General features: G+C 51.3%; 1 protein-coding gene, 2 long non-coding RNA genes and 1 pseudogene across 4 annotated transcripts; 3 read left to right on the top strand and 1 right to left on the bottom strand.

Annotated features, from left to right (window-relative positions):
- The first annotated feature begins 20,120 nt into the window (after positions 1-20,120).
- On the top strand, positions 20,121-21,006 carry LOC137210293 (histone H3.3A-like; annotated as a pseudogene).
- Positions 21,007-30,395: 9,389 nt separating this feature from the next.
- On the bottom strand, positions 30,396-48,148 carry LOC137218517 (uncharacterized). The gene is made up of 3 exons (XR_010940726.1): positions 48,013-48,148; positions 31,918-31,959; positions 30,396-30,916 (listed from the first exon to the last, which is right to left on the bottom strand). It is a non-coding gene; the product is annotated as an uncharacterized lncRNA (long non-coding RNA).
- LOC137218516 (uncharacterized) lies at positions 34,993-40,430 on the top strand. Its single transcript, XR_010940725.1, has 3 exons — positions 34,993-35,480; positions 37,522-37,688; positions 39,780-40,430. It is a non-coding gene; the product is annotated as an uncharacterized lncRNA (long non-coding RNA).
- Positions 48,149-48,273: 125 nt separating the features above from the next.
- Positions 48,274-57,821, top strand: ZC3H12A (zinc finger CCCH-type containing 12A). 2 transcript variants are annotated; one of them, XM_067725531.1, is made up of 6 exons: positions 48,274-48,391; positions 49,247-49,722; positions 54,066-54,205; positions 55,172-55,406; positions 55,903-56,009; positions 56,203-57,821. In XM_067725531.1, exons 2-6 carry the CDS (start codon positions 49,328-49,330, stop codon positions 57,075-57,077), a joined length of 1,752 nt encoding a protein of 583 aa, XP_067581632.1. In that variant the 5' UTR covers positions 48,274-48,391; positions 49,247-49,327; the 3' UTR covers positions 57,078-57,821. The 2 variants fall into 2 exon arrangements, with proteins under 2 accessions (XP_067581632.1, XP_067581633.1); XM_067725532.1 differs by lacking the exon at positions 48,274-48,391 and adding an exon at positions 48,453-48,686.
- Positions 57,822-58,431: the final 610 nt, after the last annotated feature.

Here is a 58,431-nt window from a genome sequence, read left to right on the forward strand (position 1 = left end):
TGACAATGCCAAGTCACACAGCTCTGAAGATACTGATACACACCCAGGTCTGCCCACCTCCAGGCTGCCACTAACTCCAGGCCCTCTCCTGCCCTCACACACCCATCTCTCCACCAGGCTGTGCCCAGCCTGTGAACACAGAATCATGCTCTACCTCACTCACCACAGTCATCAAAGTCACAACTGATCTATTAATTCATTGCGAGAGCTCTCGTTACACACATTATTACAGTGCGCGTGGTTATCGTCGTTAGCAGAGCTTACAACTACAAACACCATTAATAACTCAGAGCTCTTTCCATCACCACTAATGGGCCCTTTCCAGGACCCCTCACACACGCACATGGAGCCAGGGAGGGACTCCGACGGTTTGCTAGGGAGCCTCCAAATCCTCTTCCGTTTGCCCCCAGCTACCTGCCGCTGCCCCCTTTAACCAGCCCAGGGAGCTGGCCCTGGCCCCCCTGTAGGCTCTGCTGACTGGAATTGTTTTGATTCGCTTTCTTCTTTGAGCTTAAGAGGAAGAGAGGGCAAGCAGAACCCTGTAACATGCAGAGAACTGAACGTTGACCATGGCTAATCCACAATTCCAGTTCGGGTATTAGGCAAGAAGGAAGCCTCTTAAACAAAAGAGACAGCAGAGGTTCACAGACTTCACCAGAATCCTCTCCAAAAATAGTCTGCAAGAAACTTTAAAAATTAGAAAATATTTTTGTGTCTAGATCTACGAAGTCAGTGCTAGATGTAAACATTTTCTCATTTAATCTTCACAATAATCCTGTGAGAGCAGAATCATTATGCACATTTTACAGATGAAGAAGCTGTGGCTCAGAGATGCTCAACCACCAACCTGAGGTCACACAGTAAGTGGAAGAGCTGGAATCTGAACCCAAGTGGATCTAGCATCACAGGCCAGGGTCTTGCCTGAGTTGCCCAGATCAGGCAGGTACCAGAGGAACTGATCGGGGACATAGCATGTCCAGTCAACTGTCCTGCAGTAAGACACTCGTTCGGCTGTGCCGCTCTCCCTGCAAGTGCCCGTGGCAGGGGGTGAAGGGAACTGAGAGGCGGTGGGAGCAGGAAGGGGGGATTGGGGGAGAACACAGGAAGGAGTTATAGGAGAGGAAAAAGGAATAAAGGGAACAAAGAATGAAGAGGCCTCTGCCCACGGACCCTGCCACACACATCCTCACCCCTACTCCATCCTTCGTACCTAATATGCATTCATCACACATGATCCTTAATCCATATTCCGATATGTGGCAAGATTTAGACAGTCCAGTTCACAGGAGCTGAGGTCCACTGTGCCCCAGGGGCTGCACGTACGTTACCTCATTTCAATCTTCACTCTCTCTGTGGAGGCTCAGGGCACAGAGTAAGAAGTGGGCAGCCACACGAGACTGTTGCCCTTTCCCTGAATCTCTGCACCTCTGCCTAAAATGTTGCCCCTCCCAACTTCATTATCTGGCAAATTCCCATTCTTCCTTCAAGACTCAACTCAAACATCACCACCTCTATGAAGCCACCCATGACTTCACAGGCAACATTAGTGGAAGAATACAGAAGTGCATGAAAAATTCATTTTCTCCCCCTCCCTGCCTTCCAAGTCATTTCCCCAAGGTCACAACAGATGGTGCACATCCTTCCAGATAATTTTCTAGGCCCATACAAACACAAAAAACATATGTGGGTCTTTTGTCTTTTTATTTCTTTCTAATTTATTTAATTTTAAAAAAGGGGGCTTCCCTGGTGGCGCAGTGTTTGAGAGTCCACCTGCCGATGTAGGGGACACGGGTTCGTGCCCCGGTCCGGGAAGATCCCACATGCCGCGGAGCGGCTGGGCCCGTGAGCCATGGCCGCTGAGCCTGCGTGTCCGGAGCCTGTGCTCCGCGACGGGAGAGGCCACAACAGTGAGAGGCCCGCATACCGCAAAAAAAAGGGGATTCACATTACTCCAAACTTGCTTTTTTCACTTAACAGATCATGGACAACTCTCCAGGTCAGTGCATGCAGACGTTAACACCCCTCCTCACTGCCTCTGAAACCATCCACAGCCTAACTCACTTCCCTCTTGATGGATGTTTTTTTCCATTGCTACAAATGCTGCTGTAATGAATGTCATATCCTTGTGTTCTGATGTTTTGATTTCCATAGGATGGATTCCCAAAAGAGGGATTTGTGAATTAGAGGGTGTTTGTATTTTAAATTTTAATTGCTACTGCTGATTTTGTTCCCTAACATTCATAAGCAATCCTCACTCCCATTGATGTGCGCAAGAGTCCTCTTCCCACACCACGGCCAGAACTGGATGTTATCTTTTTTATTCTTCTTTTTTTTTAATCTTTTTTATTCTTGCCAACGGATGGATGATAACGCTTACTTCATTGAATTGTTGTGAGGTTTAAATGAAAAATATAATATCTGGGGCTTCCCTGGTGGCGCAGTGGTTGAGAGTCCGCCTGCCGATGCAGGGGACACGGCTTCGTGCCCTGGTCCGGGAGGATCCCACATGCCGCGGAGCGGCTGGGCCCGTGGGCCATGGCCGCGGGGCCTGCGCGTCCGGAGCCTGTGCTCCGCAACAGGAGAGGCTGCGGCAGTGAGAGGCCCGCATACATACCGCAAAAAATTAATTAATTAATTAATTAAATAAATATATATATATAATATCTGGCACATAATAAGTCCATAATAAATGTGAGCCATTTATATAGCTCTAATTCATCCTACTATCATATATCTCAGGAAAGCCTAGAATACCTGACCACCTCTAGGTTCAGGAGAATTTTTTTTTTTTTTAAGTAGACCTGGATTCCAATCCAGCCTTCCCTGACCAGCTATGTGGCTCTCAGCTAGTCATTTAATCTCTCAGAGCCTCAGTACTTCATCTGTAAAATGGGGACAATGAGTCCTGTGTGTTCTCCATCACAAGGAAGTAATAGAGCTCAAATGAATTCACGAAGGTAAAGTCACATTTGAGACCTCATGTAGGCATGGAGGGTTATGCTCTCAGCTCCACTGATGACCAGACATGATCTCTGGGTGATTCCCAAAAGACATTTCTTCCTTTTTTAAAAAAAAGATTTATTTTTTTTTATTTATTTATTTTGGCTGAGCTGGGTCTTAGTTAGGCACGCAGGATCTTTTAGTTGTGGACTTCTTAGTTGCGGCATGCGGGCTTCTCAGTTGCAGCATGCGGGCTTCTTAGCTGTAGCATGCATGCGGGCTTCTTAGTTGAGGCATGCATGCGGGATCTAGTTCCCCAACCAGGGATCAAACCCCAGCCCGGTGCATTGGCAGTGTGGAGTCTTACCCACTGGACCACCAGGGAAGTCCCCCAAAAGACATTTCTTAGGAGACCAGAGACCTTCACAGTCAGAGAAGAGGGAAGAGGTCTCCTGACCCTTGGTCCTCAACTCTTCAACCGGGAATTCATGCTTCACACATCCTTGAGGACAAGGCAGATACATACATATAAGCATGGGGTCACCTTAAGGGCTGCTAGCCACAAATGTCACTAATCCAGGGGATCTTGTTAGATGCCTGAAATTTCACCATTAGAGACTCATGCCTCCCTGCACCTTTCCCTGGGGGAGCAGGTGGACTCCCAGGACTTCAAACATTGTTTACCAAACATTTCCTGAGCATGTGCTCTGTGCGCAGCACACACGGCACCTCGTGATCGACTCTACACTTGACACCTATCAAAGGCCATCTCTCCATCTCTGACTCCTCTCCATGCTTCAGACCCACATTCCCATCTGTCTACTAGAAATCTCATCCTTAAGAGCCCGCAAGCACCTGAAACTCAGCGTATCCCAAAGCGAACTTATCAGCCTCCTCCCGAAACCTGCCCCTCCCTCCTCTGCTTCCACAACTCCAGCCCTGGCCCCTTCATCCTCTGGAGGCCTTAACGCCAGAAGCCTCAGCATTCACCGCTGCAGGGAGTCCGGCTCCCTCACCACCTGCAACTCACCAGTTACAGCTTATAAGTTCAGCTTCCTTCCTCATCACCCCGGCCCCACCACAGGGTGTGGTGAGAGAGGCACGTTTAAGGAGGCACTGTCAGATCCTTGCTGATGACAAACCCTGAAAGTGAGAGCTCCCTTACATCTGGCTCCCTAGGAGCCCCACCCTCTAAATTATATCAGCTCAGTTCATTTTTCACTGAGCTAAAGCAGTAGCCAATTACCTGGCCGCCCTGCCTCCCTCCTTTCCACCTCCCATGATCCTCTTCCCTGTGACCAGATTAATCTTCCCAAGTCCCAGCTTCAATCAAATCCCATCCTCCAGAACCTTTCAAGACTCACCATCACCTACTGAATGAAGTATCAAGACTTACATTCAACACAGGACAGGTCTGCCACCATGCAACCAACTTCTGTTTGAATCTCTGCTGCCAAAGGCTTCCAGCTCAGAGCTGACAACTGATTGGGCCACAAATGAGCACCTGACACAAGAGCAGCTCATCCACAGGCCACCTAATAGCCTATCACATGGCTTGACACAAAAAGCTCTACAAAGAGACTATGGTTATCAGCTGAGCCAATCAAATTTCTTCTCTCAGGAGTTTGGAACAGATGGGGAAAAAAAGAGAGAGAGAGAACTGCCTAACTGATAGCAAAGCAGAAAAAGCAGACACAAGGAGCTGAACCTGAATCATGGTTTGTTTGGGTTTTTTTAATAAATTTATTTATTTTATTTATTTTTGTCTGCATTGGGTCTTCATTGTTGTGCACGGGTTTTCTCTAGTTGCAGCGAGCAGAGGCTGTTCTTTGTTGCGGTACACAGGCTTCTCATTGCAGTGGCTTCTCTTGTTGCAGAGCATGGGCTCTAGGCATGCCGGCTTCAGTAGTTGTGGCACGTGGGCTCAGTAGTTGTGGCTCATGGGCTCAGTAGTTATGGCACGCAGGCTTAGTTGCTCCGTGGAGTGTGGGATCTTCCCAGACCAGGGCTCAAACCCATGTCCCCTCCATTGGCAGGCAGATTCTTAACCACTGTGCCACCAGGGAAGGCCCTGAATCATGTTAATAGAGTTAATGAACTCCCTCCAGCTGTGGAGGTCCTGGAGCCATATTAAATCCAGTTCACCTAAGTTTCCCAGCCCTGTGGCAACTCCTGTTGGATTTCTAAAAGAGGGCCCTTATTATGCCACTAGGGTCTTGTGTGAGGGGAGGGAGTATAGGGGGAGGCCTGCCTTTCCTGACCTCACTGTCTGGCCCAGCCTGGCCTGGCACTGGGTCCCCATCCAGCTGGTGGGAAGGCTGGATCCCACCAGCTCGGGGCAGGAGCCAGCTGTCTAGCAAGAAATGTAAAACCCAGCCCCTGCTACACAGCCCTGAGCTTGGCTGTGACACTCCCAGTCCCATGGGAAAAGGGACATCTGACGCTTCTGTGCAGTTCCAAAAATCTGGAGACATCTCACACCCACAAATAATAATCATGATTTTCTGTAATTATTATTTGTGTATTTTGCATAATTGTCATAATTATTATCATCAGCTCATCAGCCTCCCATCCCAGCATGCTCTCCTCCTGTCCTCAGCCCTGAAATCTGATCACATGGGGCACACTTGCCTGCCTCTGACTTCCTCGTGAGAGCTGGTTCATAGGGATTCCTCCAGGAGATAGGATGGGACACACCTGAGGGTTCTTCTGCCTTGCTTATCCTTCCAGAATATTTCTGGGCCTTGGTGCTGACTCTGTGCAAGGCCCGTGCTCAGTGCTGGGGCAGAAGACAAAGGGAAATGAGAGAAGCTTGCTCACCCACTCATTCTAGTAAGAGGAATAAGGCCTCCTTGCTCCCCTGCAGCCAGTGGTGAACTGGAGCCGGCTGGTCCCAGCTCAGGAGTTCAGACTATCGGTATCCCGTCCCAGCTCCGCATTCCGATGTCTGTCATCCCCTGGGTGGCTTGAAACCAATCCTGCTGGAAGTATTTACATCACAGAAATTTGCAAAAGGGCCTTTTTTCCAGAGAGCTAGTTATTAAACATGCATCAGCCTACCCTCAAACCCACCCTCCACATCACAGACAGGATGTTCTCTAAGGCTGAAATATAACAGTGTCACTCTCCTCCAACGGCTCCAGGTTACCCATAGGTAAGGTCCAAACCCTTCAATGTGAGGCCTCCAGAGCCCTGCGTGACCCAGTCCAGTCCGCCGCTCTGGCTTCCATCCTCTCCATCTCCCCATGGCCTCCCAGATGTCTCTGTGCCCTGGAGAGGTCCTCTCCAGACCCCACGCTCTCTGGCCTCCAGTCTCCAGCACACGCCATTCCCGCGTGAACCACCCTTCCTCCCTCAGTCTCAGCTTCCAGGTGGCATCTTTCTGGGAAGCCTTCACTGATTCTTGCTTCATGCCCCCCACTCTCATGGCAGCCCATATTTTCATCATGTGTCTACCAGCAAGTGACCCCACTAAACTACTGACAGGAGTCAAGTCTGATTTGTTCATTCTTTTACCTTCAGCATCTGACACAGAGTCCAGCCATGTTGAACTCACTAGACTCAAACTGAATTGAATCCAATGGAATCAACACCACAGCCCAAGACAGGCTGAGGTCAGTGCCCTCACAGAGCACAGGTAGAATGCTCTGGTTGGTCAGAGAGAGCAGGACGCTTCTGATGGATACGTCAGACAGGTGTCCTGGACATGTCCCCAAGGAGAAGTCCCAGGCCACACATGAGCAGCAGGGCAGCATCCTTGCCTTCTTTCCAGTGGTGCTCCCTGCATCAGTGCTCCGGTCCCTGTTACTCTGCCCCTCGGTAGGGAAGCCTCAGTAATGCCTCCTTTGTTCCCTATCTGCTCCTGCTTGGCCTACAGCTTCACACCGCTTTCAGTACAGGAAGCCCCACATACACACACACACACACACACACACACGCATCTCCAACTTGGCCCCAAAACTGGCTGAGGCTGAATTTCCCAGATCCCCAGAGGGAAAAATGGGAGCTCAAGGTGAGTTAGTAAAATCAGTGTGAAAGGTGGGAAATACGCTATTTCTTGCATACTTAAGTCTGCAGCCCGATTCCTATATCATCGCTCACATTTACTGAGAACTGTCAGGGTGCAGAGGTCCATTAAATAATTAAAAAAAAAAAAAACTGAGTGTTTTAACGCGCTAGATGAAGGTCCATGCACCAGTGAAGATAGTCACCAAGCAGTACGCTGAAGGGCAAAATTCCGGGTTTTCTTTGCCAGAAAAAGGGGAGACAGCTGCTGGTGGTTCTGTTACTGAAGGATGAAAACGTACTCTCCTCTGAGGACCTACTCACAGGTCCAAAAAAAATCTCCAGTTTGGTCCAGTAAGGAGCTGGCATGTATCATGTGGTGACAACAGCCTTCAGGTTTCTTTTTTTTTTTTTTTATTGAAGTATAGTTAATTTACCATGTTGTGTTAATTTCTGCTGTACAGCAAAGTGATTCAGTTATACATATACACATTCCTTTTCATATTCTTTTCCAATATGGTTTATCCCAGGATACTGAATATAGTTCCCTGTGCTATACAGTAAGACCGACCTTGTTTATCCATTCTATATGTAATAATTTGCATCTGCTAATCCCAAACTCCCAGTCCATCCCTCCCCCACCCCACCCCTTGGCAACCACAAGTCTGTTCTCTATGTCTGTGAGTCCGTTTCTGTTTCGTAGATAAGTTCATTTGGGCCATATTTTAGATTTCACATGTGACTAATATTGTATGGTATTTGTCTTTCTCTTCCTGACTTACTTCATTTAGTATGATAATCTCTAGGTCCATCCATGTTGTTGCATTATTTCATTCTCTTTTATGAACAGCCTTCAGTTTTGATGCCTCCTAGGCAAGTGCTACTGAAAGTAGACATTTTCCTTGTGTGATGTTAACACTCACTACCCACTCGATATGTTCTAACTACCTGGCCACTTTCTTCAGGAGGGACAGTGGTAAGAGCTCAGGCTTGGGTGCCAGACCACCTGTATGCAATCCCCAGTTTAAGACCTTGAACGTGTCAATACCTCAGTTTCCTCTTCCATGAAGTGAGAATCGCAGTACCTGACACACAGGGTTGTTATGATGATTAAATGCATTATTGTGGGTAGAGCCCTTGGAATAGTACTTGGTAGATAGAATCTTTCAAGAGTTGACTATTATTATTATTATCTCATTTAATCTTGTCATCAAGAGGGAGATACTACTCTTTTTTTATATTCTTCCCCATTATGGTTTATCACAAAATATTGAATATAGTTCCCTGCGCTATACAGTAGGACCTTGCTGTTTATCCATCCTATATATAATAGTTTGCATCTGCTAATCCCAAACTCCCAGTCCTTCCCTCCCCCACACCCCCTCCCCTTTGGCAACCACACAACTGTTCTCTATGTCTGTGAGTCTGTTTCTGTTTTGTAGATAAGTTCATTTGTGCCACGTTTTAGATTTCACGTATAAGTAATATCATAATAATGGGAGATACTAGATTTCACGTATAAGTAATATCATAATAATGGGAGATACTATTCTTTTTTTTTTTTTTTTTTTTTTTTTTTTTTTTTTTTTGCGGTATGTGGGCCTCTCACTGTTGTGGCCTCTCCGGTTGCAGAGCACAAGCTCCGGACGCGCAGGCTCAGCAGCCATGGTTCACGGGCCCAGCTGCTCCGCGGCATGTGGGATCTTCCCGGACCGGGGCACGAACCCGTGTCTCCTGCATCGGCAGGCGGACTCTCAACCACTGTGCCACCAGAGAAGCCCAGAGAGATACTATTCTTATCTCTACTTTACAGATGAGGCACAATGACTCACTTGCCATCCTACCAACGCTGCTGCACCCCAGGGTCTAAGTATCCTCAGTGTAGCACCGAGGCTCTGGGGAAATATAACACTGTTGTATTTCAGCCTTCAGAGGACATCCACTCTCATCGTGGCTGTCACTCAACAATGACTCCTATGGAGACACCACTGTCCTGGCCCCCAGGGCTCCTTCAGCTCCCCTACCAGCACCCTTAGCCAGGCTGGGAACCACACAGTGCCTGGGGACCCCACCTTCTCCAAGGTCCTTCCAGGAAACACACATGAGTCTCCTCCACCCGGGCAACCCCAGACTTTCCTCACTCCCAGTAAATATTCTCTCTTTTAGTCGGGAGGAATTCCTCGCTCCCATTTTAATTTTCTCTCCCCTCTCCCACCCAGACACCCTGCTTAATCCCCTAGAGAGGCTCCCGCTTTAGGGAAACAAAACCCCAACAGAGAAGTGTCTTCCAGATGTCTCTTCCTTGCAAGTCTCAAAACACAAACCTTCCTAGAGGCAAGGAAGCTCAGGCCAGCTGCTGCCTAAATGGAGGAAAGAGAGAGAAAACATTCTCTCTGATTGTCACCCCCACTAGGGTACGGGTGGGCACTGGAGCCCTGCTCGGGGTGGGTCCCCCAGAAGTTGGAGTCTGGCCCAGGAGTATCCCTCAGGCAGCCCCAAAGGAAGCCACTGTTCAGTGGGGATGCACAGCCCAGCTGACGATTACAATGCAGAGCAGGGAGCCTTAATGGAGCTTGTGAGCGAGCAGCCAGCAATTCTGTATAGAAAGGGCAGAGGAGGCTTCCAAGGGGCTTGGCTAGGCTGGGTACAGAGGAGGAGGCGCCGGCCCGGAGGGGTAAGAGGCCCAGCAGAGGGAAGAGCTCGAGGCTTGACCTCACACTGGTGTCCAAGAAAATGGTGCCAGAGTGAGCCTGGGGGGAGCGGTGGGCAGAGAGGCAGATGAGGGTCAGTTGTCAGCGGCCTGCGGCTTGGGGCTTGGCCTTCATATTATAGGCATTGAGGGGTCACTGAAGGGTTTGAAGTAAGGAGAGATATGCCCAGATTTGAGTTTTGGAGAAACATTTTGGCTGCAGCGTGGGGAATGAATGGGGGGGTGGGGGGATGTGGGCAGAGAGGCAGGGAGGTCAGATGAGAAGCTATTGCAGTGGTTCAGATGGTGGAGGCCCAAACAGGGGCCCGGGGTGGGGGTGGGGAAGAAGACCCCACACAGGCAGGTTCGGGCCAGGGCAGAGTTTCAACGCCAACTGCCACCAGCTGCCCCTCTTACCTAAAGGACTTTTCCCTTCAGGCCCACCGACAGGACCCAGTATGGTTGGGACAGCAACAGGATGGAACCTGAGGCTGCGAAGGGGCCTTGGGGAGGCCTGCCCAAGGTTGGGCCAGCTCCAAAGCTAGGCTGGAGGGCTGAGACTTTGAACCTGTCTCCAAGAACCCCATTCACAGAATTGCATGCTCACACTATACACTACACAGCCACACACACCCAGGCACACCCCTTTCACCCAATCCAGCAGAAGGCACACACAACAAACACTCATAACTACACCCTGAGCAAACCATAATTCAAAAAGAGTCATGTACCAAAGTGTTCATTGCAGCTCTATTTACAATAGGCAGGACATGGAAGCAACCTAAGTGTCCATCAACAGATGAATGGATAAAGAAGATGTGGCACATATATACAATGGAATATTACTTAGCCATGAAAAGAAACAAAACTGAGTTATTTGTAGTGAGGTGGATGGACCTAGAGGCTGTCATACAGAGTGAAGTAAGTCAGAAAGAGAAAAACAAATACCGTATGCTAACACATATATATGGAATCTAAGGAAAAAAAAAAAAGGTCATGAAGAACCTAGGGGCAAGATGGGAATAAAGACACAGACCTACTAGAGAATGGACTTGAGGATATGGGGAGGGGGAAGGGTGAGCTGGGACAAAGTGAGAGAGTGGCATGGACATATATACACTACCAAACGTAAAATAGATAGCTAGTGGGAAGCAGCTGCATAGCACAGGGAGATCAGCTCTGTGCTTTGTGACCACCTAGAGGGGTGGGATAGGGAGGGTGGGAGGGAGGGAGACACAGAGGGAGGAGATATGGGAACATATGTATATGTATAACTGATTCACTTTGTTATAAAGCAGAAACTAACACACCTTTGTAAAGCAATTATACTCCAATAAAGATGTTAAAAAGCAAAAACACTCATAACGCCTGCGTCACCATCACCATCCCTCCTCCCACACGTGACCACCACCCACACAAACCCATTCTTCACTACATGCAGACATCATATGTTCAGTTCATTACACACCCCACCCAGACCCACACGTCACACGCCAGCCACACAAAACACAGTGGACACTTCATGCATACAAACGTCAGATAGACCACTAACACACACACATCCAGTCCACACCACCCACCCAGAGCTGAGTGAGGCCAAGGCGGCGCTGAAGTCCCATCCAGCCTCGACCCCCAAAGCTGTGCGTCCACAGGACTGAGGTGGCCTGAATGAGGTACCCTTTTCTAATTCACTACGAAGAAGTATTTATTCAGGTGAAACATGGCCTTGCAGAGCTGGCTGAAATTCTCAAACCAAATAATGCCTGATAGAGTCCCGTCTATGGGAACACACTTCGTAACCACATCTATGTAAGTAATCTCCACCCTCAGAGTGAGAGATAACGCACCTCTGATTATAAATGACAGAAAAACTCTGATATCAAAAGCAACTCTAAGTATATTAAGATGTCTGCGATGCTCGGTGCAGGCGATAAATCTTGTTTTTACTATAAGCAGATCACCGTTTTTACTAACAGAATATCACTTTCACCCCCTCCACTAAATAAATGTTGAACAAATACATAAAGAATATTGATATAAAGTGTGTCAATTTAATCAGCAGCCTGGGAGCCCTCGGGATCCCATCTGGCCCTGAGTAGCTCCTTCCCACCTACGGCCTTTCCAAGATGCTGGCAGGGAGGGGCAGTGGGCCTGGCACATGCCGCGTGGGCTCTGAGCAGCTTCTCCCAGTGAGGCTGGCTGCCCACCTGGAGGCCGACTAAAGACACTGCCTGGAGGGGCTGTGGGTTTTCTAAACCCACATTTGACTCTGTCCACACAGAACTCACCTGTGTGTGGTCTTTGGGGAGGCTGCACGATCAGATGGGAAGGAGAGAGAGAAAGAGGAAAAATACCTTCAAAAGTAGAGCTTCAAATCCATCATCAATTCCCAAGGACCCAAGACCATGAGGCAGCCCTGAGACAGCCTCACATGAGACACCAGGACGCAGAGACAAATGTGTATGTGCAAAGACACACATGTACACAGAGAGACACCTGCAGACACAGAGAAAGCTCACAGAGACGAGCAGCAAGCCACACTCGTCTGTACTGCCACATACATGTAGCACAAAGGCAAGAGCATGCATGTCCGTGCAGGCAGAACAGGCCCAGAGGTACCTATACCTGCCCAGAGGAGAGACATCTCCACACGTGCAGGTACCCACCACCTTCACACAGAATGTGCCCGCGCACACACAGGGGTGCTTATACATGTTCGTGGACACACATGCTACAGCCCGCTCTGAATGCCTCACCCTGGGGCAGGTGGGAACAGGTACCTCTTGTAGTGCGCCCTGCTCACCACCTTCTCTCAGCCTCGAGATGGCAGGAGACAACTCCTGTGACATCGTGGTCACACATCGTGTAACTCCTTTGCATAGTGCAATGTATAGGACGCAGATCTGCCCCAGGAGGGCAGAGATGGCCCTGACATTTGTCCATTCACTCTCAAATCCCTGCAGCCAGGTAGTTCAGTGTGCACTAGGGCCACCAGGGGGGATTTTTCATTGCTGGCCCCGGGCCCCGGCCCCGGAGACTCTGACTCAATTGATCTGGGGAGGGCACCAGGCAATGGGTATGTTTTTAACACTGCCCAGGTGATTCTAGTGTGCTTCCAGGGTTGAAATTACTGGAGCATCTGATCCGGCCTCTGGGGTCCTACCGGCATCCTCGTCATCCGGCAGGACTGCCCTGAGGGTGTGAAGGTTTCCCTACCCCTGCCCTTCAGCTCACCTGGGAAGGCCTTGATACCCTGCGTCTGACCCCCCAGCCTCCCAGAGACCCTTTCCGAAGTGCCAGTGGTGCAGAGCTGAGCCGTGGTGGCCAGAGCCGTGGTGGCCAGAGTCGTGGTGGCCGGACGCACTCATCCATGCACTGCGGCTGCCCCCTGCTGGAAAGAGCCGGCCGAGCCCAGTTGTCTCTGTGACCTGCTTCTCCCTACCAGGGCTGATCCAGGCTGAGATATGGGGGCAGCCAGGAGCGCACAGTCCTGAAAAGAAGTCCCCAGATCCTCAGCTCTGCGCCCTCCTGCTAAGGCCCAGCCCCCTCTCTGGTCCCAGCCGTCTTGGGCCTGGGTGATCACAGAGGTCCTATCCTAGGTTCATCCACTAGTGGTAGCCAGAAATGCCCATGACCTGGGCCAGCCAGGGTGGCTGGGGCTACAGAAATGAATAAGAAAGGGGACCAAGTGAGTAGGCGTCCCATCCATCCTCCAACCATTGACCCAGCCACCTCCTTCAAGCTGACTGTGTCTTTGTATACTCCACATACACCCCTCACCAGTCCTCCCACTGCCTTTAGGATAAAGCCCAGGCTCCTGAACACAGCTGACCCGGCCCCTCACAGGCTGCTCCTGATGCCCAGTCTCCATAGAAATCCTTCCACCCTGGGCCACCTGGAAAACTCTTCCTCACACTTCCATGTAATGTTTCTGCCACCCCCTCCAGGAAGCCTTCCCTGACCTCCTTGCTCCACCACTCCCCACTCCCATTAGATGCTTCCTCCTCTTTTTTCTGAACATTATATTACCTGCCTTTTATAATAATCTGTTTACATGTCTGCCTCTCCCTACCAGACTGGGGGTCCCCAAGGGCAGGGACCAGGGGCTTGGGGTCAATAAAAATTTGTAGAATGAATGAAGCTTTCTCCAACCTGTCCAGTCCATAGCGAGCTCTCCGCAGTCTAGCTCCACCACACAGACGGGCTGAGCCCCTCACTCAGAGGCACAATCCCTAGGACAAGGAAGAAAAGAAAAATAACACAAACACAAACAAAATACTGAGTGCCAGATGTATATTCAGTTCCAAGTGCTCACAGGTATTAATTCATTAACCCTCACAACGTTATCCCCATTTTATAGATGGGAAAACTAAGACACAGAGAGGTTAAGTAACTTGCCCAAACAAACAGCTGGGCCGTCCAGAGCCGGGATTTCCAGAAGCCACACTGTTCACCACACTCCCTCTCAAGGGAAGAGAATGTAGGTGGAGAAGTAGTGTCCACTCTGGCCCAGGCCTGCCCCCTGGGCCTCCTGTGAGATGCTGGGGGAAGGGGTCTTCCCAGGAGAGGCCAGGCCCAGATTCCCTCTCCAGCCGGCCGTTCTAGGGCTGCGGTTTCTTTCACTTTCTTCTTAATTTTTCTGACAAGCACAGATGTCACTGCAGCTGACAACCAGCCTGTTGGTGTGAGCGGGAAGGCGGACCCAGCCTCTCATTTGTCTCGTAAGAAAATGAAACTGGACAAGAAGGAAACTGAGCTTTGGGACACCTGAGGCTCAGGCGTGGTGGCAGGAACGGGAGGGCCCCCAACAGGTGGGGAAGGGGGTACAGGGACGAGATGGGAGTTCTGAGATCCCCGAAGACCCTCAGGGCCAGCCCCTGCTTCGAATTCTTCCTTCCTTCCTCCCGTCCTTCCATCCAGACTTGGTGAACAACTACCATGCTGGGTCTCTGCTGGCTCCTGGGAACACAAGCACCAAGTGATCACTATCGTTCTCAAGGGGAACCGGCAGGGACAGACCACCAAGTCCTGGCATGGGAAGTGCTTTGATGAGGCGGGGCTCTGAGGCCCAGCTGCCAGGGCTCCTATCAGCCTCCCACTTCCCAACAGTGTGAATTGCACAGGGCCCTTAAATTCCACATCTGTAAAATGGGGTGCGAACGGCACAAGCTTCGTGGGGTGCCACAAGGATTAAACAAGTTCACACAGGCAATTCATCTTGAACAGTGCCTATCCCCCAGCAAGCCCTTTCCCCTGACACATCTAGCACCCCTCGCCAGACCCCAGGAGCCTCTATGCTCCTCTGTTGTTCCTCACACCCCCTCACAAACCAGAAGTGCCCCCCAGAACCCAAACCACAATCCCTCCTTTTACAAGGCCCTTTTTACCATCCACAGCAGATATTCGCACGCACCACGCATAATGTGCTCCCCTGTGAGCTCACAGCTTCTCTGCCTGAGCCCACCAGAGGAGGGTCCTGGTGATTCTGAGACCCTGGTCTTGGAAGAGGGTGAGAGTCCTGCTTAGGCTGAAACGGCTCCCTGCCCTAAACCAGGTATGTCCACCTCACCAGTGGCTCAGGCCTGGGGTGGTGAGTGGCACCCCTGGCTGCAGAAAGCTGGCTTCTCATGTGGACGGTTCTTCCTGACAGCTGGCCTCAGGCCCTCTAGCTGCAGTGCCAAGGGTCATGTTCCGGCAGAAGGGCTGCTGGGGAGATCTGTAGAAGACATTCTCCTTGACTCCGCCCCAGCCCTGCAGCCCAGAGTCCCAGGGAGCAAAGTAACAAGTCCGAGGATTTGGGGCACATCTCTGGCCTTAGCAGGTCCCTCAAAGGTACAGCACATCGGTGAATCTGGTGTGCTGAGTGTGTCTCGTGTTGGTCTTTGTCAGAGTGTTTCTGTGTGTGCATGACTCTGTGTGTGTGTGTGTGTGCATGTGTGTGTGTGTGTGCGTGTGTGTGTGTGTACCTGTACATATCTGGGGGGTGGTGGGCAGTAACTGTGTGTTTGTATCTCTGTACTGTGTATCGGAGCTCACGTGTCTGTGCAAAACTGCCTCCAGGTACCTGCATGAGTTCGTCTATGTGTCCCTGGACTTTGTCCTGGGCTAATCCCTTTGTTATTGTCACCAATATCAGCACTGCTCTCACCCACTGATACCCTGTGCTCTGTGCTTTACCGACATGTTTTTATTTATTCCTCATAGAAAAAGCTTCCTGACTCCCACTCTTTCCCAAGTCACATGCACAGGGATCCCAAAGGCTAGGTCAAGCCCAAATTCCATGGTGTGATCTTTGAGGCCCCTCACAATCTAACCCAAAGCGATGTCTCTAGCTGTATCTCCCTCCCTCCCCTCTTCTCAGCCTGGAATCCTGTCTCCCCTCACATCCAGGAAACTACTACTCACCTTGCAAGACCCAGAAAACATTGTTTCCTCTTGGAAGTCCTTCCTGATGGCCCTGCCACCTCCTCCAGGAAGTCTTCCCTGACTTTCCAAGAGTCGGCACCTTTAGCCTGAGTGCCGTTCCTCTGATTCCCCCTGGATGGTCATTACTTCTTCCACGTCCAACTCTCCATCTGACTGGGAGCTTGATTCCCCACTGAATCTCCAGCCTGGCACACAGTAGGTGGCTCAGGAAATGTTGGCAGAGCGTGTGATGCTTGGCTGGCTAGGAGTAAGGGAAGCAGGCTGGTAGCCCAGCTTCCACTCCCTGAGGCTTGGCCAGCTCCGCTCAAGGATGCAGCTCTGCTCTCTCCCCTGAGAGGAGAGGATCTGTAAAGGTCAAGGTGTTTGGTCCAAAGCAGGCTGTGTGAAGCTGCCCATATGGGCGCACCGTAGGAAAGAGCCCAGAGCAGCACAGACCTCTGCTTGTGACGCAACTCTCTGCCTTCCCCAGAACAGCTGCGCCCCCCAGACCCAAGGCCCATCCCAGAGACCAGCTGAGGCCACCGTCCACCCCACCCCCAACCCAGCAGTCAATGCATCAGAATTGAAGAGGCCTCCCTCCCAAAGGGGTGGTGCAGAGGGAGGAGGAGCGAAGGGAGGTGGGCCAAAGAGGGAATAAAAGGCAAAAGGCGTAGGAGGGAAGGGAGGGAAAGCAGGGAGGGAAGAAAAAGCGGGGCTGACCATTTGCTTCTCTTTGTCTTTGCAGGCTGATGCTTCCCCCTCTTGACAATTGCACAGCCCCCAGCCCCTCCTAATTACCATGATTAGCACTGAGCAAGCTGCCATATTTTATGACTCTCCAAAACAAAAAAATAATTAAAGCAATTACTGTCATTAACATGCTGCCCTCTTCACCACCTTCTCTGAGAGTGTGCAGGAACAGGCCCCAGGGAGTCAGGATTGGGTGCCTTCCCCTCCCCATTTTGTACCCCACCACCACCACCACCTGCCCCTCCAGAAGCACTGGCCTAGACAGCTCCAGCTGCCGGCAAGCCTGGGAGGCCTCAAGGAAGGGCCTCAGTGGAACCCCTGCAGGCTCCCTGCACATCCGGAAAAGCCAGAGCCTGGCCTCTGGGAAACCACAGAGAGGGTGTCACCCCGGGCGGGAAGCCCACCAGGCCCAGTCACCCCAAGACCTGGCCTTGTCCCTCTGCAACTCCTCAGTGCCAGGCCCCCCAGCCCCACAGGCAGGACTCCCCCAAGCCCTGTTCTCTCTGGTTCCCCAATCTCCCATCACAGCCCAGCCCAATGCTCCACCACTCCCCAGCTGAGTGACCTGGTCATCCAAACCTTGGAGGTTTCTATTTCCTTGTCTGTAAAATGGGCTGTCTTAGTCAGCTTGGGCTGCTATAATAAAATACCAGAGACTAGGTGAATTAAACAACAGACATTTATTTCTCACAGTCCTGGAGGCTGCAAGTCCAAGATCAAGGTGCCGACAGATTCAGTCCCCGATGAGAGCCCTCTTCCTGGCTTGCCAACGGCCGCCTTCTCACTGTGTGGTCACATGGCTTTCCTTGGTTCATGATCAAGGGGTTGGAGAGGAAAGAGAAAGGAAGCAAACTCTCTTACGTCTCTTCTTGTAAGGGCACGAATCCTATCATGGGGGCCCACACTTATGTCCTCACCTAAACCTAATTACCTCCCAAAGGCCTCATTCCAAATACCACCACATTGGGGTTTAGAGCTGCAACATATGAATTTGGGGTGGGGAAGACACAATTCATAGCATGAGCTTTGAAATGTCTGTGGAACAATCCCTTCCTCATGAATGCCTTTGAATACTGAGTGAAACAATCAACAGAGAGCACCTTGAGCCAAGCCCAGCACATAGTAGGTCCTCAGTCACCAGTGGTTGTCTTCAGTGCTGCCCTGAAGCAGAGGATGACTGGGGTAGAGCAGGAGGATTTGCTGAGGAGGTTGAGGAGAGGGCCAGCCTCCAGACTGTGATGATTTTGTAAACCATGATGCCTGTGACCCGGGATCATTGCCATGGCCTCCTAACTGGTCTGCCTGCTTCTGTCCCTGCCCTTTACCCTTCAATTCATTCTCAACACATAAACCACAGTGAAACTTTTAAAACGTTAAGTCAGAGAGCACAGAGGAGTGAAAATGCTCTGTGTGATCCTATAAGGATGGATACACATCATTATACATTTGTCCAAACCCATAGAATATGCAACATCAAGAGTGAACCTGGATTTCCCTGGTGGCGCAGTGGTTAAGAATCTGCCTGCCAATGCAGGGGACACGGGTTCGATCCCTGGTCCAGGAAGATCTCCGTGTCGCGGAGCAACTAAGCCCGTGTGCCACAACATATGAAACCGCACTCTGGAGCCCTCGAGACACAACTACTGAGCCCACACGCCACAACTACTGAAGCCCACGTGCCTAGAGCCCGTTCTCCACAGCAAAAGAAGCCACCGCAATGTGAAGCCCATGCACCACAATGAAGAGTAGACCCCGCTCGCCGCAACTAGAGAAAGCCCGCACACAGCAATGAAGACCCAATGCAGCCAAAAATAAATAAATAAATGATTTTTTTAAAAAAAGAGTGAACCTTAATGTAAACTATGTTCTCTGGGTGATAATAGCATGTCACTGTAGGCTCATTGATTGTAACAAATGTCCCACTCTTTTGGGGGACGTTGATAATAAGGGACGCCTGCCTGTGTGGGGACCGGAAATATATGAGAAATCTCTGTACCTTCCTCTCAATTTTGCTGTGAACCTAAAACTGCTCCAAAAAATAAAGTCTTTAAATTGCAAAAGTAATAAATACTTAAGTTGAAAAAAAACAAAGCACAAGTCATATCAAGTCACTTCTCTGCTCAGAATCCTGCAGTGGATCCCCCTCTCACTCAGGGTAAAAACCAAAGTCCTTATGATGGTCCCTAAAGGCTTTGCTCTCCTGCTCCCATCCCCCTCGCTCACTCTGACTTCAAACGTATCCCAAATACTCCTGCCATAGGACTGGCCCATCTACCTGGAACTCTTCCTCCAGGGACAGCTCACCTCCTTCAAGACTTGATTCAAGGTCTTCCCAGTGATGCAGCTCTCACTCAACTCCCCACCACACACTCCCAATCCCCTTATCCTGTTTTATTCTTTCATCTTCCCATGGTGCTTAACACCTTTTAACATGCTTTGTAATTTACTGTTTACTGCGGTCATTGTTTATTGTCTAGCCCCAGAAGGGCAGGGATTATTGTCTATTTTATTCTGATGTTTTCCGAGGACCTAGCTCAATGCCTGCCACATAGTAGGCACTCAGTAAATATTTGTCTAATTTAATAGAGGAACTGTAATCTTAGCCAAGGAGTGTTGTTTCCTCTGGCAGATCTAGTGGCGCCCATGGAAGGATCTGAAACAACAGAGACATCAGCGTAGCAACAGGCAAGCGATGTCCTTCAGACTGTGCAGGACAAGTCTTCAACAGCAACACCATGTGGCAGGAACAAGCAACAGAAGCAAGGGCCCTTCTTGTTTCTTCTAGGAATGGTCCTGGAAGCAGAAATGACCTCATTTTGACGGCATCAGCCACAGAGATTCCTGGGCAATTGAAACTCAGGGAGAGAATCTCAATCAGACTTTCTTCTAATATCCAGTGACACTCAGCAATTATTTAAAAACTAAAAGTTTCCACTTTACATCTATTAGGATGGCTATTATATAAATCAACAACAAAATAAGTGTTGGCAAGCAGGTGGAGAAATTGAAACCCTTGTGCATTGCTGGTGGAAAGGTAAAATGGTGCAGCTACTGTGGAAAACAGTGCGGTAGTTCCTCAAAAAATTAAGCATAGAATTATGATATGATCCAGCAATCCCTTCTCTAGGAATGTACCCAAAGAATTGAAAGCAGGGATTTAAACAGATATTTGTGCACCCACGTGCACAGCAGCATTATTCACAATAGCCAAAAGGTAGAAATAACCCAAGTGTCCACTGATGGATGAAAGAATAAGCAAAATATAGTATATACATACAATGAAATATTAATAAGCCTTAAAAAGGAATGAAGAGCGCAGAGCCGTTTTGTCGTTAGTCGGAGGAGCTTCTTCCATTAGCTCAGCAGCTACGGCTCTTTACTGGGCAGCAGGAACTGCGCGGCGGTCGCAGAAGCGGTGTAAGGCTTCGGCATTGGGTGAAAGAAAATGGCCCGAACCAAGCAGACTGCTCGTCAAGTCCACGGGTGGCAAAGCGCCCCGCAAACAGCTGGCCACTAAAGCGGCCGAGAAAACGCCCCCCCTACCGGCGGGATGGAAAAACCTCATCGCTACAGGGCCGGGACCATTGCTCTTGGAGAAATCCGTCGTTACCAGAAATCCACCAAGCTTCTGATCCGGAAGCTGCCTTTCCAGAGGTTGGTGAGGGAGATCGCCCAGGATTTCAAAACCGACTTGAGGTTCCAGAGTGCCGCCATCGGTGCGCTTCAGGAGGCTGGTGAAGCGTACCTGGTGGGTTTATTTGAAGATACTAATCTGTGTGCTATCCACACAGAGAGAGTCACCATCATGCCCAGAGACATCCAGTTGGCTCGCCGGCTACGGGGAGAGAGAGCTTAAGTGAAGGAAGTTTTTATGGTGTTTTGTAGTAAATTATGTAAAATACTTTGGTTTACTTTGTGACTTCTTCTGTAAGAAATTGTTTATAATATGCCGCATTTGTACTTAAGTCATTCCATCCTTCACTCAGGATGAATGCGAAAAGTGACTGACTGTTCACAGACCTCAGTAATGTGAGCACGTTGCTCAGGAGTGACAAGTTGCTAATATGCAGAAGGGATGGGTGATATTTCTTGCTTCTCATGATGCATGTTTCTGTATGTTGATGACTTGTTGGGTAGCTGTTAGGGTACTAAAATTGATAACTGTGTACAGAGTCCTTTTGCAATAAAACTGGTTATGGGGCTTCCCTGGTGGCGCAGTGGTTGAGAGTCCGCCTGCCGATGCAGGGGACACGGGTTCGTGCCCCAGTCCGGGAAGATCCCACATGCCACGGAGCGGCTGGGCCCGTGAGCCATGGCCGCTGGGCCTGCACGTCCAGAGCCTGTGCTCCGCAACGGGAGAGGCCACAACACTGAGAGGCCCGCACACGGCAAAAAAAAAAAAAAAAAAAAACTGGTTATGACTTGATCCAAGTGTTTAACGATTGGGGCTGTTAAGTCTGACCATACATCACTGTGATAGAATGTGGGCTTTTTCAAGGGTGAAGATACAAGTCTTAACCACAGTGTAACTTACAGTTTCCTTTAAAAAAAAAAAAGAAAAAAAAGTAAACCTGGCAGCTATAGAATACGCTATGTACATTTATAATAGCTATTTTATATATTGTAGTGTCAACATTTTTAAATTAAATGTTTTACATTCACATGTGGTGGGGAGTCTTGTCATTAAGGTGTGTGTGGTATGGAGTCCGGTTGGTTTTCTCCTAATTAGACTGCACTTGTTTTTCATACGTAGTAAAATGCTTTGCACATTATACCTTGCATAAGTCCTCATTCTACCACATGTTAACTAATCCTCTAGCTGATAATGCAGACACTAACGGGGGGATTTATTTATGAGGGCTCTAGAATACAATACAAGTTATTCACACCAGCATCATCTGTTACTAATATAGTAGTTAGTGCAGCTTTTCTTTGTGTTGTGGTTGGTCTCATAACTAGGTTGAGTTTTTCTCTACCAAGAGGGAACAATACCGAACTTCTTTTCCTTGTGGAGTTTGTATTATAATAACCCTTAGGGTAAACTTACTGTAGGGGAAGGACACACAACTTCAGCTCATGGAACCTCTGCCAGTTAAAATGGTGTCATCTGGTATAAGGTCCTGGGAAAAATCACTTCATAGAGACGGCTTGCCAAGTGGGTTTAAAATTTATCATTCTATTGAAGTTTTTAGATCAATTATGTACGTTGACTAAACTTACAAATACACTTGTTTATCCAAAAACAAAGGAATGAAGTCCTGATATATTACTACAATAGGGATAAACCTTAACATTATGCTAAGTGAAAGAAACCAGTCACAAAAAGACAAATACTGTATGGGTCCACTTATATAAGGTATCTAGAGTATTTGAATTGAGAGAGACGGAAAGTAGAATGGTCATCGCCAGGAAGTAGGAGGAACGGGTAATGGGGCTCTGGTGTTTAACAGGTACAGAGTTTCAGTTTGGGATGATGAAAAAGTTCTGGAGATGGAAGGTGGTGATGGCTGTACAACAGTGTGAATATACTTAATGCCACTGACCTGTACACTTTAAAAATATTGAAATGGTAATTTTTATGTTATGTAAATATATATGTATATTTTACCACAATAAAAAATTTAGTTAAAAAAACAAAGCAGGAAAAAGCCTCCAGAAAATAAAAAGGTTAGTGTAACTCTGAGTCCAAGGAGAGGTACTTCAAAACATGGCACAGGGGCTTCCCTGGTGGCGCAGTGGTTAAGCATCCGCCTGCCGATGCAGGGGACACGGATTCGAGCCCTGGTCTGGGAAGATCCCACATGCCGCGGAGCCACTAAACCTGTGCGCCGAAACGATTGAGCCTGCGCCCTAGAGCCCGTGAGCCACAGCTACTGAGCCCACGAGCCGCAACTACTGAAGCCTGTGCGCCTAGAGCCCGCGCTCCGCAACAAGAGAAGCCACTGCAATAAGAAGCCCACGCACCGCAACGAAGAGTAGCCCCCGCTCGCTGCAACTAGAGAAAGCCCGCGCTCAGCAACGAAGACCCAATGCAGGCAAAAAAAAAAAAAAAACATGGCACAGGGGTGGGTACAACCCATCTTCCCATCCCCACGTAGAGCCCACCAAGCCACTGGCACCAACTGACCCTTCTCTTACTTGCCCCACTTCACCTTAGTGAAAGTTGGGCTCACATTTTTTTCGGGGTCCATCTATAATGACTCTGAGCCCCCAAAACTCAAATTCCCATTGCACATTCCTCTAGGAGATTCCTTTCCCCCAGTCCTATTCAAAACTTGGAAATCGGCAAAAAGATGGCTGTGAGTTCTCTCCCCATCCTGTGACTTGGCCGACAAGCCCACCTAGAGTCAGGTGACCCTCTAGGGCCTGCAGCTTTGTTTGACGTTCTAATTACTATTGATCAGGGCCCATGCTCTGTAAAGTTAGATGTTCACTTGTAGAAAACTGATAAGGTGCAAGTGATTTCCATCCAGAGGAGAAAATAACCCCAAAGGTTAGGGTTTTATTGCCTTATAGGATATTAACCAATTTTGTAACCAATTTAGTCATCATATTCCATCATCGTTTTTCATACGAGTTTCTCATATCCTCCTTTGAATCAGATTTGCTCAACCCTCATTGAGTTAAATAAAAATTTTTTAACATCTTTATTGGAGTATAATTGCTTTACAATGGTGTGTTAGTTTCTGCTGTATAACAAAGTGAATCAGTTATACATAAACATATGTTCCCATATGTCTTCCCCCCTGCGTCTCCCTCCCTCCCACCCTCCCTATCCCACCCCTCCAGGCTGTCACAAAGCACCGAGCCAATATCCCTGTGCCATGCGGCTGCTTCCCACTAGCTATCTACCTTACTACGTTTGTTAGTGTGTATATGTCCATGACTCTCTCTCGCCCTGTCACAGCTCACCCTTCCCCCTCCCCATATCCTCAAGTCCGTTCTCCAGTACATCTGCGTCTTTATTCCTGTCTTACCCCTAAGTTCTTCATGACATTTTTTTTTCTTAAATTCCATATATATGTGTTAGCATACGGTATTTGTCTTTCTCTTTCTGACTTACTTCACTCTGTATGACAGACTCTAGGTCCATCCATCTCATTACAAATAGCTCAATTTCATTTCTTTTTAAGGCTGAGTAATATTCCATTGTATATATGTGCCACATCTTCTTTATCCATTCATCCGATGATGGGCACTTAGGTTGTTTCCATCTCCGGGCTATTGTAAATAGAGCTGCAATGAACATTTTGGTACATGACTCTTTTTGAATTTTGGTTTTCTCAGGGTATATGCCCAGTAGTGGGATTGCTGGGTCATATGGTAATTCTATTTGTAGTTTTTTAAGGAACCTCCATACTGTTCTCCATAGTGGCTGAACCAATTCACATTCCCACCAGCAGTGCAAGAGTGTTCCCTTTTCTCCACACCCTCTCCAGCATTTATTGTTTCTAGATTTTTTGATGATGGCCATTCTGACTGGTGTGAGATGATATCTCATTGTAGTTTTGATTTGCATTTCTCTAATGATTAATGATGTTGAGCATTCTTTCATGTGTTTGTTGGCAGTCTGTATATCTTCTTTGGAGAAATGTCTATTTAGGTCTTCTGCCCATTTTTGGATTGGGTTGTTTGTTTTTTTGTTATTGAGCTGCATGAGCTGCTTGTAAATTTTGGAGATTAATCCTTTGTCAGTTGCTTCATTTGCAAATATTTTCTCCCATTCTGAGGGTTGTCTTTTCGTCTTGTTTATGGTTTCCTTTGCTGTGCAAAAGCTTTGAAGTTTCATTAGGTCCCATTTGTTTATTTTTGTTTTTATTTCCATTACTCTAGGAGGTGGGTCAGAAAGGATCTTGCTGTGATTTATGTCATAGAGTGTTCTGCCTATGTTTTCCTCTAAGAGTTTGATAGTTTCTGGCCTTACATTTAGGTCTTTAATCCATTTTGAGCTTATTTTTGTGTATGGTGTTAGGGAGTGATCTAATCTCATACTTTTATATGTACCTGTCCAGTTTTCCCAGCACCATTTATTGAAGAGGCTGTCCTTTCTTCACTGTACATTCCTGCCACCTTTATCAAAGATAAGGTGTCCATGTGTGCGTGGGTTTATCTCTGGGCTTTCTATCCTGTTCCATTGATCTATCTTTCTGTTTTTGTGCCAGTACCATACTGTCTTGATTACTGTAGCTTTGTAGTATAGTCTGAAGTCAGGGAGCCTGATTCCTCCAGCTCCTTTTTTCGTTCTCAAGATTGCTTTGGCTATTCAGGGTCTTTTGTGTTTCCATACAAATTGCGAAATTTTTTGTTCTAGTTCTGTGAAAAATGCCAGTGGTAGTTTGATAGGGATTGCATTGAATCTATAGATTGCTTTGGGTAGTAGAGTCATTTTCACAATGTTGATTCTTCCAATCCAAGAACATGGTATATCTCTCCATCTATTTGTATCATCTTTAATTTCTTTCATCAGTGTCTTATAATTTTCTGCATCCAGGTCTTTTGTCTCCTTAGGTAGGTTTATTCCTAGATATTTTATTCTTTTTGTTGCAATGGTAAATGGGAGTGTTTTCTTGATTTCTCTTTCAGATTTTTCATCATTAGTGTATAGGAATGCCAGAGATTTCTGTGCATTAATTTTGTATCCTGCTACTTTACCAAATTCATTGATTAGCTCTAGTAGTTTTCTGGTAGCATCTTTAGGATTCTCTATGTATAGTATCATGTCATCTGCAAACAGTGACATCTTTACTTCTTCTTTTCCAATTTGGATTCCTTTTATTTCCTTTTCTTCTCTGATTGAGTTAAATAAAATTTTGATTGTGCTCACTCTCTATTGCCTGAGAGTTATGTTCACAATATTTTAAGAATTGTACCTTGGCACCTGGGGAAGCTAGATAGAGGCTCACATGTTCCACAGACAGTCCTGGGGGGCTGCTTGTCACCTCACTGTGTCCTCCTTTTCCTGGCTCCCCTCCCCCTCTTTCTTCTTCCTCTTCTTCCCCTTCTTCTCCTCCTCTTTTTTCCCGCTCCCTCTCTCCCTCCCTCTCCCTCTCTCTCCCCCCTCCTCTCTCTCTCTTCCTCTCTCTCTCTTCCTCTCTCTCTCTCTCTTTCCCTCTCTCTCTCTCTCCACCTGAAAATCCCTATTCCCCTCTGCTCCTAGCCCAGGCAATAAAACCAGGTCACATCTAGAGCAAACCACTTAAATGCAGTCATTACAAAACAGAATTGGGGCTTCCCTGGTGGCGCAGTGGTTGGAGGTCTGCCTGCCGGTGCAGGAGACGCGAGTTCGTGCCCCAGTCGGGGAAGATCCCACATGCCGCCAAGCGGCTGGGCCCGTGAGCCATGGCCGCTGAGCCTGCGCGTCCGGAGCCTGTGCTCCGCAACGGGAGAGGCCACAACAGTGAGAGGCCCGCATACCGCAAAAAAAAAAAAAAAAAACAGAATAATTACCATCTTGGTTTGCCTTCCTGCACCTAGATTCCTTCTTCCAGCCCTCTTCCTAGAAAAACAGGTGGTATTTGCCTTACTTGTATAAAGGATCCATCCTGGTGATATTCTTAAAAAGGGTGGGGGGAGGGGTCTAATTCAAGGTCATGTGCGTCTCCACCACTAGAAACCAACTTGATTTCCAGAAACCAACTATCCCCAAGTGTGCTTCCTCACGAAGTTACAGAAAAAAAAAGTAAAAACCCTATTCTCCAGGTAATCTGCTACAATATTTTTAAACTGATTATTGTTGTTATAGAAAAGAGCTTTTTTCTTATTTTGTTTCCAACATCTCACAAAACTCTTTTATTTGCCATAATTAATTGTTTTGAGTTAATTTTACTGGGTTTTCTAGTGATAAAATTGGGTCTTTGGCAAATGATCATAATTTTCCCATAGCTAAATTTTGTAATCATGCTTCCCATCTCATCACATCGGCTATAATATGTGTTCTTTTCTATGATTAAAGTTTTGGGCAGCTATCAAGAAAAATGTACTGGCAAGCAAAGAGGCTAGGGACTGAGTAAGCAGCTAAAAAAACCCCACAATGGTAGTAATTTAAATGTGGGGTCGGGCTTCCCTGGTGGCGCATTGGTTGAGAGTCCGCCTGCCGATGCAGGGGACACGGGTTCGTGCCCCGGTCCGGGAAGATCCCACATGCCGCAGAGTGGCTAGGCCCGTGAGCCATGGCCGCTGAGCCTGCGTGTCCGGAGCCTGTGCTCCGCAACGGGAGAGGCCACAACAGTGAGAGGCCCACGTACCGCAAAATAAAAATAAAAATAAATGTGGGGTCATGGGACAAGGCCTGGACCAGTATCACGCCTGCAAAGGAGGAGATACAGAGAAGAGAGAGTTTAGACGCTGAACCAGCAATGAGGGCAGAAACCAACATGACTCCAGGTCTGCACGCCTGAAGCCCCGTGGTCCGCTTGAGTGCCCAGATATGGTGGGGGTCCATTCTACCTTCTCGTGTCCCACAGTGATTGTTTTAGGGATGGACACTTGATCCAGACCTATGCCAAACAGACCCTGGCATTCCCCATCTACATGACCCAAGTTAGTCCAATCAGACATGAAGCTCAGGAACTCTGTTGGACGGTTGGCTGAAGGGACACCCCTCTCTCTCTCCCAGCATTTGGAGGAAGAAGCCTAGGAACTATTGGTGCCCAACATGGAGAAACAAGCCTGAGCATCAGGATTAACAAACTCTGGATCAAACCCATCTTGAAGTTCATGCTACCTTTGCACTTTCACATCACATAAAAAGTACACCTTCCTTTTACTGGGTAAGCCAGTATGTGCTGGGTCTTCTGGTACTTGCTATATAAAGAGTCCCAACTGATCTACCAGGAACTTGACAGTGTTTTTAATAGCTACTATAATCCTCTCACAGCGTATTCATCCGAAAAGAGGTGTGACGGAGAAAAGTAATTATAATTCTCAGTTTACAAACATTGCCTCAAATGTGAATTCAAGAGAGAAATTAGCAGATATTTTAATTGTCTACTCCATCTCCACATTCTCACACTTAATTTCTCTGCTCTCTAAATATATTAATTAACATTTTCATGCTTTCCAGTTTACAATGCAACTTCACACACTGACTCATTCGGTTCCCGTGATAAACAAGAGAGATGGGTGGTAAGAGCAAGGCCTCATGTTGTGTAGCACTCAACAGTTTGCAAGGAGCTCTCTCTCAGTTTATTTTGTGTGATACTCGTACGCTAGCTCTTGCAAGTTCTCAACTCCAGGAAAACCGATGTAGTTCTCTTGGCCCACAGAAAACTGTTTCACATTTCCGTGTCTTCACCTGTGTCACTCAGTCGATATGGTCCTTCTCACCTTGCTCACCAGGTGAACCACTATTCATACTTAAAAACCCATTTCAGATAGGGCACATGGTGTGTCTCTCCCCTGGAAGATGGGCAGGTGGTGTGGTCCTCAAGAAGTGTATTGCCTTTGCCAGATGTGTCGAGGTCAGCCAGCTGGTTGTTGGGATAGAAAGGGGTCTCTGGCCACCTGTTTTGTGGTTTGGGGTAAACGTCATCCATCACCAAAGGAAAGATAGCCTCTCCACCAGCCCCCTGGCCATAAGAACCCGCTGCAAACTTGGCCAGATTTACTCTCTTTGTTATATGGAGGGAGAAGGGTCATATCAGCCTTAGCCTTGGGACATTTTTATTGGTTTCATGCTACTGGCCCTCAGGCCAACCCAGTCCTTAGGCCTTCAAACAGGCCTCAAAGATACTTGCAAATAAACCTCAGGCTTCTCAAGTTGGTCTCAAAGAGACTCTCACCTGGATCCTCAGACCCGCCTCAGATGCGACCCTTCGATGGGCACAGATCAGAGCACAGACCTGTATCAGGAAGCCCCTTCCTCCAACCTCAGATGTTCCCTCAAAGACACCCTCCCAAGAGAGCCAGGACCCAGCTCCCACTGCCCACATCCCAGCCGGAGGTCTGTCTGGGGCCTGCAGGACTCTGTCCAGGAGTGCATCTGTGGGTCTGAAGCCCTGACTGGGGAAGACTCTAAGGCTGCTGGTGGTGGTCATGGTGACCAGCTAGATTTCCTAACTCAGAGTAGGTGGGACACTCGGTTTTCCCCGTCTTATTGCCGCTCTGGTGATCCTAGTAACCAGAGTGGTCCTCTCTGCAGAATCAGGAGTCAGAGGGCAGAAGGGATGGGGAGAAATCTGCCCCATTGTAGGATAGAAAGAGTCACTTAGGGGGTGGGGGCGGGATGGAGATGAAGGAAGCAGAAGAGGTCTCCCAGGCCCTTTCTCTGAAGCTATGAGGCCTGTTTTCCCAGGGCTGTGGCACCAGGCCCAGTACTTACAGGATCAGGTTGTAAATGTCAGTGTGAAATCTACTTCCTGTGTCGTCAGCACAGGCTGGTCCACACCTGCGGGTGAGCTGGCGTTGACACACTGAATACCTCCACTTACCCAACTTGCTCCTCCTCCAGGGCTCCCTGGCTCACAGGAGGGTCCCACATCCCCTTGACCACCCAGCCTGAGGCCCTCAGCTCAGCCTGGACCAATGCCACCCCAACCAGGCTGGACTCTTCCTTTCCCTCCTACCAGCCTCCAGAATCAGTCTCCCAGAAACCACCTCTGAGCATATCAATCTGCTTTGGAACTTGCAGTGGGTCTCCACTGCCCATGAGATAAAGTCCAACGAAGCTCCTCATCCCACACTTTACAACCTGGCTGCCTCTGACCTCTCCAGAGTCCTCTGCTTGCACACACTGTACTTTCTGGCCAGATTCAGCCACGTCCACCTCTCACCTCCAGGCCTTTACTCCTGCCAGACCCCTGGGCTGGCTGCCTTTTCACTCTGCCTTTGCTGGGTTCACAAAGCCCTTCTCTGATGGTGATCCCACCACGACTGCCCCTCCCTCCTTGGATCCTGTAGCATTTTCACCATTTCTACCAAAAAAAAAAAAAAAAAACAGGGTCCTATGGTTGGTGATAAGGACTCTGAGTGATCCACTGCTGAGTTCCCCCGAACGAAGTCATTCGTTGGGTCATCGTGTGTTTGTGGAGCGCCTACCACACTCCTGGTTCTGTCTGAGGCCTGGGGCACAGCCGTGATCAAGACAGGATGGGACTCATACTGTACCGGGGGCGTTAATTCCTGAGTGAATCCTGGCTTTTGCAGAGACCTTAGCTTCTTTCACGGATACCTCTCCAGACTCGGTGTCCAGCACCCCAGGACTCCAAAGCCATTCCCTACCCCTGTTTGCTCATCCACACAATCGCCTGCCATCTGAATGTACAGAGCAGGCGTGCACACAGGCACCTGGGCATGGGGTCCTGGGGGCAGGGGATGGGGTGGTGAGGGCTGCATGTAAACGTGTGCGGGGCCGTCCGGGGTGCACAGTGGTGCTGGGCGGCCGCCGCCCTCCACGTCGCCTGTCTGCGCATCTCGCCCAGCCCCCCGGAGCTAGCGGCTCCCAGCACACTGTGCTGCTGCTGCTTAATTTTGCTGAACACCGAGTCCCAACCCCGTGTTAACTGGTTTTGCTCCAGCCTTTTGTGCCTCCCATTAAATGAGGAAATGCCACCCATAAAATTTTAATTTTAAAAGCCAACTTGTTTGTTTTATGTTGAAATTCCCCAGGCAGCTCCAGCAGAGGGAAACAGACACGTTTTCGTTTCATTAAAGCAACTTGAGTGAAGATAAAAAAAAGAAGCTGAAAAATTAGATTTAAAAACAGAGCAAGAAGCATTTAAAGAAAATGAATGAAAAATGAGCTGCCGCGGAGGGCGGCGGGAATCAGGCTCCACTTTTGCCCACCTGCGCCCCTGCAGGGAGATGGCGGAGCGAAAGAGGGAGTCAGACACCCTTGGCTGGCGCCCCCAAGAGGCCAGACCGTGGACTCCCTCGTCCTTGAAAGTTGCAAAGTGCTGCTCACTTGGCTCAGGAGTACCATTAGGAAGTCAGTGACATCTGCTTCAGCCACCAAAGCAGAATTTCCACGTTCTATGTCCTAGAGGAAGCAGGCTAGAGGGACTCCACCACTGGGCCAGCAGCATCCTCTTCCTCAAGGACAAACTGCACGATGGTGAAGCCAACTGGGTGGCCCTGGCTCTACCACTTACCAGCTGCATAATGGAGGGCAAGTGGCCTCAGTTTTCTCATCTGTAAAATGGGAATCATAATGTTACTTGGGGTTCATAGGGGTGTTGTGAGGATTAAACAGGTTAATACACTGAAAACACTTAAAACAGAGACTGGTATGCAGTAAGTGTTTAATTAATGGTAGCTTTTACTACTCTCATCCTGCCGCTACTCTTCCACTCCCTGCTCCCTTCCTCATCTACACATCCCCTCACCACTCAAAGGTCCTTTTAATGATGTCCCTGAGCTAAAGACAGCTAAGAGAGACTGGGGGGTGGGAGGAGCGGCGGGGGTGGGTGAAGAGACCTGATGAAAGATTGGGAAACCCCATTCCATGGCAATTCTTTTTTTATTTTTTTTTTCAATTTATTTAATTTTGCCTGCGTTGGGTCTTCATTGTTGGATGCAGGCTTTCTCTAGTTGCGGCAAGCGGGGGCTGCTCTTCGTTGCGGTGCACGGGCTTCTCATTGCAGTGGCTTTTCTTGTTGCAGAGCACAGGCTCTAGGTGCACAGGCTTCAGTAGTTGTGGTACACAGGCTCAGTAGTTGTGGCTCGCGGGCTCTAGAGCGCAAGCTCAGTAGTTGTGGCACGTGGGCTTAGTTGCTCCACAGCATGTGGGATCTTCTCGGACCAGGACTCAAACCCGTGTCCCCTATATTGGCAGGCAGATTCTTAACCACTGGGCCTCCAGGGAAGCCCCCATGGCAATTCTTGCAGGCCAAACAAATTCATTAAAATGTTATTATAGGGCTTCCCTGGTGGCGCAGTGGTTGACAGCCCGCCTGCTGATGCAGGGGACGCGGGTTCGTGCCCCGGTCCGGGAAGATCCCACATGCTGCCGAGCGGCTGGGCCCGTGAGCCATGGCTGCTGAGCCTGCGCGTCCGGAGCCTGTGCTCCGCAATGGGAGAGTGGGAGAGGCCACAACAGTGAGAGGCCCGCGTACTGCAAAAAAAAAATGTTATTATAATCCTATCAAGGGAAGCCAGGCTCCCTGGGTTCAAAGTCCAGCTCCACCACTTACCAGCTGTGTGTTCTTGGGCAAGAGTCTTCTGGGCCTCAGTCTCTGTATTAATAAAATGGGAACAATAAGTGGATCAGCCACACGTTGTCATGGAAATCTAATACAACAAGCTCTGCGGAGTGTCCAGCACTGCTAAATGCCCAGTAAATGGCCGATGTTCTGCATCAGGTCTGGGGGTCCGAGGCTGTGGAGGTGGAGAAGGGGCTGGGCAGGTGATATCATAATAGTGACCTCACCTCCCTGTTCACGGCTGTAGCCATGGAGTCATTACTAATAGCGCTCCCTTTCATTCTCTAAAGTGTTCTAATCTGGATGACTAATTATATGGTCATCCTACTCCAAATCCCCCACACCAGTGAGGGGGGCTCAGAGCTTGCCCCCCGGGGTTCTGGGGAAAAAGTCCTGACCCTTGACCTGTTTTCTGCCTGACTACAGAGTCCTATCCTGGAGGCCTAACCTCACACTTGGCTCGGGCTAAAGGAGCTCATTACCTCAATCAGCGAGATGAAGAGTCCGGGTGGGGAGAGGCTGGGGAAAGGCCAAGGGTGCCCGGAAGGCACTGGAAATGGAGTCTGGGACTCCGGCCTCCTCTCGCCGCTGAGGGCAATTTACGCAACTCCTGATGCTCGACTTCCTCTTCTCTCCAGGCAGTTGGGGGTGGAGGGATTAGCCACAGCGCTATCCTTACCAACAGTTGCAAAGATCAAATCAAACCAGGGAATGGATGTGAAACTGCTTTATAAACTGTAAAGTGTTGCTCACTTTTGACCATCGGGAGGTCAGTGACATCTACTTCAGCCACCGAAGCAGAATTTCCAGGTTCTCTTCCTGGAGGTGACCAGAGATTGGGACAGAGAGGGTCACAAAGGGGCACAAATGGGGAAGGGGCGATCTGGCCCAGTGCCTTGGCACGCAGAAGTCCTGTAACTCACAGCACTGTGTCCTGCAGAGCCTGACCTACTACCCACAGGCCCCCAGCACCTGCCCAGGGCCCCCTGGCCCCTCAGAGACCCATCCTCCAGGCAGCAGCAATGGCTGCCAGCAACCTCCATCCCTCTGACTGCAGGAGCTGCCTTCTCAGAAAAGCTCAGAGAGGACATCTTAGTGGCTGCAAAGTGGCACCAAGGAGCACCTCCCTACTCCCACTTGCCACCCCCGGCAGGATTTAATGACGGTTCTGAGAGAGTGGGACCCAGTGGGTGGGGCTCCAGGCTCACTCTTGCCCCCTCCCCTTTCCCCTCCTCCCCCCTCCCCTTTCCCCTCCTCCCCCCTCCCCTTTCCCCTCCTCCCCCCTCCCCTTCCCCTCCTCCCCCCTTCCCCCCTTCTCGCTCTCTTTAACCAGAGTAGCTCTATTTTATATATTCTTTCCAAGGTTTTGCTTGCACAGAAATTTCCACCGTTAAAATACTCTTTCTGCTCCTCCTCTTCTCTTCCTTCCTTCCGGAACCATTCAGTCCTAAAACCATCAGGGGCAGCAGAGCAAGGGAGACATCTGCATGGGGGTAGGGGAACCACGGCAGACAGGAGGGAGGTGTCACAGCAGGGTGAGGAGGGGTCCACGTTGGGGGAGGCAGCCTCGCACAGGGTGTCAGAGCCCCAGCAGGGTGGGGAGAGTGTCTATCCCAAAGGGACAGCCTGGCCTGGAGTGACAGAACACAAAGGGGTTAAGGGGGCAGCCACACATGGGGGCAGCTCGGGGTGAGTAGGGCAGCCACGTGGGGGGCATGGGCCCAGCGTGGGAAATCAGAGGCCAAGCTGGATGAGGAGGGGGACAGGCTGGGATCCTAAGGCAGTGGGAGGAGGGGGTCTAAATGGAGGGGGCAGTAACCCTCCCTGGGGACTCAGAGTCTGAAACAGGGCAGTTCAGAGAGAGGAGGGACAACCCAGGTCACCACCACTCAAGCCTCCCTCTCCCCCTGTCCAAATCTATTCTAAAGCCAAGGTGGACCTGGAGCCCTTCCCAAATCAACTGAAGTCATCACATATTCACTGAGCACTGGTGATGTGCTGGACAGCATGCTGGGTGCTGGAGGAGAGAGCCGGGATGGAGCACGACAGCCCAGAGGGCAGGATGGCTTGGAGCTCACCATCATAGGACAGGAGTGATGGGAGCACCTGGGGGACAGGGGGGCAGCGGGACCTCTCAGGGGCATCAGGAACTGTCCAGAGAAGAGGCAAGCTGAGCGGTGAAAGAAGATGACTTTGCCAAGTGGGCCGGGATGGGGGCAGCAATGACTCTGGACCTCGATTTCTCCCCCTGCCCATCCTCACCTGCCCAGGTTCACCCCATCCCCAAGGGCCAGAGCCACCAAGAACCTCACAAGAGGTCTTTCCATCCTGGGACCCCAAGGACTCACCCTAGGCACAGGCCCTTCGGGATAGACAGGGAGCTTCCGGGGCCGCCTCACTTTTGTCCACACCCCATTCACCTGGGGGCTCGTCTCAATGGGAAAGTCCCCCCTCTGCTTTCTTTTCTGAGGTTCAACATCTCTCATCATTGAGACATTCTGCCTGGTGCTTTAACTTGAGTCCCTCTTGCTTTCTTTATTAAGAAAAATGGCTCGCTGAGGCCCTTCCCCGATACTGCTGAAACACTGATAAAATCTGTCCCAGGAGAAGGTCGGGGGAAGCTGACCAGGTCAGTGAGTTGGGGGATACACCAAAACCCTCCCTCAGGCACAGGCTCCGCTCCCAGTCCTTATTTTTTTCTCAAAAACCCTAAGCTACGATCCTTCCTTTGGGGGCCCCTCTGTCCTTCCCACACCTAGGTGAGATCCCCACTCATGCACCCCCAGCACAACAGTCCTTAGCCTGACTCCTCAAAGGGCCCTTTCGGCAGGGAAATGCTGGCAGGGTCCCACTCCAGGTGGTCCCTTCCATTTGGGTCTCAAGGTGGCCCGGCCCAGCCTCGAAAAGGAACGGTTGGACTCCATATGACCTGACTTTCAGGCTTCAAACGGCCCCAGGAGAGGTCGAGGCTGGACCCCATAAAGGACTTCCTTTGGTTGAGATGCGGCAATGACGTTCTCGTGCCCCGCCTCCCTGCGGTCACCACGAGGGGGCGCCACAGCCCTGCCCACGGGCTGTGTTATCAGAGGCCCGGCGCTGTCGCCGAGGAGCCAGGGAGGGTCTGGCGGGCCCCGGGGGCTCTGGGGTGCGGGGCCGTAGAGAAGCTGCTGAAGGAGCCCGAACCACCTGGCCGGAGGTGATACGCCCGCGCCACGCGGCCGGGACTCGGGAAAGGGAGTGGCAACGGGTTTTGCCTAGTCATCGCCTGCGAAGACTCGCGTCACCTCTGATGTCAGTGCTTCCAGAGGCTTCGTTCCAGTTCCGGGCTCCAGGAAAGAGCGTCGCGGGGCGCAGAGGTCACACAACTTCCCCCAAGGTCGCGTCGGAAAGGACCCGCAGGGCCGGAATTCGAACCCGCCTCAGCGGGCATGTACCCGCCTGCACGGTCCGCAGGTGGCCGGGCTCCGCGTAGCATCCTTTCCAAACCCACCGCACAGCCCGCGCCGGCCTTGGCCTGGCTTCCTTCTTTCTCGTCTCTCAAATGGTCTTTCATGGTAAGATCTCCTTGGCAGCCTTATAATAAAAAAGAGCCTCCTGAAACCACAAGTGTTTTTAAATGAATTCAGGTCCCAGATTCCTGGAGTACGGCGGGGAGGCGGAAGGTGACGGAAAGTCTTTCAGCGTGAAAGTTAGACGTCAAGGGCGCGGAGCCCTCCCCCAACCTCCAGAGCTGGCGCTGCGGAGACACGAGGGCCCTCATGAGTCTCAGGAAGTGTCTCCTTTTGAGAACGCACCGGTCCTTGTGCTCTGTTTGGAGTCCGGTCCATTATGAGAAATCTCCTTTTGAGGATGGACATAGTCAAATCCAGATGTTGGCCTCACAGAACAAAAAGCTCCCTCCAAACTCTCTTTATGAAGAAACAGGTTCTCATCCTTTGAAGGAATAACATCTCTTGATAAGTGGAATTTTTTTCCCCCAGCCAACAACCTTCTGCTCTGAATTTGTTAAAACCGCTTTAATAGCCCGTCTCTGTTCCATTTCTGATGCCAGGATGGCAGTGACAAGGTGGAATGTCACCAGCCGCTGGATTCAATAGATTGAGTATGGCTTCACTAAGAAGAGAAGGCTGGATTTTTTTTTTAATATACATCATTTATTTAGATAGATTTCTTTTAGTTCAAGACATACATTCTAATAGGGCAAATGTAAGATGAAATACAGATTGTCAGAACAACTTCCCAAATTGTACACTTCATTTTGCTGATTCAAAAATGCTTGAATAACAACTTTTCAGAAAGAAGGATGCATTATTCACTAAGTGTACACACTGATTGTAAGACAATCCCAGTAATATTCATTTCTTAAAAGTACATCTTAAAATAGAGGAAATATGGACTACATATTTGTTGACTAAATATGTGTATATATAGCCAACAAGGATGTTTTATCAGTAAGGTCTAGTATTTTTGCTGAAACTGAGAGCTCAAAGCAGGAATCCTTTCCTAATTCTTCTTGCATACAACCAGTGATGGGATGCTCACTAGCTATGAACACAATCCTTTTCATTGTGGGACAGTTCTGTCAGAGTCGGTTCTCAGTGCCTTGTCATCTCCGCGTTCTGCCCTTGGAGCAGGCAGGGTTACTGGTGCTCCCATCTCTGCCCCCTGAGTCTCTCTTCTCTGAAGTCAGGATCCCCGATTCCTCACTATCCTTTGCCCTCCACAAATTGGCCTCTGGTCTCTCCCTGTCCGCTCAAAGGTATGGCAACCAGAATTGAACCCAACCTTCCAGCTATCACCTCCCTCATCCTCAATCTATACCGCCAAAGATGCAGCCTGAGATCACATTCGTTTGGGGGCAGCCATCTTAACATGGGATTATATTGAACCTTCAGCCAAAACCTTTTTCACGAAAAATCTTTTCATTTTACATCCATCCCCATTCCATTTTACTCCAGGGGGTTTAGTCTATCATTTCGTCTGCTTTAGGTGCTTTCGAACCCTGGTTTGCATTTAAAATACCAGCCGCTATACCTAGTTTTAGGTCATCTGCAAATTGAATAAGCATGCTTCCTGCACCTTTACCCCAGGTATTTACATAATGTTGTGTGGTAACCTCACCCAGCCAGCCAGTGTATCTAGGACTGAGTTTCCCCGTCTAATAATGAAAGGTGAAGAGATGAACTCTAGTACTAGAGCTTGTGTACTACGTGTCAGACACTACACCAAGCCCTTTGCAAATACCTCGATGTCAGTCACACCAGTTCTATGAGAGAGGCATTATCCTCCCCATTCTGCAGATGAGGAAAACAAGGCTTTGCAGGATTAGAATCCAGTTCTGTGTGGCACCCAATCCGATGCTTTTAGCCACAGCGGCTCATTGCCTCCCTCAGATATGATCTGGAATAGAGCCGTTGGGCCCCCAACAGCAGTCTTCTTACAAGTTGCTAAACAGCACTCCTGGGGCACCCCTCAAAGATCCCCAAGTGCCACGCATGGGTCACAAACAGTACAGAGCTGCAAGTTGAAGGGGAATTCAGAAAGGAATACCAGATGCTTCAGTTATGACGTGTGTGTGTCTGTGTGTCTGTATAGGTGTCTGTGTGGGTACAGATGATCAAAGACAGATGATGATCACAGAAAAGCGGACCTCTGCCCCCCGCCATGCCTTCAGAGCAAAGTGGATTAAAAACTTCAAGAATGACTGAAGTGAAGGTGTTTGCCAGCTCTGTGGAATTGGGGGTTTGGCGTCAGAACTTCAGGTAGGTTTCTATACATAAAGAAAGTGATGTTTCTTACACACCTGATTAGTAGTCTGGGAGTCAGGCCCACCACACACCAGAGCCAGATGATTCAGCCACATGGCCTCACTCCGTATTCCCAACAGCCCTTGAAAAAGATGCTATTTTCAGAGCTTCGTCTGTGGTAAAGCTAATGAGGTTTAATCTTGCAAGTGAGAGGCTCTCCCCAGATCCTACAGGGATAGTGCTTCACTTCACATTTGTCATTTTTAAGATCCCCCCCCCAACAAACTGCAGAAACTTCAGGCCCTACAGAACCTTCTCTTATTGCTTTCCCCATTTTATAGATGAAGAAAAATGCGGCACAGAGATGTCAAGCAAGTTACCCAAGGTGGCAGGGCCAGGAGGTGGTGAAGTTGGGATTCAAACTCTTAACCCCCTCAGATGAACCAACAAGGGCTTGAGGAGTTTTCCCAGGGGATTCATGTCTTTAAATGCAGCACTGGGTTATGTTTCAATTTCTGTATTTTAATCAGTTAAGAAATACTTTGTATTGGGATTCCTCTGGCAGTCCAGTGGTTAGGACTCTGAACTTCCACTGCTGGGGGCACAGGGCTGGATCCCTGGTCCAGGTACTAAGATCCCACATGCAGTGCAGCGCTGCCCCCCAAAAAAATACATTGTATTAATTGTTTAAAGGGCATTGCTTGATTGACTGAGTGCTTGTCAAACGCAGTTACTCAGCCCTTTTATCACTTAGCTGAACACTGCCAGCCCCTGGCGTAGCTTTGCCTATGAAACAATTTAAAATTATTTTTAGTATAATAACAAATTTTTAGTCTATACCCATCATAGATCACTGGTTAAAGACAAAAATCCTTAAAAACAAAATTTGATGCTGAAATACAAGTTAATTGGGAAAAAAGTTAATGAACATATTTCTGTAAATTCCTCCTATCTACACACTGCTTACATCTGATCATAATTTTCACACGTTATTTGATAAATACTGTTGGGACCGCCAAGAATCCACCAGGATAACTAAATTGGGTCCCTACCTTATACCTGTGCCAAAATTAATTCCAACCTATTTTATTTGTTTTTTTTGGCTGTGCCACTCAGCTTACAGGATCTCACTTCCCCGACCGAGGGACTAAACCCAGGCCATGGCAGTGAAAGCTGGAATCCTAACCACTAAGCCACCAGGGAACTCCTTCCAACAGATTTTTTTTTAAAACTATACATAAAAAAAAAAGAAACCATCGGGCTTCCCTGGTGGCACAGTGGTTGAGAGTCCGCCTGCCGATGCAGCGGACACGGGTTCGTGCCCCGGTCCGGGAGGATCCCACATGCCGCGGAGCGGCTGGGCCCGTGAGCCACGGCCGCTGAGCCTGCGCATCCAGAGCCTGTGCTCCACAACAGGAGAGGCCACAGCAGTGAGAGGCCCGCATACCGGAAAAAAAAAAAAAAAAGAAACCATAAATGTGTCAGAAAAAAAATGGGCATATTTGTGTCATAATCTTAAGAATGGAGGCCTTCTTACATATCATAGAAAAACCCCAAACCATATAAGAAAATGACCTGTTTCTCTACATAAAATTGAAAATTTTTCCTGAGTTAAGAAAAAAGAAACACACATACAAAGTCAAATGACAGCTGAATAGGAAAGGAAAATATTTGAAATCTATCACAAAGAGCTAATTTCCCTTATCTTTAAAAAGCTCCTATGAATCAGTAAGGATAAAAGACCAATAATTCGGGGCTTCCCTGGTGGCACAGTGGTTGAGAGTCTGCCTGCTGATACAGGGGAAACGGGTTCGTGCCCCGTCCGGGAAGATCCCACATGCCGCGGAGCGGCTGGGTCTGTGAGCCATGGCCGCTGAGCCTGCGCGACCAGAACCTGTGCTCCGCAACGGGAGAAGCCACAACAGTGAGAGGCCTGCGTACCGCAAAAAAAAAAAAAGACCAATAATTCAATAGAAAAATAGGCAAAGGACGTAAACAACTAGGCAGCCCCCAAAATGGAAATTGGTCTCAAATGTAAGAAGAAAGAAACTTCATCCTCACTTGCAGTAAGTGAAATACAATGAGATACCATTTTGCATCCACTAGGTTGACAAAGATCAAAATGTCTGGTGACCATGGTGGGGCAAGGATATGGTGACATGGGCCATTTTCATCATTACTGGTGGGAAGGTAATGGTACGATTTCTATGAAGAACAATTTAGCATATTCTTCTAAAGGTCAGCACTCACATACCCTTTGTTATGGGTCGAATTGTGTCCCCCCACCAAATTCACATGTTGAAGTCCTAATCCTCAGTACCTCGGAATGTGACCCTATTTGGAAATCAGGACATTACGGATGGAATTAGTTAAGATGAGGTCACACTGGAGTGGAGAGGGGTCCTCATCCAACATGACTGTTATCCTTATAAAAGGAGAAATGTGGACACAGACACACACACACACAAGGAGAACGCCATGTGAACATCATAGACACACACACACAAGGAGAACGCCATGTGAACATCATAGACACACACACACAAGGAGAACGCCATGTGAACATCAAGGCTGAGATGAGGTGATGCAGCTAGAAGCCAAGGGACACCAAAAGTGCCAGCAAAGCACCAGGAGCCACGGAAGAGACCTGGAACAGATCCTCCCCGACAGCTCTCAGAAGGAGCCAACCCGGCCCCACCTGATCTCAGACTTCCAGCCTCCAGAACCGTGACATAATAAATTTCTGTTGCTCAACCATTCAGTTTGTAGTATGTTGTTACAGCAGCCCTAGCAAACTAAGACACTCTTTGACCCAGCAAGATGAAGTCATCCCACTATGTATTTGTGCAGTTGCAAAGTGGTAAGCAGTTGGGGGTCTACTTGCAGTGTTGTTTGTAAAAGCTAAAGGTCAGAAACAACCTAAATGTCTTGTCAGTCACAAACTGCCTAAATAATGGAATTATCTCAAAGGTCTATTAGGAAGTGAGAAAAGCAAGGTGTAGCTGGTTGTAGAGAGCGCCTCGTTTGTATAAAAATAAAGAGAAACAAACCAGAATGTATGTAAGCAAATATTTGCTTATAGCTGCATAGATTCTATCTGGAAAGATACACAAGAAGTTGCTAACTTCAGTTGTTCCTGGAGAACAGAAACACTCTAAGGACCACGGAAAGGAGATTTGGGTTCTACTCAAAATACACCTGTACCTTTTGAACCTTTTACATTGTTTATGTAACACCTGTTAAAAAAAAAAATCTGTGTATAACATCAAGATGCCTCTAGTACTTCAAACACCAACTGGAGAAAGAAAATATAGCCATTATAGCTTTTCATCTTTTGGAAATAACAGCTATTCATACCTGAAATGGGTTATTTGAGGAGATACCTTCTCTCTTACCTCTTCATTTAGAAACAAAGCACAAAATGTGTTTTGAAAATAACCAAATAAATCACAAAAATGAAGCACAAGATGCCAAAATTCTAAACTCCCATGTATTGAAAGCAAATCTATTTTTTAATCATAGCATGTAGTTAAATTTCAATCTATAATGACAATTTCAGCATACGTTCAGTCTCCCGATCAAGCCTAACAAGATATTTTCAATTCATTTGTCTATAAATCTTAATTTTCCTCATGAAATTAATTTAAATTCTGTTAAACAGTTGGCATCACTTATTAAATAGGAAACGGTGAAAAGTAGCCTTTAAAATAGCAAATCTTACAAAATATACACTTTCTAATACAACCTTTGGAATCAGACTGATCTAAAATAAAATAAATTTTCTCAAAATATCTTCTTACCTTGCAAAAAAAAGAAATTATCTTATTTATTCGAAAAAGGGTTTGTGAGGTCATTGATCGCTGTGAAAACAATTGGAGTGTTCAAACATGTTGAGAAATACAACCTGGGCTCATCCTGTATGTTTGTGCAAGCTGTGAACTCTACAACTCCAGGGGGCGCCATTGAGATCATAATCCAAATTGTGCAGTGCACTGCCTGTGCAACCGGGCATATCAATCCCGTGCCTACTGAAAATGTTGGGGGTCGTGGAAGGCTTCTGGGGAGGAGAGGGTAGGTGCCAGAGGTGGGGTCACATAGATTGGGAGGCCAGAATCTCATGCATATAGCCTCCCATCTCTCCAGGTTGACCTCCCTTGGGGGGGCACTGGCAACAGAAATATCCTGAGTTTTCTCTGAGCCTTACAGCCTTGGTTTTCCTAAGGTTGGTGGCGGGAGGACCATCTGCCAGGGCCTACAATCATCTCCTTGGCCAAAGTCCTCTTTAATCACTTAGCAGCTGAGAAGCAAGGCCAGAAGAAGGGACCCCACCATACCCTTCATTTTATTCCTACCCGAAAGGAGGCAGAGGTGGCTAGCACAAGAGGAGAGGTGGAGGCAGCTGAACCTGAAATGACGTTCAGGACATTTGGCCTCCGGGACCAGCTCTACCACTGCCTTTCGGTGTGATCTTGGCAAACCTGTAAGCCTTTCTGGGCTTCTGCCTCGCTGTTTGCAAAATGAAGAGGATTATTGCCATTCTTTCTCTGTCTCTTGGAAAAACACACAAAAGAAGACAGAAAAACACAAAGCTGTGATTTCACAGGGAATGCATAGAAATTCAAGCATTCCTATTATTATCATTAAACATCAAGAATTTGTCAGGAGGCTCTGAGCAGCTATAAAACCTCAAGCAAATCTCATGACCTCCCCGGGCCTTCGTTTTACCATGTGCCAAATGGCAAAGCTTGAATTAGATCAGCAGTTTGCTGACCTTTTCACCACTAAGAGTCTATTTTATTATTTCCAAACCACCCCACAGACCTCACATTTTGTAAGATTTTATCCCCTAAGCTGTATTTAGGTAATTATTGTATAATTAAGAAATATTAAGTAATTATTGTTATCATTATAAAGGATATTTTTGGTTGTGAGTGACAGAATTTATGGGCTTACATAGGCAGAGTCTAGAACTAGGAATAGCTTCAGGCAAGGCTCGATCCAGCAGCTGTTACCGAGGACCAATGTCCTTCTAGTCTCTTGGCTCTGCCTCCTCTGAAGTGTCACAAGGTGGCTTCCAGAAACTCTTGGGACTCCTTGCTTTTCTCCCTTGTGATTGGCAAGAAACAGAGATATTGCTGCCCGGTCAACATAAAGAAAAGACACAGAGTTGAGACTCATTACCTTTTCCTGACCAATTACCAAACCTGAAGGATAAGATGTATTGATTAGCTTAAGCCAGTTAGCCCCCACTGCTGTAATGGGGTCATTTCTGACCAGATCACATGGCTGGGAAATTCCCAGCACTATTAGGAAGGGGGAATTGGACGAAGGGTGCTGGGGAGACACCAGCAAGTTTCCTGTGGTGTGTTTATCAACCAGTGATATCTCTGATGGATATCTGATATCCATCAGAACTTCTGGCCAGCATGTGAGCTGCACATTAGTGACCTCCAGGATCTTGTGAACTGGTCTCAACGACAACCTCATCTGTGGATGGCCACACTGACCACGTGAGTCGACGTCAGCCCAGCTGTGGTTAGACTTGGCCCAGATGCAAGTTCACCCATGAAGCTTCTAGTTCTCTACTCCCACCCAGCCTTTCAGACATGGCTCAGCTGGAGGCCCAGGTGAACCTCAGACTCCGCAGTTCCCAGGCCTACGCCTGCCCTTTTCAGATACAGGAGGACATCTGTGAGCTGGATTTGGCAAAGAGGAAGCAACAGACATGTCCACAGCAAAACATACCTGGAACCCCGGCTGCCTCGTTCACTGACTCACCACAGATTTACCAACATCTGTGCCAGGTCATGTCCCAGCGACCCGTCTTCAAGGAGTCACAGTGAGGTGGGGAGGCAGTGGTACCCCAGACCATTACAGTTCAGTGTGGAAACACAGTGAGGCGGGCAGCAGCGGGACAGTGGCAGGCCCCTCCCCATCTCGGGCCAGAGGGCATGAATGTCCACCCCAGCACGACCAGCAGCAGGACCACTTCAGCCCAGCCTGCACTCTCCTGGCCCGAGGGAAGCTATCTCTGGTAGCTTCAAGGATCTCACCAAACTTGTGCACCCCCAGTACAGATTGGGAAGTGTTCAACCCCAGGACTGGGGACCCAAGGTTCTGCACACCATCAGGGCCTTGCAGGATTCTCTCTGGCCCCTTCAGTGCAGTGGCTTTGGGGCTGGGGAGGAGTGGGAGTGGGGGTAGGGGGACAAAAGCCAACTCACCCTTTTGCCTGTCTTCAGACCCCGCCTCTTCCTAAATCTTCAAAACCAGGTGGGATTCACTGGTTAAGCAAGCACACAGTGAGGCCAAAGGGGTCCCCTGCCACTGCTCTCTCTAACAGACACCGGAGATTCTGCTGCTCCTTTGAGTAAGGCGTTGCCCTTATCAGGTCCTCAAGTAAGTCACCAGTATTTCTGAGCACCTGTGTGGGTCTGATCTCCCTGTCTCTGGCAAATGGGACCAGGGATGCCTGGGATGGAGAAAGCCTGGCTAGTCCCGTTCTCAGCTTTTCCAGTATTAACTTGCCATGTGGCCAGAGGCAAGTCCCTTTCCTGCTCTGCCTCTCCATCTATAAAATAAAGGTTCTGGTGGGCTTCCCTGGTGGCGCAGTGGTTGAGAGTCTGCCTGCCGATGCAGGGGACACGGGTTCGTGCCCCGGTCCGGAAAGATCCCACGTCCCGCAGAGCGGCTGGGCCCGTGAGCCATGGCTGCTAAGCCTGCGCGTCCAGAGCCTGTGCTCCGCAACGGGAGAGGCCACAACAGTGAGAGGCCTGCGTACCGCAAAAAAAAAAAAAAAATCTTTTTTTTAAATAAAGGTTCTGGGATAATCCGTCTCTGTGGGGCTTTCCAGCTCTAACAGTCCAGAATGTGAACATTCAAGGGTCAGCAAAGAACAGGGAGCAGGGGTGGCTGAACTGGGGTAAGAGGGGGGGCCATCTGGCCAGGACCTCACAGACCAAAAGGATATATATAGCTATAGATAGAGATACATAGATATATAGGATATATAGATATATACCAATAGAAATGAACAAAGCCATCTGACCTTACACAAGGCCCATGAAATTATATACATATTTTTTCAATAAACTTTTTAATTTTGGAATTAATTTTCAATTTACAAAAGAGTTGTAAAGATAGTACAGAGAGTTCCCGCATACCCCTCACCTAGTTTCAGTTTCCCCTAATGTGATCATCTCATACCACTGTGGTACGTTTATCAAAGCAAAAAAAAAAAAAAAACCGGTACATCTCTATGAACTAAAATCCAGACCTTATTTGGATTTTACCAGCTTTTCCATTAATGATCTCTCTGTTCCAGGATCCAACCAGCAACTATACTGCATCCACCCGGCGTGTCTCTTCGTGTCCTCTGGTCTGCTTCTGTCTTTCCGTGCTTTTCGTGACCCTTTCAGTTTTGAGGAGTCCTGATCAAGTATTTTGTAGAATGTCCTTCCATGGGAGTTTGTCTGAGGCTTTTCTCTGGGGTTACGGGTTTGGGGAAGAATACCACAGGGATGAGGTGCCTTCCTCATCACATAGTGTTGGGGGCACATGATGCCACTTGACTTGTCATGGGGTGGTGGTAACCTTGATCACTCGGTCAAGGTGGTGTCTGCCAGGTGTCTCCACCATACACTTCCTATTGTTCTCTTTCCCTACTCTGTTATTTAGAAGCAAGTCACTAAGCCCGGGGCACATTCAAAGGAAGAGGAGAGGATAATTAGCCTGGAGAAGGGAGAACCTACATGTGTTATTTGTAAGATTTGTCTCTACCCCGGCCCCACCCAGCTAGTTATTTATTCAACAATTTATTTCTACCAGTACCAACTCAGGGATATGGATTTTATACTTTGGGCTACTATCTAATACTCCATTATCCATTTTATTGCTCTAATTGTTGCCGCTTTGGCCACTGGGAGCTTTTGGCTCCCGAGTCGCTTTGACACACTCCTACCCTTTTGAGTTTGGGGCACTTCCTAACTCTGGCACCACGAGACACTCCAAGCTCACATTTTTCCCTGTCCCAGCCCTAGAATCAGCCGTTTCTCCGAGGAAGTAATATATTTTTAAAACAAACCCTCCAATTATCTTGTCAATAGTCCAAATGTACTGCACTGCATTTGAATACATGATGAAACAGTTCATTTGTTCAACTGAATTTTAAAACATACTTCAATTTTTATAGCTCCTAGTGTGACAAGTCTTTTTTTTTTTTTTTTTGGCCACGCCATGTGACATGTGGGACCTTAGTTCCCTGACCAGGGATTGAAACCACGCCCCCTGCAGTGGAAGCACAGAGTCTTAACCTCTAGACTGCCAGGGAAGTCCGACAAGTCTTTTTAAAATATATTAGGAGCCTCAAAACATGGCGGGGATCTGGCCCTTTCTCCATTTCCAGGAGGGCTTGTGGAACTGAACCTCTGCGGCCACACTGCTAAGGCTTGGGGGCAGCCTGCCCACGCTTCCTACAGTGGTGACCTAGCTCCTGTGTCCTTCCCAGTTTGAGCTGCCTGGTGGAGCTACCGAAATCCTAGGTAATTCCTGGGACCTTTCTCTCTCCAGCCTCTCCTCGCCGCCCCCCCACCCGCCCCGCCCAGGGGGCAACCAGTCCCGGAGCTCTGCAGACCCCACTCAGGCTAGCCAGGTGCAAGCAGGTGGCAGGAGAGCAGGAAGGCTCCAGGAAGGAAGTTGGCAAGCCCAGCCACTGACACGGGCGATCAAGGGAAGCGGGGGGGGGGAGGTGGGGGTGGAGCGGGTGGGCTGAGCACATTAGATCCAGAGGGCTCCTGCGGATTCGGGCCAAAGTTTGCAAAATCCAGCTAGAAGTGGAGCAGGGTTTCCCCGGAGCAGTCCTGGGTTCTGCAGAAAAGAGTCAGCTTCTCGGGAAAGAGCCGCCTTCATGAGCCGGAAGAGAGCGAGACTGCGGCTCACTCTGGGAGGACACGGAGCTGCATGACTCATTGCCCAGTCCTGCTGGCTCCCTCTGGCACAGTGCTGGGCAGCACAGGCCTGGGAGTACGGGCGGAGTCCCAGCCCGTCCTGGCCCAGGAGGCGGTCCAGGCTGGCAATCACAATCCGGCACATAGGGACATAGACAGGGGGCTGTGGGAGCACCGAGGAGGAAGCAACTCAGCACCAAAGGAGTCTGGGCAGGCCTCACAGAGGAGGTGACAACATCAAAAAGAGGAATAGGGGGCTTCCCTGGTGGCGCAGTGGTTGAGAGTCCGCCTGCCGATGCAGGGGACACGGGTTCGTGCCCCAGTCCGGGAAGATCCCACATGCTGCGGAGCGGCTGGGCCCGTGAGCCATGGCCGCTGAGCCTGCGCCCGGAGCCTGTGCTCCGCAACGGGAGAGGCCACAAGTGAGAGGCCCGTGTACCGCAAAAAAAAAAAAAAAAGAGGAATAGAATTGGCCAGGCAGCAGTAGGGAGGGAAGAAGGGGAGGGCACTCCCGGGGCTGAGATAGGAGATGCAAAGGCATGGAAGTGTCTGCAAGGCGCTGACACAGTGCCTGCTGCCCAGCGAGTACTCCATAAATGCGAGGTATTATCACTGTGGTTGACTTATCATCATTATGTTTATTAACCTGGACTCATTACTTAATATTTTTACTACCGTAAAGGTAGTTAATACAATGAATGAATGTCTAAATATACTGCACTTTTCACTGAATTTTTCCCAACTATAAAAGGGTCTGTTCTGAAGATTATGTCTACAGTACACACAGCACTGGGCAGGAGTAGTGGTGAGCACGTGTGCTGGCACACGGAAGGAGCCTCGTTTTCCCCCTCTCCTGGAGGCCAGCCCCTGGGGGTCCTGTGCCTGGAAGACGCAGAAGAAGAGGTATTTGGGGGTCTTTAAAGATGACCAGACAACAAAGCAGGGGCTTGGCTAGGTGGGATCATTGGTGGTTTCAAAAGTGACAAAGGTGGCACCTGGGGCCCTGGAATGGGAGCTCCTGGTCCTGGTTGCAAGTCTTTCCAGCTGGGACAAGGCAGGTTGTACCTGCCCTTCTATCCTGTCAAGGTCCTTATTTCAGAAAAAATTGTACCTGTCCCTGGATGGGGCCCCAGCTCTGTGTACCTGCTCCAATCACGGTGTACCTGTTGAGTATTCCTGTCTCAATGCGAAAAGTGCCTGCCTGGGTGTACTGTCTTGATAACTATGGCTCTGCCTCCAACCGTGTGTGTGGACCAACGCCTGTGTCCCGTACTGTACCTTCCGCGTACTTAGTTAGGTCTGAAAGTACGCGGCTGTACCTGTGCCTGTATCGCCGTACACTAGGTCTGCCCGAGCCTAACTCGGTGCGCATACTTGGTTCAGCCTGGGCTTACCTTACGCCTGCGGGCCGTGCACTCCTGCCCTGCAGATCTCCTCGCCGCGGGAGGCTAGAGGCTCACGGAAGAGGCAGCTCCCCGCGGCTCCAGCCCGGATTCCTGGCCAGGCCTGGCGCTCTCGGGCCGCGGGGTCGGGGCCTGAGGCCTGGGCTGTGTGGGGAGGGATGGGGCGGGGAGGGGGCGGGGAGGAGGAGGAGCAGGAAGGGGCGATGGCCGCTCCGCCCCCTGCCGCCCGGGGCGGCTCTCCCCCGCCCGCCCGGCTTCCGCGTCATGGTCCCGAGGGCCGCCCACCCGCCCCGTATAAAAGCGCCGCCGGCCTTGCCCACGGGACTCGGCCCCATGGAGATGCCGCCGGCCGCGGCTGGCGCACGGCAGGGTGAGGCGCGCGCGACGGGGATGGGGCGCGAGTGCGGGCTTAGGGGGAGGGCGGAGGAGCGGATGGGAAGGGCTTTGGCTGGGACTGACCTGAGCGGGAGGGACGTGGGGCCGGTCGGCTCCGGCCTCCCCTACCCCCAGGATCCTCCCAACTTAGTCCAAGTCGGAGGATCTTGGGGGTAGGGAGACCGAGGTCCGGAGGAGGAAGACAGCGCTCGCGAGGCTCTGGGCCGGGACACCCTAAGCGTCACCGAGCCCCGAGGCCAACCAGAGTTTCCCAGCAACTTTTCTCTCTGGTGGGTCACCCCGGAAACTTCCCCTCCCCCGATCCGGGAGTCCGGCCACGGGCCCCGCGCCTCCTGGCCTGGGCTCCGAGCACTGGGCAGGCGGGCGGGAGGAGGCGATGGCTTCAAGGGGGAAGCCCCCCCACAACGCAGTTCCAACCCAGTGGGTTTCCATCTGAGAGCCCCGCCCCGCAGCTGTCGGGGCGCGTCGAGGTCCTCGGAGGCCTCCCAAGACTTCTGGGTCCCCTGGGTTGGCGGGGGGCTGGGGTTGGGGTGGGAGGAGGGGTCAGACTGCCTAAGTTCAAGTCCTTGCGCCATCAGCTAACAGCTGGATGACCTAGAGCAAGTTCGTAACGTCTGTGGCTCAGTTTCCTCCTTTGTATTATGGGAATGATGCTCCCTAGCTGGGAAGGCTTTTGAGAGGATAACAGAGGCAACACGGAAGATGGCTTTGCATTTTGCATACTGCCACCAGTCCGTGTGGTCTCATCCTGTTGGATGGGGCGGGGTCAGGAGAGGGGTGAGAGAGAGAGAGCCATTCCGCATCCCTAACCCTCATGGTTGTCATACAGGAGCTGTGACAAGTGCCTTCCACCAGTCTGAGCTGTGAGTGGCTGGTGGAGAGAGAGGCCCACCCAGGAAGCCACCCCACCATGAGTCTGTGGGAGCTTGAAGACGGCCACAGCTGCCGAGGGACCCCCAGGCCGGCCCAGGAGTCCACGGCTGAGGAGGCAAGGACTGCAGAGCTGCAGATGAAGGTTGACTTCTTCCGGAAGCTGGGCTACTCATCTGCTGAGATCCACAGTGTCCTGCAGAAGCTGGGGGTCCAGGCAGACACCAACACTGTGCTGGGCGAGCTGGTGAAACATGGGTCAGCGGCCGAGCGGGAGCGCCAGGCATCGCCGGACCCTTGCCCTCAGCTGCCTCTGGTCCCCCGGGGCGGGGGCAACCCCAAGGCCCCCATCCTGGAGCCCTCTCCCCCCGACGAGGACAAGGAGGGCAGTGACCTGAGGCCTGTGGTCATCGATGGGAGCAACGTGGCCATGAGGTACATGTCACTTCTGTGGCCAAGACTGTGGCCGTGTGTCTCTGCACCTCTGGTAGAGAGGATTTCAGAAAGGAGTGTGACCTCTTCTCCAGATTGGTCTAGAGGAAGGGAAAGCCCTTTGTGGAGGCCCTACTGTGTGCCAGGAGGCTCCCTGAATCCTCATGGCTTCTTGGAAGTGGGTTTTAGGGATGTTTGAGGGAGCTCAAAGTGTTGCTCAGGGTCACACGACTGGTAAGTGCCGGAGCAAAGATTCGAACTCAGGTCCTTCTGTCTCCAGAGCTACCTTATGCTCTTCGAGAGGGACCAGACTGTGGACTCCAGCTTACTACATAGGAGCCTTCTTTCCTCCTCCATGAGATGGGGATAACCCACCCCCTCAAGTGGTGGTTGTGGGGAGTGAATGCACAGAACCTGGAGAGAAGTAAGGGCTCATTAATCAGTAGTAGTTGTTGTTATTGTTACTATTATTCAGAGTCTGGGACTGCTGAGGCCTTGTCCCAGACCTGGGCTCCCATGGAAGCGAGCCCAGCTACTGAGGCCTTTGCAGCTGTGACCAAGAGTAACCTTGAGGATCTGGCTCTACGTCAGGGGTGTGGGTGGGTAGCTTGATCCTTTGGCTCCAGGGGAGCAGTGACTTGGGTCACTTCTGCTGGAGCCACCTGTGCTGGCCTGGGCTCTGAGGGCTCCCCAGGGGCCAGAGCCAGGACTCAGCCCCATAACCATCCCACCTCTCCCCTACGCAGGCTCGGGGGGGGGGGTTGGGGGGGAGAGGGGAGGGGTGGCGGGAGGGCTGCCGCGGACCCCAGGGAGCCCAGACTTCCCTTCCATCCAGGCCCTGCCCTCTGGCCCTGCTTTCTCCCAGTCCTTTCAAGGCAGGCTGGTGAGTCAGGGTTGGGTGGATGGTTCACAAGGAAAGGTTCCTGTGGATGTGGATGGGGAGATCCCATACACAGGTGTGGAGTGGGAAGGGCTCCTCCCCTGGCTTCCCTGAGGTCTCTCAGGTGGGCTGCCTAAGGCCTCTAGGCCTTTGCCCCCTCTGCCCCTCCCACACCTGGCCCACCTGGCCCAGCTCAGCTGTCTGACTGGTCCTGGCCCAGCTCAGCAGGTGTGCAGGTGGCCCTCTTCCAGCCACTTTTGGGTCAGTCAGTCTTCCCATCTCTGAAATGGACGGAGCCTAGGTGGAAATTGAGGAAAGCTGGCATCCACAGGCCAGCGGCCGCTGGTCCCCGTGTGTGCTTTGAGAGTTAGGGGATCCCTTTCAGCAGTGTTTGGCTGGGATCAGTCAGTGGCTCCCTCCTCCAGGGGCTGGGCCAGGAGCGCCGAGCCCCGGGGGCAGCCATGTGCTGTGTGTGTTTGTGTCCCGGCAGAAGGAGGAGGGGCCTGGGCGGGAGGAGGGGCAGGTGATGCAGTGGGTGGCCAGAGGCCGAGCCGCAGGGGCTTTCTGAGCTGGGGCAGTAGCAGGAGGGGAATTCCAGCCTCAAACTTCCTGTCTCAGCTGCTGCAGGGTTCCTGCCCTCCTGCCCCCTCCCGCCCAGGGCTGGCGGGCCAGCCCCTGCCATATGCAAATCGTGGGGAAATTCACCTCTGTTTCCTTCTAAGGGAATTTTTCTCCACTAGCTGGGCCCGGCCCAGGCAGATCTTTTCACCTGGGTAGCCTGCCTTTTGGCCCTGCCCTGTGCCCTAGGGCGGGAGCTGCTGAGCTGGAGTCTCCTACGGAATCGCACATCTTACCGGAGTCTCGTTAGACAGGCTGAGGGGCCCTGACCTTCTGGGCCGACGGGACTGTGGTGTGGGATGGGAGGATGTCTGGTTTTCCCGTGCCAGCACAGCTTCCTCCACAGCAGCGAAGGGGGTCTAAAGTTAGCTGTAGAGAGGCACTCCTGGCTTGGGAGGGCAGGATCTGGGCTTGACTCAAGGGACTGGAACATGTGTTCTACTTCTCCCAAGACTAAGGCTCTGACCACCTGCTTAAGGGATATTCTGGGGTCTAGGGCGGCTGAGAGCAGACTTGTCCCCAGCCAGGGTTTCTGCTGCCCAGAAGCAGTACACTGTCCTGGAAGCCCCGGTGTCCCATGAAGTCCCAGGGCTTGCAGGTGCTGGCCTGGGATGGGGCATACGCAGGTACACACGTGTGTGTAGAAGGAGGCAGGTAAATGCATGTGCAGACTGCGTACCTGAGACGGGGATCCAAGGCAGAGATGATCCCATCCCCACATTTCTGGGGAGACAGAAGGCCTAGGGCAGGGGGAAGCACTGGGCATTGCGAAGACAGACCTGGGACCTGACCCATCCTGCCAGGTCAGAGAAGGCCTCTCAGAGGCAGTGACACCTCACCTGGGTCCTGACAGAGGAGAGGAGTTTGCCAGGTGCATGGTTTTCCCTGTTCCCAGCCTGCCCCACCCTCTGAACAGTTTGTTCACACTCAACTTTGGGAGCTTTTTTCTTTCCTAAATAAACCTCAGCTCTTCTGTTAGGGGCAATCCAGTACCCCCAGATGTGGGTTCAAGTTCTGCCTCTTACCAGTAGCCAGGGGACCTTCGACGAGTCTCAGAGCCTTGTAAGGATGAAGCAAGGAGGTGTGCCACGTACCTGGCCTCCAGCAGGTGCTTGGTACCCACCCATCCCCGCTCCGGGCCTGCTGTCAGGGTTGGCACTTGTCTCTGTACTGTCGTAGCATCAACACCCGTGGTGGCTATGAGCACAGCCTCTGGGTCTGCATTTCGGTTGGACCGCTGCTACTGTGTGATGCTGGCAACTGGTTGCCCTCTGTGGACCAGTTTCCACACCTGAATAAAAGGGCAAGTGGGACTTCCCTGGTGGTCCAGGGGTTAAGACTGTGCACCTCCTATGCAGGGGGCTCGGGTTCAATCCCTGGTCGGTCAACTAAGATCCTACATGACACGCAGCACAGCAAAAAAAAAAGTGGGGTGGGCCAGGGCCCTTTAATGATAGTACCCTCCTCAGAGACTTGCTGGTGATTCAGTATTGAGCATGGAGATCAGGGCCTGCCTCACAGCTCTCAGTAAATGTTAACTTTTATTATAAGCAGGCCGGCAGATGGCAGGGAGGCCCCACCTGGTGGGAATGAGCCCTGCCTTCCGGCTGGACTTTGCCTCACCTACAGTTTACAGAGACCTTCAGCCCTGGGAGCCCCCCGCCTCACTCCCAGACAGCCTCTGTGCCCGCCAGCTACCCTACCTCCCTTTCTACTTCTCTTGGGGCTCCAGCTATTACCGCCCCCAAGCCAGCCACAGGATGTGGTTGGCCATGGAGTTGCCTCTTTTGCATAACGCTTATTCTGTTTTATGTGCCAAATAATGAGAGTCTCAGTTGTTCGCTGAGGGGCAGGGACTGTCGGGGTGAGAGCCCCAGCTGACCCCTTCCAGGCCCCTAGCCTGGTCCTGGAGCCCTGCCATGACACCCAGTATTACCTGGGAGCCCCCTTCCATTCCCAGGAAGCCAGCTGGAACCTCCACTTTGTTGGACTGTCTTTGGCCTCAAGAAAACGGGAACGTTGTCACACTGACATGGGCCCTTCTTGAGGAGGCTGCAGACCACCCGGCCCATTTTTCAGACAGAGAGGCTGAGCCAGAGCAACCTCAGGGCTTGCGTCTGGGCCCAGCCGCATTTGGATGGGGTGAGGTCTGGTCCACGGCCCTGGGATGTCCCATTTCCCAGCTCTCCTGCTGGCAGAGTCCCCAGAGTCTTCCAGACCGTCTTTTTGCCTCGGGTCATGCCTTCTCCAAAAGGGCAAGAAGAGAACAGGGAGTCCAGGCGTTTTGGGGAATTGGCAGTCAGAGGAAAAGCAATTCCTTTCCCTTTCAGAACGGAAGGCCTCACAGCTGCCTCCTGCCCTGTGTCCCTCGCCCTCCTCAGTCCCAGCCCCTGCGGTTTGAGCAGGACTGAACTGTAATCCAACTTTAATCCGGAGCAATCTGGTTTCTCCTTCCCAGCACCCACCCCCAGCCCTGCCGAGCCGGCGAGGGAGGGGTGGTGACTCAGTCAGCCTGTGTGTATCTGTGTCCCCATGGTCCCAGTGCCTTTCCCCCACCCCCAGGTGTGTTGTAAGCGGCCTGACCCTTCCCCTTGTGGGAAGCGAGTGCTGCCAGATTCCTGGGCGTTTCCTCACTGTCAGGAGACGGAACCTCAGGGAAAGCCCCGGGTCTGGCCATCCCTGGCAGTGTGGGAACCAGCAGGGAATACAGGCCCTAGGCCCCCGGCCAGAAGGCAGGGGGCTGAGCCCAGCAGCTCCGCCGACCAGGGCAGGGGCTGGAGTGCAACCCACCTCCCTCCTGTGCGGATCTGGGAGCAGCAGGCCGACCCCGTCCTCTTCTCCTCCCCAGCCACGGGAACAAGGAGGTCTTCTCTTGTCGGGGTATCCTCCTGGCAGTGAACTGGTTTCTGGAGCGGGGCCACACAGACATCACAGTGTTTGTACCATCTTGGAGGAAGGAGCAGCCTCGGCCCGATGTGCCCATCACAGGTGAGTGGCACCTCTGAAGGGGCATGGTCTCCCTGCCCCAGGAGCCCCTGTTCTCAATAGAGACCCTTTGGGCGTGAGCAACAGCTTCTAGATCCCAAGCAGGGACCGGCATTCTTTTCCTGGCTTTTGCTGTCCTCAGCATCCCTGCTCTGAACAGCGGCCCTTGGAGATCACCTTGGGCAACCTCTGCCTCCGGGTCCTGGGCACCTCCCTCACCTAATGGTGGCGTGCTCTTGCCATGTCCCCAACGGCACAGGGGCGGCGTGGTGTGGCGGCTAAGCCCCTGGGCTCTGGAATCCTGGCTCAGTCCCTTCTGGCTCTGAGCCACTTGCCCCTCATCTGAGACGCGGGATGGGGTGAGGATCTGATACACTCGCAGGGTTGGTTGTGAGGATCACACGGGTTAATGCACGTAGGTGCTCAGAAGAGCACCTGGCACACACACAGCAAGCGCCAGCTGCCACCATTGCTCTTACATGAGCCCCAGCCTTCGGGAGGAGAGCCTGAGTTTATTTCCCTGGAAGTCTTGAGATGTGGGGGCAGGCTGGCTGGGGCCGCCCGTTCCAAGAGAAGCAGCCCCTTCTGGGTGGGTCCTTCTGTCCTGGTTGAGACACTCCTCTGACCCCAGCTCAAGCCGCGGCTCATTCCTAGATCCCTCGAGAACAGGCTGGGCGCGACCAGGCCTGGTGTCCAGGAGCGGGAAGGAGGCAGCCCAGCTCTACTGAGGAGCCTTCCCTGAGCAGGACCTGCCAGCCTGTTCTCCGGGGTCCTTGGTCTTTGGGCAGCAAACTAGGCGCCAGGCCCAGCGAGGGGCTGGGCCTCAGCAGTGGCCTCTGCAGAGCCTCTTCCTGTTCCCGCGACCCTGGAGTTGAGAGCCCTGTGTCCGGCAACCGGGGGTTCAGGGAGCCCTGCGAGCTGGCTCTGGGTCCAGGCTGGGCCCTGACCTGCGCCCCTGCTGCCTCCCAGACCAGCATATCCTGCGGGACCTGGAGAAGAAGAAGATCCTGGTGTTCACGCCGTCGAGGCGTGTGGGCGGCAAGCGCGTGGTCTGCTATGACGACCGCTTCATCGTGAAGCTGGCCTTCGAGTCCGATGGCATCGTGGTCTCTAATGACACTTACCGGGACCTCCAGGGCGAGCGGCAGGAGTGGAAGCGCTTCATCGAGGAGCGGCTGCTCATGTACTCCTTCGTCAACGACAAGTACGTTCCCGACAACTCCGGGAGGTGCCTGTGGGAGGGGTGGAGCTGGGGCAACTCTGCTGCAGGGCCGTGGCCTCGGGCCCAGGCAGCAGGCCCCACGTAGGAAGGGTCAGGCTGGGGCCAGACTGGGGCTTTCTAATCTGGGGGATGGAGAAGGGGCATGTGGCACAGGGTGGCCAGTGCTTCCAAGAGAGCATCTCCACTCGCCAGCACCGAAGCTCTGACCAGAGGCCAGCGGATGCAGCCTTAGATTCAGATGTTCGGCCTCTGTGAGCTCCCAGCAGGAGAGTCGCCCTAAAGGCGCCCATGGCTGCGGCCTTCTGGCCTGGGACCTCCTCCACTCCCTTGGGACAGTACCCCCGAGAGCCCAGGGATGTCCTGCTGGGCAGACACCAGTTTTAGGAGCTGCCCTCCTCTCCGTGCTATCGAGGCTTCCTGTCCTGCCCCCTTGTCGGCACTGGGAAGTCCCCCTTCATGTCTCGCACCTCCTCCACAGGTTCATGCCCCCTGATGACCCCTTGGGCCGTCACGGGCCGAGCCTGGACAACTTCCTGCGTAAGAAGCCACTCATGGCCGAGCACAGGAAGCAGCCGTGTCCCTATGGTAAGACCCCCAGCTCCACCCTCCAGGGCCCTGCTCACGCCATCCCCTTCCTCTCTTGCCTGAGTCAGGCTGCGTCCCACGTTCTTTCTCTCGGGGACCCCCAACCCCATGTTTCCTGTGCTACCCACTTCCGTCTCCCACCCCCTGGTTCTAGAGCCCCCCCGGCTGATAGCCCTCCTTAATTCTCTCCCAGGGAGGAAATGCACCTATGGGATCAAGTGCCGATTCTTCCACCCCGAGCGTCCAAGCCGGCCCCAGCGCTCTGTGGCTGACGAGCTCCGTGCCAACGCCCTCCTCTCGCCCCCCAGGCCGCCGAGCAAGGAGAAAAGTGGCCGGCGGCCTTCACCTTCCTCTCAGCCCGGCTCTCTGCCAACAGAGCACGAGCAGTGCAGCCCGGATGGGAAGAAGCTGGGGGCCCAGGCATCCCCGGGAACCCCCCGGAAAGGCCTGACACAGACCTTCAACCCAGCAGGCAGGAGCCTCCCACCTAGTGGGGGCAGTGGCAGCAGCTTTGGGCCCTCGGACTGGTTCCCGCAGACCCTGGACTCTCTCCCGTATACCTCCCAGGATTGCCTGGACTCGGGCATTGGCTCCCTGGAGAGCCAGATGTCAGAACTCTGGGGGATTCGAGGAGGCGGCCCTGCTGAGCCGGGCCCACCTCGGGGCCCTTATGCCGGCTACCGCCCCTATGGGGCCGAGCTCCCCACCACTCCGGCCTTCTCTGCCTTCGGCCGGGCCGTGGGTGCTGGCCACTTCAGCGTCCCTGCTGACTACGCACCCCCGCCAGCTGCCTTTCCACCTCGAGAGTACTGGTCTGAGCCGTACCAGCTGCCCCCAACCACCCCAGTCCTGCAGGAGCCCCGGGTGCCGGGCCCAGGGGCTGACAGGGGCCCCTGGGGCGGGGCGGGCAGCCTAGCCAAGGAGCGAGCCAGCGTGTACACCAAGCTGTGCGGCGTCTTCCCCCCGCACCTGGTGGAGGCTGTGATGGGGCGCTTCCCGCAGCTCCTGGACCCCCAGCAGCTGGCCGCCGAGATCCTCTCCTACAAGTCCCAGCACCACAGCGAGTAAGCCGGCCAGCCGCCCGGGCAGCACCTCCGGCCTCCGAGGGCTGCCGGGCTGGGCTTTGAGCCTTCGAGCAGCCCAGCCCCGGCCCCAGCCTGGAGGCTGCGCAGAGGGAGGATTCGAGTAGGGAAGAGAACCCACAAACCAAAGATACTGTAGGATTGGTTCTGGCACCTCTAGGCGTCCGCCAAGGGGTCAGGAGCGATCGCCCTGTTGATGCACATTGTGTCTGTAGTTCAAGGAGACGCTGCCGGTAACGGCTGTCAGTCCGTGGCTGAGGCCCAAACCCTCCTTCCTCTCAGAGGGCGGGGAGGGAGGCAGCGGGGAGCAGAGGCCTGGGCTGGGGGCCCTCTGCACGGCCCCCCACCTCCGCCCCGTCCCTGGGATGCCGGCCTTGGCCGGCTCGTTGGGCACCGTGTGCCCGCCCTCCGTGGGCCCTCCTCTAAGCCAATGAGGCCTCGTCCGTGCTCTAGCGGGCACGGGGCTTCATGTTAGTAAGCAAGATGCTTCTTAATAACCCACTTCCACTTCCGTCCCACTCTGTGCTCCTATCCCATCGCTCCTGCAGGGTCAAGGGCACTCTGCCCCACCCTCTCCTCCTCCCCCCTTCCTCTGTGTTCAGAGCCATCTCGCCCTTCCCCAGGGGGGGACATGTGTATGTGTGTGTACAGGTGTAAATGTTAAATATTTTAACTGGAAAGCCCTCGCCTCTCTTCACACATCAATAAAGTACAATCTGAGCCCCTCTAAGAGGTGATGGTCTTTGTTGCTTCCGGGTGGAGCCGGCTCCTGGGTGATCGAAGGTCACAGGTGGGCACCCCGGATCTTCCTCCACACCAGCTCCCTGACCCTTCTCTGGAAGGAGGGTTTTCTGAGTTCTACCGAGAGTGCTCTGTCCCTTGGGGTAGAGGAGTCCTTCCTGGGGCCTTGGGTCAGGCCTTGAGAGGAGGCGGCTGTGGACACACGGGCAGAGTGTCAGGAAGCAGAAGCGTGAAGCTTGGAGTCCTGAGGCTGCAGCGTGGGGAAGGGGTGCTGTTGCGGGAGAGTAGGGGGATGGATCAGGCTGGCCCCTCCGTCTGCCCCGTGAGCAGAGCTGAGCGTTCCAGGAGAGCTTGTAGAGTGGGCCTAAGGACTCAGCTCTGTCCCATCCTCCCAGATCTTACCCTGCTTCAGGCCTGGAGTGGAGTAGGGGGGCACTGGGGTGGAATCAGCCTGGAGAGGCCCTGCCAGCGTAACCTCCAAGCAGGTGGGCAGGGGTGGGGACCTCCTGGGAAGGGGTGTTCCTGGTGGGGACACCAGGGAAGTCCTACACAATTTTTTCTTTTTCAGATAAAAATGAGGTATAAATGTTAAGTATTTT

The sequence above is a fragment of the Pseudorca crassidens genome, chromosome 2 (genome assembly GCF_039906515.1).
Source record: "Pseudorca crassidens isolate mPseCra1 chromosome 2, mPseCra1.hap1, whole genome shotgun sequence".
Classification (NCBI taxonomy): domain Eukaryota; kingdom Metazoa; phylum Chordata; class Mammalia; order Artiodactyla; family Delphinidae; genus Pseudorca; species Pseudorca crassidens.

Excerpts from the sequence above, each read along its gene's own strand:
- ZC3H12A (XM_067725531.1), top strand. The coding sequence starts at position 49,328 with ATGAGTCTGTGGGAGCTTGAAGACGGCCACAGCTGCCGAGGGACCCCC. Across the intron at positions 55,407-55,902 it reads TACTCCTTCGTCAACGACAA|GTTCATGCCCCCTGATGACC; the intron begins GTACGTTCCCGA and ends CCTCCTCCACAG. Across the intron at positions 56,010-56,202 it reads GAAGCAGCCGTGTCCCTATG|GGAGGAAATGCACCTATGGG; the intron begins GTAAGACCCCCA and ends ATTCTCTCCCAG.